Source organism: Pseudophryne corroboree, chromosome 4 (assembly GCF_028390025.1).
Source record: "Pseudophryne corroboree isolate aPseCor3 chromosome 4, aPseCor3.hap2, whole genome shotgun sequence".
In the NCBI taxonomy this organism is placed as follows: Eukaryota; Metazoa; Chordata; class Amphibia; order Anura; family Myobatrachidae; genus Pseudophryne; species Pseudophryne corroboree.
The window spans coordinates 904,207,273-904,279,361 of NC_086447.1; the positions used below are offsets into that span (position 1 = coordinate 904,207,273).

A 72,089-nucleotide genomic window follows, 5' to 3' on the forward strand; every position below is an offset into this window, starting at 1 on the left:
GTGTGCACCCTCCCTGTACTGTGCTGTATGTAGTGTATGCTCCCTCCCTGTACTGTGCTGTATGTAGTGTGTGCTACCTCCCTGTACTGTGATGTATGTAGTGTGTGCTCCCTCCCTGTACTGTACTGTATGCAGTGTGTGCTCCCCCTCTCTGTACTGTGTTGTATGTAGAGTGTGCTCCCTCCCTGTACTGTGCTGTACGTAGTGTGTGCACCCTCCCTGTACTGTGCTGTATGTAGTGTATGCTCCCTCCCTGTACTGTGCTGTATGTAGTGTGTGCTCCCTCCGTGTACTGTGCTGTATGTCATACCTGCCTACTCTCCCGGAATGGCCGGGAGGCTCCCGAAAATCGGGTGACCCTCCCGTCCCCCCGGAAGAGCAGGCAAGTCTCCCGGAATCAGGGGTCCCCCTGCCCATCCGCCCACTTAGTGTGTAAAGTGGGCGGTCCGGGCAGTTGATGACGCGATTCTTGCTGAATAGCGTCATCATAGCCACGCCCCCTGCAGTGTAATGCCGGGGATCGCGACATTACAGAGCGGGGGCGTGGCTTAAAGGATGTGGTACGGTAACTCAGCCCCGTCCCACCCCTGCTCCACCCCCGTCCCGCCTCCGGTCCACCTCCTCTCCCCGTCACAGCCCTCCCCTGCCCCCCTGCTGAGCCGACCTGGCTGCTCTCTCCCGCAGAGAGCAGCCAGAATGTCGGCATGCATGCTGTATGTAGTGTGTGCTCCCTCCCTGTACTGTGCTGTATGTAGTGTGTGCTCCCTCCCTGTACTGTGCTGTATGTAGTGTGTGCTCCCTCCCTGCACTGTGCTGTATGTAGTGTAGAATGGGCATGCTGAATCGTATTACAGATCCAGCGTGCAATAGTCTGCTTAGAAGCAGGAGCCCCAACCTTGTTGGAAGCATACAGGACAAACAGCGCCTCTGTTTTCCTAATACGAGCCGCTCTGGCTACATAAATTTTCAAAGCTCTGACCACATCGAGCAACTTAGAATCAGCCAAGGCTTCAGTAGCCACAGGTACCACAATAGGTTGGTTCATGTGAAACGAAGAAACCACCTTTGGGAGAAATTGTTGATGAGTCCTCAATTCCGCTCTATCAACATGGAAAACCAAGTAGGGGCTTTTGTGAGACAAAGCCGCCAACTCTGACACCCGCCTTGCGGACGCCAAGGCCAATAGCATGACCACTTTCCAAGTGAGAAATTTCAACTCAACCTTTTGTAAAGGTTCAAACCAATGTGACGTCAGGAACTGTAACACCATGTTACGGTCCCATGGAGCCACCGGGGGCACAAATGGAGGTTGGATGTGCAGTACCCCTTTCACGAAAGTCTCTACTTCTGGAAGCGAGGCCAATTCCTTTTGAAAGAAAATAGATAAGGCCGAAATCTGCACTTTAATGGAGCATAACTTTAGGCCCGCATCCACACCTGCTTGCAAAAAATGGAGAAAACGACCCAGCTGAAATTCTTCCGTAGGCGCCTTCTTGGATTCGCACCAAGACACATATTTTCTCCAAATACAGTGGTAATGCTTCGCCGTTACCTCCTTCCTAGCTTACAGTAGAATCGGGATGACCTGTCCGGGAATACACTTTCGAGCTAGGATTTGGCGTTCAACCACCATGCCATCAAATGCAACCGCGGTAAGTCTTGGAACACGCACGGCCCTTGCTGTAATAGATCCTCTCTCAGAGGAAGATGCCAGGGATCTCCTATGAGTAATTCCTGAAGATCCGGATACCAGGCCCTCCGTGGCCAATCTGGAACAACGAGTATCGCCTGAACCCTTGTTCTTCTTATGATCCTTAACACCTTTGGGATGAGTGGAAGTGGAGGGAACACATAGACCGACTGAAACACCCACGGTGTCACCAGTGCATCCACTGCTATTGCTTGAGGGTCCCTCGACCTGGAACAATATGTCTGAAGCTTCTTGTTGAGGCGAGACGCCATCATGTCTATTTGAGGCAGTCCCCAACGACTTGTCACTTCTGCAAAGACCTCTTGATGAAGACCCCACTCTCCTGGATGGAGATCGTGTCTGCTGAGGAAGTCTGCTTCCCAGTTGTCCACGTCTGGAATGAAGACCGCTGACAGAGCGCTTGCATGTTTTTCCGCCCAGCGAAGAATCCTTGTGGCCTCCGCCATCGCTGCTCTGCTCCTTGTTCCGCCCTGGCGGTTTATGTGCGACACCGCTGTTATGTTGTCCGACTGAATCAGGACGGGTAGGCCGCGAAGGAGATGTTCTGCTTGTAGGAGGCCGTTGTAAATGGCCCTTAATCCCAGAATGTTTATGTGCAGACAAGCTTCTTGGCTTGACCATTTTCCCTGGAAATTTTCCCCCTGTGTGACTGCTCCCCAACCTCGGAGACTCGCATCCGTGGTTACCAGAACCCAATCCTGGATCCCGAACCTGCGACCCTCTAGAAGGTGAGAACTTTGGAGCCACCACAGGAGAGAAATCCTGGCCCTGGGGGACAGACTTATCCTCCGGTGCATGTGTAGATGGGACCCGGACCACTTGTCCAACAGGTCCCACTGAAAAGTTCTGGCATGAAACCTGCCGAACGGAATGGCCTCGTAGGCAGCCACCATTTTCCCCAGCACTCGAGTGCATTGATGAATCGACACTCTTGCTGGTTTCAGAAGTTCCTTGACCATGTTCTGGATTTCCAGAGCTTTTTCCAACGGGAGAAAAACTCTCTGTAGATCCGTGTCCAGAATCATGCCCAAGAACGACAGCCGTGTTGTCGGAATCAAATGTGACTTTGGCAAATTTAGGAGCCAGCCATGTTGCTGCAGAAACGTCAGGGAGAGCGCAACGTTTTTTCTTAGCTGCTCCTGTGATCTCGCCTTTATTAGGAGATCGTCCAAGTACGGGATAATTGTGACCCCTTGCTTGCGCAGGAGCACCATCATTTCCGCCATTACCTTGGTGAAAATCCTCGGGGCCGTGGAAAGACCAAACGGGAACGTCTGAAATTGGTAGTGACAATCCTGAACAGCGAACCTCAGGTACGCCTGATGAGGAGGATAAATGGGGACATGTAGGTAAGCATCCTTTATGTCGACTGACACCATAAAATCCCCCCCCCTCCAGACTGGAGATCACTGCTCGGAGAGATTCCATCTTGAATTTGAAACTTTTCAAATACAGATTAAGGGATTTTAAGTTCAGAATCGGTCTGACCGAGCCATCCGGCTTCGGGACCACAAACAGGCTTGAATAAAACCCTTCTCCCCGTTGTGAGGGGGTACCTCGACAATGACTCGCTGCTGACAAGGCTTTTGTATTGCCGCACACACTACCTCTCTTTCCGGAAGAGAAGCTGGCAAGGCCGATTTGAAAAATCAGTGAGGAGGCACGTCTTGAAACTCCTGTTTGTATCCTTGGGTCACAATTTCCAGCACCCAAGGATTCAGGCCCGAGAGAACCCAGACCTGACTGAAGAGCTGAAGACGCGCCCCCACCGGTGCGGACTCCCGCAGGGGAGCCCCAGTGTCATGCGGTGGACTTGGCAGAAGCCGGGGAGGACTTCTGCTCCTGGGAGCCTGCCACAGCCGGCGATCTTTTTCCTTTTCCCTTACCTCTTGCCGCAAGGAAGGATGACCCACGTCCTTTCCGGAATTTCTGCGACCTAAAGGAGTGCATCTGGTATTGAGGCTTTTTCTTTTGCTGTGGAGGAACAAAAGACAGAAAAGAGGACTTACCCGCGGTAGCTGTAGACACCAGGCCTGCAAGGCCTTCACCAAACAAAACTCCACCCTTATAGGGCAGAGCCTCCATAGCCTTCTTAGAATCAGCATCACCATTCCATTGATGAGTCCACAACGCCCTCCTAGCCGAGATTGCCATGGCATTGGCCCTTGATCCCAAGAGGCCAATATCTCTCGCAGTCTCCTTTAGATAGACTGCAGCGTCCCTGATATGACCTAGTGTCAAAAGCACGCTATCCCTATCCAGGGTGTCTATTTCAGATGACAAGGTATCTGCCCACTTTTCAATCGCGTTACTCACCCAAGCCGATGCCACGGCCGGCCTGAGCAGCGTCCCCGTCGTGACATAAATAGATTTCAAGGTAGCTTCCTGCCTACGATCAGGAGGATCCTTAAGGGCCGCCATTTCATGGGACGGTAGCGCCACCTTCTTGGACAATCGCGCTAGAGCTTTGTCTACCGTGGGTGTTGACTCCCACCTAACCCTATCCTGAGAAGGAAACGGATATGCCATAGCAATTCTCCTGGGAATATGCCACCTTTTGTCTGGAGTTTCCCAGGCCCTTTCAAAAAGAGCGTTCAGTTCATGAGAGGGAGGAAATGTTACCTCCGGTTTCTTCCCCTTAAACATACAGACCCTTGTCTCAGGGACAGCGGGGTCTTCCGTGATATGTAACACGTCTTTTATCGCCACAATCATGTATTGAATACTCTTAGCCACCTTAGGATGCAACTTTGCATCATTATAGTCGACACTGGAGTCGGAATCCGTTTCGGTATCAGTGTCTGCTATCTGGGTAAATTAACGTTTTTGGGACCCCGAGGGGGTCTGAGTGTGTGGCACCACCTCTCCCATGGATTGTCTCCATGCTTGGTTCTGAGACTCCGATTTGTCCAACCTCTTATGCAACAATGCCACACTTTTATTTAAAACACTCCACATCTCAACCTAATCAGCAGCCGGCGGTGCCGATGGAGTCACTCCCTCATTCTGTTCAGCCCCCACGCGAGCCTCCTCCTGGGAAGAGCATTCAGCTTCTGACATGCCGACACACGCGTACCGATACCCCCAAACACACTGGGTTAAAGGGGACAGACCCACAGTAAGGCCTTTCAGAGAGACAGAGAGGGAGTTTGCCAGCTCACACCCAGCGCCTCACCGGTCTGAAGAATTAAACAATGCAATGCCCAAAACCTATAAGCGCTGTTTTATAATAATAATAATAATAATAATAATAATAACCAACACCAAATTTTCGTGCCCACCCCTTGTTTTTAACACCCTGTTACTTGTGACAGCAGTGAAGGGCCAGGAGCAGCGTCTCTGCAGCAAGCTGTGGAGAGAAAATGGCGCTGGTCAGAGCCGGAGGATGAAGCCCCGCCCCCTACATGGCGCGCTTATGTCCCGCATTTTTTTGTACTGGCGGGGGTCTCCTAACAGTGCCTCCGCACTGTATATACATGCCAGTCCTTATTTTTGAGGTTTTTATTGCTGCCCAGGGCGCCCCCCCCTGCGCCCTGCACCCATGTAGTGCTTGTGTGTGCGGGAGCAATGGCGCGCAGCGCGACCGCTGTGCGGTACCTCAGGAAGACTGAAGTCTTCTGCCGCCTTCACTGAAGTCTTCTTTGCTTCAGTTACTCACCTGTCTTCTTTCTTCAGGCTCTGTGAGGGGGACAGCGGCGCAGCTCCGGGAACGAGCAGCTAGGTGACCCAAGTGATCAGACCCTCTGGAGCTAATGGTGTCCAGTAGCCTAAGAAGCAGAGCCTTTTAACTCACAGAAGTAGGTCTGCTTCTCTCCCCTCAATCCCACGATGCAGGGAGCCTGTTGCCAGCAGCGCTCCCTGAAAATAAAAAACCTAACAAAGTCTTTTTAGAGAAACTCAGTAGAGCTCCCCTAGTGTGTGACTAGTCTCCTCTGGGCACAGAATCTAACTGAGGTCTGGAGGAGGGTATAGAGGGAGGAGCCAGTTCACGCCCATTTAAAGTCTTAAAGTGCCCATGTCTCCTGCGGATCCCGTCTATACCCCATGGTCCTTTTGGAGTCCCCAGCATCCTCTAGGACGAAGGAGAAAAGGGGTTTGTAGAATGAAAAATCAATAAAATCAGAAGTAAAGGCATGACAGCAGTGTCAGTAGACAGTGAAAGTGGGCATATCAGTACTTGTATATTCAGACGTGCAGAAGTACATCAGTGAAGGGCATTGTAGCAGCATATGCATAAAGTCGCAGGTAAACATTAGCATAACGTAAAGCAAAGGAGGCCCCAACTGTGTCTATCTCAGAATCAGGACCTCTGAGGAGTGACCCCGCCCTCTTGGCAGACCCCTCCCCCTCAACAGACTCCACCCCCATTAGGGCTGCTTCCATAAATTTCCCAATCCGCCACTGTATATGGGTATATAGATAAACTCTGTGCACAGCTATATTGTTTGACCTAAACGCACCTAGCCCAGGGTACAGAATATAGTGACAGTAATATCTGTGAAACACTGAAAGTGAAACCACACAACAGACACAGGCACACAGTCACATGCAATGCAGAAATTCTATCACAATAATGCTGCACTGGACTTATATATATATATATATATATATATCATGCAATGTGACCCGGCACTCCATGCGCTCCCCAGCGTTGAGAAAACCTTGCCCCCGTGCCTTCACCTCCTGGAAGAATCCCTTCTATATCAATAGCAATGAGAGCGGCACTGGGAGTCGTAATGAACGAAGTGAAAAATCAAGTGCTTTTATTGGATCTACGTTTCGGGGACGCAGCCCCTTCGTCAGGATATATTAAATAGCAATGTACAGTGTTTAAATACATGTGCAAACAGAGGTTACTCACCGCCTCCAGCCGTCACGCCGCCCAGGTGCCGGATCTGACATCACTCCCCTCACAGGAAGTGACGCGTCACCGGTCCGTCTAGCCGGCGTTCTCGGGCTGTGGGATACAAGTAACCATGACAACGTAAACATCTAGCGTGATAACTCAAAAAAACTCGGAAATAAAGTGCAAATTATTCAAACCACATTGTCATTGTTACATGAGTGCAATCGATTTATGTCAAAACCATAATAATGGTGCTCATTGATGTAACAGTCCCTTACTCTATTAAGACCATGGTGAACTGCTGTATACTATATACATTAATAAGATGAACATCATCTAAATAAAACAAAATATAAGTGACATCTAACAAAACATACAAAGGCTAAGGGACAACTCCTAATCTCCTTTTACCTATACACAAGATCTCAGGTGACTATTAGCACCTGCTTTTCCTTTTAACAAAGATACTAATACTTATATTCATATCCTTATGTGACCTGTATAAATTTGACCATATACATCCACACGGGTCTATACGTGCAGAGATAGGGAAAAAGTTGACTCTAGATCTGCTTACAAAAAACATTTCAGACTCAGCATCTCGTTTAAACCCTTAGGGTGTACTGTATTGAGAGTGGAAATCCACTTTGCCTCAATCTGTAGCAGTTTTTTAGATCGATCCCCACCCCGTAGCGACGGTGGGACCTGATCAATGATCTTGTAACGCAGGGTGGCCATGCCATGTTTGGCTGCCACAAAGTGGCGAGCCACTGGTTGGTCACTGGTCCCCGCCTTATAGGCCTCCCGAATGGCATAACGATGTTGCGCCATTCTTGTTTTAAATGTACAATCGGTTTTACCGATATATGTTAACCCACAAGGGCATGTCAACATATAAACTACAAATTTTGAGTCACATGATAGTGGATGTTTAATGCTATACCTCTTCCCTGTATGGGGATGCAGGAAAAAATCGCCGATAGTGGCGACAGATAAGGAGCTGGGAGAAGTATATCATTCTAGACTCCTTAATAGTTACTCTAAAGGAAGGAGCATCAGGGATTATGTGGTGAAAACGGACTTATCTAAGTTTGGTAAAGAACTACCTGATAAAAACTTCCTGAAACGTAAAAATGGCTGCTTTAAGTGCAGTGGATGTACCACGTGCAGTTATTTGTCTCCAGGAGATTTTTTCCTGCATCCCCATACAGGGAAGAGGTATAGCATTAAACATCCACTATCATGTGACTCAAAATTTGTAGTTTATATGTTGACATGCCCTTGTGGGTTAACATATATCGGTAAAACCGATTGTGCATTTAAAACAAGAATGGCGCAACATCGTTATGCCATTCGGGAGGCCTATAAGGCGGGGACCAGTGACCAACCAGTGGCTCGCCACTTTGTGGCAGCCAAACATGGCATGGCCACCCTGCGTTACAAGATCATTGATCAGGTCCCACCGTCGCTACGGGGTGGGGATCGATCTAAAAAACTGCTACAGATTGAGGCAAAGTGGATTTCCACTCTCAATACCAGAGCCGGCCTTAGGCATAGGCAAACTAGGCAAATGCCGAGGGCATTTGGTATGCTTAGGGGCACCAGCAGCTTCTGCTGATTAAAATGATATGCAGCATGCCTATATTCTGTGTGTGACTGCGGCTGTATCTGCATACGAAATGCTACATTGCAGTGTATTCCTGGAAATCACTGTAATGTAGCATTTCGTATGCAGATACAGCCGCAGTCGCACACAGAATATAGGCATGCTGCATATCATTTTAATCAGCAGAAGCTGCTTGTGCATCCTAGCCACATAGCACTGCAAATAATGTGATGCATTTTCATAAACAAAAGGCACCTGACGTTAGCAGAGCTGCCAGCTGACTCATGCCAGGCATCTCCTGCAGAACTAGCGGCGGTGCTAGGGGGCACCAGCCAAAATCTTGCCTAGGGCATCATATTGGTTAGGGCCGGCTCTGCTCAATAGAGTACACCCTAAGGGTTTAAACGAGATGCTGAGTCTGAAATGTTTTTTGTAAGCAGATCTAGAGTCAACTTTTTCCCTATCTCTGCACGTATAGACCCGTGTGGATGTATATGGTCAAATTTATACAGGTCACATAAGGATATGAATATAAGTATTAGTATCTTTGTTAAAAGGAAAAGCAGGTGCTAATAGTCACCTGAGATCTTGTGTATAGGTAAAAGGAGATTAGGAGTTGTCCCTTAGCCTTTGTATGTTTTGTTAGATGTCACTTATATTTTGTTTTATTTAGATGATGTTCATCTTATTAATGTATATAGTATACAGCAGTTCACCATGGTCTTAATAGAGTAAGGGACTGTTACATCAATGAGCACCATTATTATGGTTTTGACATAAATCGATTGCACTCATGTAACAATGACAATGTGGTTTGAATAATTTGCACTTTATTTCCGAGTTTTTTTGAGTTATCACGCTAGATGTTTACGTTGTCATGGTTACTTGTATCCCACAGCCCGAGAACGCCGGCTAGACGGACCGGTGACGCGTCACTTCCTGTGAGGGGAGTGACGTCAGATCCGGCACCTGGGCGGCGTGACGGCTGGAGGCGGTGAGTAACCTCTGTTTGCACATGTATTTAAACACTGTACATTGCTATTTAATATATCCTGACGAAGGGGCTGCGTCCCCGAAACGTAGATCCAATAAAAGCACTTGATTTTTCACTTCGTTCATTACGACTCCCAGTGCCGCTCTCATTGCTATTGATATATATATATATCACAGTGCGGTCTCAGACTGGAGGATTTAGCAGAATACTCGTACAATGGGGGTCATTCTGACCCGTTCGCTCGCTGCTTTTTATCGCAGCCGAGCGAACGGGTCCCCACTGCGCCAGCGCCGTAGTGCGCCGGTGCATGCCAGACAGCCAAAAGGCCGTAGCAGGGCTGCGAACGCCTCTGCCTGATTGACAGGCAGAGGCGGTCGCTGGGCGGGAGGGGGCGAAAACGCTGCCATTTCGTGGGCGCGGTCCAGCCAACGCAGGCGTGGTCGGACCGTGCAGGGGGTGGGCCGCAGCGGCTGCGTGACGTCACACGCAGCCGCTGCAGGCCGGGGAGCGATATGAGTAGCAAAGGCATCGCCACTGTGCGATACCTTTGCACTTCTGCAGGGGGGGGGGAGGGGCGGCACTGACATGCGGTATGGGATAGCCCTGTGCTGGGCGTCCCCCCGCATGTCAGTGTGAATGATCGTAGCTGTGCTAAATTTATCACAGCTACGATCAACTCGGAATGACCCCCCAATATACTCTGCAATGTACACCTTTTCTCAGCTAACGCTGTCTCTAAGACATGTAGGATACTCTAGTGAATGTTTAGTGTAATATGAATATTATGCTGTAAATATAAGAAATGTATATATCTGATGTGTGTATATATATGTATATATATATATATATTCATTTATGCGTGTGTAAATGTGTATATAGATGAACTTTTACAAAAAAAAGAAGAAGAAGGTTGAATATTTGTGATATATATATATATTTATTTAAATTATATAGTGTATGAGTTTAACATTATAGCCTGTCATATAATGATACTTGACCTAGTAGTTACTGTGTGTTTTGTGGGATAGTGAGGGACATTGTGGGCCAGCAATAGCCTGCAGGGCAGCAAAGAGTGGCAGATGGAGTCCTTATATGGTCCGCGCGCTGCGGGAGTAATACCCTGCAGGGCGGGAAAAGCAGGCCCACGAGCGGGGATACAAGGTGGATCGCGAGCTGGGGGAGAAATAGATATTGATTGGCGGCGGCTAGGGGACAGCGCGCGGCTCCGGCGGGAAGGAGGCCGCACGAGCCAGAGGTCTGGGGGGAATAAATAGAGCTCCCCGCCGGCGGTGAGGCAGACTGCGGTTCCCCTTGCGAGAGTACACACCTGGATCTCCTGTGCAGGCTGACAGAGCTGTAGATTGTCACAGCTGCCAGCGGAGTCCAGGTGATGTGACCGGAGCAGGGCAGATGGAGAGGCGCTGATGGGCGGCAGCGTGAGTGCTATCTAAAAGTACTCACTGTATTGCCGGAGTTGCTGAGGACGCCGGCGGGTTTCCGTGTGCTGTGAGGCCGGGGCTGACTAGCGGAGAGGGTCGGGCGCTGGTGCCAGCGGAGGAGTGCGGAGAATCGCTGCAGCGACGCCGGTGGGACCCGGGAGGCGGCAAGTGTATCAGTGTCCCTGCGGCTGATGAAGGAAGAGGAGGGCTGGCACTGACGGACATGACGGCTCATAGCAACCAGTGAAGCTACTCTGGTTGCTGGGGAGTGAGCAGCGTCAGTGTCTGTGTAATGAATAGAGTGAGCTCCGCCCACCGTATGCTGTTCCATTGAAAAGGAGGAGGAGTCGGGGGAGCGCTCAGCACGGCCAAAGCACAACTGAAGCGTGAGTGACCCACAAATCCTTTTGCACCTACTTTACACTTAAGCCAAAGCATATCCTTCACAGTTAAACTTAGCACAGGAATGCCAGCCATAGACAGTCTTAGCACCACCTTAAGCGGATAAAATTTATATGCATAATGTGCCTGGAATGAACTATATTTTGCATTACTAACAGTGAGAGACATTTTATTACTAAAGGTGTGGAAAGAAATTAAGTAACCTCCTGCAGTTGTTAATATTACCTCAAAGGGCAGAGAGGTCAGCATGACCCAAAGAAATAACATCATATACTATAGCTTGACAACATCAAGTGTATAACCGACACTTTTCCTAGCATATTGTTTGGGACCAAGCATTAACTTATAGCATTCTAATCTAATGGTGCCCTATATATATATATATTATACTCTATATATATATATTCTGGAAGAAATCTGAAAGAACTGTCAGCTAATAAGGGGAGGAGAGAAGGTGATTTGTTACTGCAACAGCATGAAGCAAAAGTGTAGGTGCATTTAACCGACTGTTTACAACATATACTAACAGCAATATAAATTTAGTTATCACTATAGAGGAATCAACTAAATAAGCCTGCACTAAGGACTATGGCATTTCCAGATATCAACAATAAGGCTATACAGAATGTAGTGTATTAAAGGAACACAACATCTAAGTAAAAGACATTCCAATACTTTTATTGTGCAAAGAAAGGAAAAGCTGATGTAAGTTACATCTGAGGAAAGGATACTTTTCACCTAAATGATAAAAGAGAAACATAAGTGGCAATATATTACAACTTATTGGACAGCAAGTGTTACAGTAGCCTTCTGTATAGATACATACCTTTTCTCCCACAGACTGAAAAATAACAGAAAGGAAAGAGGAATATTATTACTAAAGTGTGATGTTAAGTATTTAGAATCATTTATTGTTTCTTCTATGAGTTTTATCGGGTTGATAGTGCACTATCTTATAACGAGTACCCGGGTCACTCAAACACCTAACGGTGTTGTTTAACAAAGGAGATTTTTTGTATTGCATGCAAATAACCTGTATAGGTTAAAGAAAAGGGAGGGTATTAGTGAGACAGGATTGGAAAAGTGATGTATTTACTATGTTGGTGAAATGTGTTTTGTTTTTTAAATTTCTTCTAAACCTTTATGAGAAAGAATAAATACTTTTACTTATACTTACCATATGTAATGTACTTGAAATTTCCATCCGGAGATCCTGGAAAACAAACAGAAGAACAGGCATAATACTGTATAGAATGTGCACGCATATACATTTATAGACATATTGATTTGCAAATTCATTACTAAAAGCGGAAAGGGCTTACCCGGGCAAGCCTAAAATAATTAGCTTGGGTGGAGGCACTGATATTAGGTAACCATCCCTTAATAGAATACATAGACAGCTCTAGTTCAGGGTATTGAGGGTAGGGTTACATTTGGAGGCACTGCTGAGATATGAGTTCAGTAAGAATGGAGAATTTAACAGAAGAGGATATATACACTTGGTGTATGCAAAAAGAGAAAAATCCTAAAAAATGTATAGCAATAGGAGGAAATTTCTCTGAATTTTCAGATGAAGAAGTCATTAGAACAATTATAGACAAATTATATGGGGTTAAGAGACCTAAGATTGTGGATAAATGGAGAGAAGAAATAGCTATATTAATAGAAGCTGAAAAGGAGTTAGATCCATGTATGATCCCAATGATGATAATGGCAAATGAGGAAGTTGGGAGGCGGTGGTATATTATCTGGCCTAAGAGAAAAGATGAGGAAGCCAGTAATGCACACATATCCACTTCTGTGGACACCCCTGAAAGGGAAAATGCAAATAGTAATACACAAGGGAATGGTGCAAATGTAGATGGGTCACAGTTTGAGACAATGGTAGATAGAGTGGTTACCCAGTTAGAACGCTGGCACTATGAAGGGAGCTATAGAAGATTACGAATATTTTCGGGGATAGTACCTGTACCACTAGGTGAAGAAATGTACGAGTCCTGGAAAGAAGCTGCTGTTCAGCAAGCTGAGGAATGGCAATGCCCTGATCAAATAAAAAGGCAAAGAGTGGTTGAAAGCTTAAGGGGGCCTGCCATGGGAATAATACAGGCAGCTAGACGAAGTAATCCGCAAGCTACTCTTGAGACATATTTTGAGGCGTTAGATTATGCCTATGGTACCTTAGAAGATGTAGGGGATTTAACATCTAGGTTGCATCATACGTTCCAGGAACCTGGAGAAAAGTTAAGTGCTTACTTAATAAGATTGGACAAACTTTTATACAAGATAGTAGAAAAGGGTGGAATTACCCGGGATGAAGTAGATAGAAGTAGAATGAAGCAGTTATTGAGGGGAGCAATGACCACTGATTCTGTGGCCCAGAAAATTAGATGTTCGGGAACAAGGGAACCTACTCCTACTTTTAACGAATTGTTAAAAGAAGTAAAGCAGGAAGAAGTATTAATCGAAATGAGAGAAAAAACAATAAAAAAGGTTAAGGTCGTTCAACCCTCTATAGAAGTAAATCCTTTTGAAGATAAGGTAGTTAAAATGATAGAAGAGCAAAATAAGAAAATAGAGCAATTTATAGCCTCTCAAAGTAGCAGAAACTCAGGAAACTCTTCTCAGAAGAGTAATAACAATTCATCTGATCGAGGCATGGGAAGAGGAAACTCTTACAATAATAGAGGAAGAGGATGTTTTAGATGTGGTAGAATGGGACACAGAGCGTTTGAATGTAATGCAAATAATGATGGATCATCTTCAAGAACTTCGGTAACAAATTATAACGCACATAGAGGAAATTCTACGGGGCAGGGAAACGAACAGGGGAGGGCTGTGAACCCCTCACAGTCCCCCTAGAAGTCAGCAACTGTGCAATGGGGAATTCATGGTGGAACGGGACGGTGCCAGAGGGTCTATTGGGGCCTGCCCCCATAGTTTCTGCATCTATTAATGGAGTTAACTGTAAAGTACTTTTAGACAGTGGGTCCCAAGTATCTATAATTTTTGAAACATGGTATAATGATCATATATCAAATGTACCCATACAACCACTTAGTGGGCTAGTCATCTGGGGATTAAGTGTTGAAAAGTACCCCTATTTGGGTTATGTACAAGTAACCCTTGAATTTGATGGGAAAACACCTGAAGAGCCTTTAGAAGTACCCTTTATTGCTCTCATATGTCCTAAAATTCAGGGAGAAAGAAATGGGCCCCCTGTGATTGTGGGGACTAACACTCAGTTATACCATGTACTATCAAATTGGTGCCGGGATGAAGATAGACGAGTTATGGGTGTAGGACATACCTTGCTGGTACAACCAGGAACCAATCTCAGTGAAAGTGGGAATGAATTTGATGTTTGTTTTCAGGAAAGTGACATGGTAAAAGAAGACAAGGTTTCTCTAATTAAGGAATTAGAATATAGAAAACAAGCGTTCTCAACAGGAGAATGGGACTTAGGAGAAGCAAAAGGAGTAGAGCATGGCATAAAGTTAAATGATATAAGTCCTTTTAGAGAACGTTCTCGTAGGATAGCACCTGCGGATTTTGAGGACGTTCGGTTACACCTGAAGGGATTACTGGAGAACCAAATCATTATTGAGTCCCGCAGCCCATATGCCTCTCCAATTGTGATAGCAAAAAAAAAAATGGAAAAATCCGTATGTGTGTAGATTATAGGACACTAAATTCTCGAACTGTACCAGACCAGTACACAGTTCCTAAGATTGACGAGGCATTAGATTGTTTACAAGGGAGCAGGTGGTTTTCAGTACTTGATCTAAGAAATGGGTTTTATCAGATTCCTATGTGCCCAGAAGACAGAGAAAAAACAGCCTTTATCTGCCCATTGGGATTCTTCGAATTCTTAAAAATGCCGCAAGGTATAAAGGGAGCTCCTGCTACTTTTCAAAGGACTATGGAGAAAGTTATAGGGGACATGAATTACAGAGAAGTTATTGTCTATCTAGATGATATTATTGTTTTCGGAAATTCCCTAGCCGAACATAACTCCCGTCTATTAAAAGTGTTGGATAGATTAATAGAGGGAGGATTGAAGCTATCCATCGATAAATGCCAGCTATGTAGGTCCTCTGTGAAATATTTGGGACACATTGTAAGTAGGGAAGGAGTGTCAACTGACCCTGCCAAAGTTGATACAGTGAGGAATTGGCCCCGTCCGACTAAATTGAAAGAACTTAGATCTTTTTTAGGGTTCTGTGGTTATTACCGCCGTTTTGTCCCGAACTATTCTAAAATTTCAAAGCCTCTTACTGATTTGACTAAAGGGTATCCCCCAAATAATAAAAAGAAAACTACTAAAACAATATCCAACCAATGGTTCAAACCAAGTGAACCATTTGGAAACAGATGGGATCCTAAATGTGAAATGGCTTTTCAAGCTCTAAAAGAAAAACTGACGGGTGCTCCAGTCCTGGCATATGCTGATCCAACCCTTCCATATGTTCTCCACACAGATGCTTCACTAGAAGGAATAGGAGGGGTATTATATCAGAAGCACCAGGGTGAACTGAAACCTGTGTCTTTTACTAGCCGGGGCTTATCCATTAGTGAAAAGAACTATCCTACCCATAAGTTGGAATTTTTGGCTTTAAAGTGGTGTGTGGTAGAAAAAATAAGAATTTACTTACCGATAATTCTATTTCTCGGAGTCCGTAGTGGATGCTGGGGTTCCTGAAAGGACCATGGGGAATAGCGGCTCCGCAGGAGACAGGGCACAAAAGTAAAGCTTTTACAGGTCAGGTGGTGTGTACTGGCTCCTCCCCCCATGACCCTCCTCCAGACTCCAGTTAGGTACTGTGCCCGGACGAGCGTACACAATAAGGGAGGATTTTGAATCCCGGGTAAGACTCATACCAGCCACACCAATCACACCGTACAACTTGTGATCTAAACCCAGTTAACAGTATGATAACAGAGGAGCCTCTGAAAGATGGCTTCCTAAACAATAACCCGAATTAGTTAACAATAACTATGTACAAGTATTGCAGATAATCCGCACTTGGGATGGGCGCCCAGCATCCACTACGGACTCCGAGAAATAGAATTATCGGTAAGTAAATTCTTATTTTCTCTATCGTCCTAAGTGGATGCTGGGGTTCCTGAAAGGACCATGGGGATTATACCAAAGCTCCCAAACGGGCGGGAGAGTGCGGATGACTCTGCAGCACCGAATGAGAGAACTCCAGGTCCTCCTTTGCCAGGGTATCAAATTTGTAAAAATTTACAAACGTGTTCTCCCCTGACCACGTAGCTGCTCGGCAGAGTTGTAATGCCGAGACCCCTCGGGCAGCCGCCCAAGATGAGCCCACCTTCCTTGCGGAATGGGCCTTTACAGATTTAGGCTGTGGCAGGCCTGCCACAGAATGTACAAGTTGAATTTTGTTACAAATCCAACGAGCAATCGACTGCTTAGAAGCAGGTGCACCCAACTTGTTGGGTGCATACAGTATAAACAGCGAGTCAGATTTTCTGACTCCAGCCGTCCTTTAAATGTATATTTTTAAGGCTCTGACAACGTCCAACAACTTGGAGTCCTTCAAGTCGTCTGTAGCCGCAGGCACTACAATAGGCTGGTTCAGGTGAAACGCTGATACCACCTTAGGGAGAAAATGCGGACGCGTCCGCAGCTCTGCCCTATGTCGAATGGAAAATTAAATAAGGGCTTTTATAAGACAAAGCCGCCAGTTCAGATACTCTCCCGGCCAAAAGCCAGGGCCAGTAACATAGTCACTTTCCATGTGAGATATTTCAAATCCACATTCTTTAGTGGTTCAAACCAATTGGATTTGAGGAAATCTAAAACTACATTTAGATCCCACGGTGCCACCTTAGGCACCACAGGAGGCTGTATATGCAGTACTCCTTTGATAAAAATCTGGACCTCAGGGACTGAGGCCAATTCTTTTTGGAAGAATATTGATAGGGCCGAAATTTGAACCTTAATAGATCCCAATTTGAGACCCATAGACAATCCTGATTGCAGGAAATGTAGGAAAACGACCCAGTTGAAATTCCTCCATCGGAGCACTCCGCTGCTCGCACCACGCAACATATTTTCGCCAAATACGGCGATAATGCTTCGCGGTGACTTCCTTCCTTGCCTTTATCAAGGTAGGAATGACTTCTTCTGGAATGCCTTTTCCTTTTAGGATCTGGCATTCAAACGCCATGCCGTCAAACGCAGCCGCGGTAAGTCTTGAAAAAGACAAGGACCCTGCTGAAGCAGGTCCCTTCTCAGAAGTAGAGGCCACGGATCGTCCGTGACCATCTCTTGAAGTTCCGGGTACCAAGTCCTTCTTGGCCAATCCGGAGCCACTAGTCTTACTCCTCTTTGCCGTATAATCCTCAATACCTTTGGTATGAGAGGCAGAGGAGGAAACACATATACCGACTGGTACACCCAAGGTGTTACCAGCGCGTCCACAGCTATTGCCTGCGGATCTCTTGACCTGGCGCAATACCTGTCCAGTGTTTTGTTGAGGCGAGACGCCATCATGTCCACCATTGGTTTTACCCAACGGTTTAATAGCATGTGGAAAACTTCTGGATGAAGTCCCCACTCTCCCGGGTGAAGGTCGTGTCTGCTGAGGAAGTCTGCTTCCCAGTTGTCCACGCCCGGGATGAATACTGCTGACAGTGCTATCACGTGATTCTCCGCCCAGCGAAGGATCCTGGCAGCTTCTGCCATTGCCCTCCTGCTTCTTGTGCCGCCCTGTCTGTTTACATGGGCGACTGCCGTGATGTTGTCCGACTGGATCAACACCGGTCTTCCTTGAAGCAGAGGTTCCGCCTGGCTTAGAGCATTGTAGATTGCTCTTAGTTCCAGAATGCTTATGTGAAGAGACTTTTTCAGGCTCGACCACACTCCCTGGAAATTTCTTCCCTGTGTGACTGCTCCCCAGCCTCTCAGGCTGGCATCCGTGGTCACCAGGATCCAATCCTGCATGCCGAATCTGCGGCCCTCCAATAGATGAGCCTCCGGCAACCACCACAGAAGGGATACCCTTGTCCTTGGCGACAGGGTTATCCGCAGGTGCATCTGAAGATGCGACCCTGACCATTTGTCCAACAGATCCCTTTGCATGGAATCTGCCGAAAGGGATTGCTTCGTAAGAAGCTACCATTTTTTCCCAGGACTCTTGTGCATTGATGTACAGACACCTTTCCTGGTTTTAGGAGGTTCCTGACCAGGTCAGATAACTCCTTGGCTTTTTCTTCGGGAAGAAAAAACCTTTTTCTGAACTGTGTCCAGAATCATCCCCAGGAACAGCAGACGAGTTGTCGGCATTAATTGGGATTTTGGAATATTCAGAATCCATCCGTGCTGCTTTAGCACCTCTTGAGATAGTGCTAAACCCATCTCTAGCTGTTCTCTGGACCTTGCCCTTATTAGGAGATCGTCCAAGTATGGGATAATTAATACGCCTTTTCTTCGAAGAAGAAATATTATCTCGGCCATTACCTTTGTAAAGACCCGAGGTGCCGTGGACAAACCAAACGGCAGCGTCTGAAACTGATAGTGACAGTTTTGTACAACGAACCTGAGGTACCCCTGGTGTGAGGGGTAATTGGAACGTGGAGATACGCATCCTTGATGTCCAAGGATACCATAAAGTCCCCTTCTTCCAGGTTCGCTATCACTGCTCTGAGTGACTCCATCTTGAACTTGAACTTCTTTATGTACAGGTTCAAGGACTTCAGATTTAGAATAGGCCTTACCGAGCCATCCGGCTTCGGTACCACAAAAAGAGTGGAATAATACCCCTTCCCTTGTTGTAGAAGAGGTACCTTGACTATCACCTGCTGAGAATACAGCTTGTGAATGGCTTCCAAAACCGTCTCCCTTTCTGAGGGGGACGTTGGTAAAGCAGACTTCAGGAAACGGCGAGGTGGCTCTGTCTCTAATTTCAACCTGTACCCCTGAGATATTATCTGCAGGATCCAGGGATTTACCTGCGAGTGAGCCCACTGCGCGCTGTAATTCTTGAGACGACCGCCTACCGCCCCCGAGTCCGCTTGCGAAGCCCCAGCGTCATGCTGAGGCTTTTGTAGAAGCCGGGGAGGGCTTCTGTTCCTGGGAAGGAGCTGCCTGTTGCTGTCTCTTCCCTCGTCCTCTGCCTCGTGGCAGATATGAATAGCCCTTTGCTCTCTTATTTTTAAAGGAACGAAAGGGCTGCGGTTGAAAGGTCGGTGCCTTTTTCTGTTGGGGAGTGACTTGAGGTAGAAAGGTGGATTTCCCGGCCGTAGCCGTGGCCACCAAATCCGATAGACCGACCCCAAATAACTCCTCTACGCATCGCCTGTCCACTGTCGTGTCCATAAAGCTCTTCTGGCCGAAATGGACATAGCACTTACCCGTGATGCCAGTGTGCAGATATCTCTCTGTGCATCACGCATATAAAGAAATGCATCCTTTATTTGTTCTAACGACAGTAAAATATTGTCCCTGTCCAGGGTATCAATATTTTCGATCAGGGACTCTGACCAAACTACCCCAGCACTGCACATCCAGGCAGTCGCAATAGCTGGTCGTAGTATAACACCTGCATGTGTGTATATACCTTTTTGGATATTTTCCATCCTCCTATCTGATGGATCTTTAAGTGCGGCCGTCTCAGGAGAGGGTAACGCCACTTGTTTTGATAAGCGTGTTAGCGCTTTGTCCACCCTAGGAGGTGTTTCCCAGCGCTCCCTAACCTCTGGCGGGAAAGGGTATAAAGCCAATAACTTCTTTGAAATTAGCAGTTTTTTATCGGGGCACCCCACGCTTCATCACACACGTCATTTAATTCTTCTGATTCGGTAAAAACTACTGGTAGTTTTTTCACACCCCACATAATACCCTGTTTAGTGGTACCTGTAGTATCAGCTAAATGTAACATCTCCTTTATTGCCAAAATCATATAACGTGTGGCCCTACTGGAAAATACGGTTGATTCGTCACCTTCACCACCGGAATCAGTGCCTGTGTCTGGGTCTGTGTCGACCGACTGAGGCAAGGGGCGTTTTACAGCCCCTGACGGTGTTTGAGGCGCCTGGACAGGCACTAATTGAGTGTCCGGCCGCCTCATGTCGGCAAACGACTGCTTAAGCGAGTTGACGCTATCCCGTAATTCCACAAAAAAAGGCATCCATTCTGGTGTCGACCCCCTAGGAGGTGACATCCTCATATTTGGCAATTGCTCCGCCTCCACACCAATAACGTCCTCATACATGTCGACACACACGTACCGACACACAGCAGACACACAGGGAATGCTCTATACGAAGACAGGAACTAGCCCTTTGGGGAGACAGAGGGAGAGTCTGCCAGCACACACCAAAAAGCGCTATATATGACAGGGATAGCCTTATGATTAAGTGCTCCCTTATAGCTGCTTTTATATTAATATATTGCCATTTATTTTGCCCCCCCTCTCTGTTATACCCTGTTTCTGTAGTGCAGTGCAGGGGAGAGACCTGGGAGCCTTCCTGACCAGCGGAGCTGTGACAGAAAATGGCGCCGTGTGCTGAGGAGATAGGCCCCGCCCCTTTTTCGGCGGGCTCGTCTCCCGCTATTTAGTACATTTAGGCAGGGGTAAATATCTCCATATAGCCTCTGGGGCTATATGTGAGGTATTTTTAGCCTTTTTAAAGGTTTTCATTTGCCTCCCAGGGCGCCCCCCCCCAGCGCCCTGCACCCTCAGTGACTGCCGTGTGAAGTGTGCTGAGAGGAAAATGGCGCACAGCTGCAGTGCTGTGCGCTACCTTAAGAAGACTGTAGGAGTCTTCAGCCGCCGATTCTGGACCTCTTCTTGCTTCAGCATCTGTGAGGGGGCCGGCGGCGTGGCTCCGGTGACCATCCAGGCTGTACCTGTGATCGTCCCTCTGGAGCTTCATGTCCAGTAGCCAAGAAGCCAATCCATCCTGCACGCAGGTGAGTTCACTTCTTCTCCCCTCTGTCCCTCGTTGCAGTGATCCTGTTGCCAGCAGGAATCACTGTAAAATAAAAAACCTAAGCTAAACTCTCTAAGCAGCTCTTTATGAGAGCCACCTAGAATTGCACCCTTCTCGGCCGGGCACAAAAATCTAACTGGAGTCTGGAGGAGGGTCATGGGGGGAGGAGCCAGTACACACCACCTGACCTGTAAAAGCTTTACTTTTGTGCCCTGTCTCCTGCGGAGCCGCTATTCCCCATGGTCCTTTCAGGAACCCCAGCATCCACTTAGGACGATAGAGAAATTCCATGACTATTTGTATGGTGTACCTTTTGAGGTACACACCGACAATAACCCCTTAACTTATATACAAACAACAGCAAAACTCGATGCTACTGGACACAGGTGGCTTGCAGCATTGGCCTTGTATAACTTCTCTCTAAAATATAGACCTGGAATAAATAATATTGATGCTGACTCGTTGTCTAGGATCCCCAACCAGGGTAGTAGTGACGTTGAAGAAGAATGGATTGAAGTGCCTATGGGAGATGTAAAAGGGATATGTCATCAAATACAAATTGGGGAAATGATGCCAGGAGAAATGTTGAGTCCTCTAGGAGCCACTTCTGAAGCTATCCCATTATCATATTGTTGGCTGAGTAATTTAGAGTTAGAAGGGTTGCCTAGACTCCGGAGAGGCCAGATACAGGATGATCAAAATCAAGATCCAGACATAAGAGATGTAATAAACAAAATGAAACAGAGTTGGAGTTCTAGGCCCCCACTAGTTACCAAAGAAGCTAAGTTATTGGAGCGACAGAGGAACAAGTTATTCCTAACAGATGGGTTATTATATCGTGTAACTATGAAATCTGAAGGAGGTGAAAGGAAACAGTTAGTACTGCCTAAAAAGCATAGAGGTACAGTAATGAAAGCTTTGCACAATGACCATGGCCATTTAGGGTATGACAAAACCTTTAAGCTAATATCAGATAGGTTTTATTGGCCTGGAATGAGGGAAGAAGTAGAGGCCTATTGTAGGAACTGTGGAAATTGTATAGTTCGGAAAACTGTAATTAAACAAATTGCCCCTTTGGTAAATTTTAAAAGTAGTGGGCCTATGGATTTGATATGCATGGATTTTTTGACACTAGAAGTAGAACCAGGAAAGAAATGTCACATATTGGTGATAACTGATCATTTCACCAGATACGCCCAGGCGTATGTTACACCAAATCAAAAGGCATCAACAGTGGCAAACACATTATGGACCAAATTTTTTATCCACTATGGTTTTCCAAACAGACTTCACTCTGACCAAGGCAGAGAATTTGAAAGTAAACTAATAAAGGAGCTTTGTGTAACCTGTGGAATAACTAAATCTAGGACAACTCCCTATCATCCTCAAGGTGACCCTCAACCTGAGAGGTTCAACAGAACCTTATTGGATATGTTGGGAACATTAAATCCCCTTGATAAAAGGTACTGGAAAAGACATACTGACCGTTTAGTACATGCATATAATTGTACGCAGAATGAAGCCACAGGGTATTCCCCCTACTGTTTAATGTTTGGTCGTGAAGCCAGGCTTCCCATAGATGTATGTATGGGGATATCCACTAGTGACAAACCTGCTATCTCCCACTTAAAATACATAAAGAAATTGCGGGAGGAATTACAGGAGGCTTATGATATTGCTGAATGTGCAGCAAGGAAATTGGGATTAAAAAATAAGACCAGATATGACAGGAGAATACGTGACCATGAGTTAGTTCCAGGGGATCGAGTTTTACTGAGATACCTAGGGACACCTAGAAAGTTTAAAATTTCAAATAGGTGGAGGGAAGATCCTTTTGTGATAGTTGAGAAATTTTCAAACTTACCTGTATATAAGATCAAGCCTGAGTCAGGAGAAAACAGGATACTGACATATCATAGGCAACATCTATTACCTATAGGGAAAGAAGTTCGGTTAGAAGGGCTTGAAGTAAACGATACTACCAGCACAACTACTGAAAGAACAAAAAGTAGAGATGCAAAACATAATGAATTGAGTATGATAAATGACCTAGATGATGAAACAGAGATACAAGGGTATTATTATAAGGATGAATGTTTGGGTGTTGGCAAATTTACTGATGACCATGTTACTGAGGGTCCCCTAGAACATGTGGAAGGTAATATCCAAAAGTCTAATGATAACTATCCCTGGGAAGGAAATCTGGACTATTGTAATATTGAAAGTCCAAGGGTATCAGATGACTCTGATAGGTTTTCATATCCTTATAGTGAAATAGAGGAGGAGCAGGTATGGGATAGATCAAGAAGGGTATGCCGGCCCCCATCCATGCTTACCTATGATGAATTAGGAAAACCTAGCATTATACCCAGAATAATACATCCCAATATGGTAGATGTGTGGCCTTACTATGGGTACTTACCCATACAAACCTGGAGTTAGTCAAATTAGAAATGGTGATCCAATTGCTTTAAATGATTTAAAATGGATCACCAGGGGGAGAGTGTAATATGAATATTATGCTGTAAATATAAGAAATGTATATATCTGATGTGTGTATATATATGTATATATATATATATATATATATATATTCATTTATGCGTGTGTAAATGTGTATATAGATGAACTTTTACAAAAAAAAAGAAGAAGGAGGTTGAATATTTGTGATATATATATATATTTATTTAAATTATATAGTGTATGAGTTTAACATTATAGCCTGTCATATAATGATACTTGACCTAGTAGTTACTGTGTGTTTTGTGGGATAGTGAGGGACATTGTGGGCCAGCAATAGCCTGCAGGGCAGCAAAGAGTGGCAGATGGAGTCCTTATATGGTCCGCGCGCTGCGGGAGTAATACCCTGCAGGGCGGGAAAAGCAGGCCCACGAGCGGGGATACAAGGTGGATCGCGAGCTGGGGGAGAAATAGATATTGATTGGCGGCGGCTAGGGGACAGCGCGCGGCTCCGGCGGGAAGGAGGCCGCACGAGCCAGAGGTCTGGGGGGAATAAATAGAGCTCCCCGCCGGCGGTGAGGCAGACTGCGGTTCCCCTTGCGAGAGTACACACCTGGATCTCCTGTGCAGGCTGACAGAGCTGTAGATTGTCACAGCTGCCAGCGGAGTCCAGGTGATGTGACCGGAGCAGGGCAGATGGAGAGGCGCTGATGGGCGGCAGCGTGAGTGCTATCTAAAAGTACTCACTGTATTGCCGGAGTTGCTGAGGACGCCGGCGGGTTTCCGTGTGCTGTGAGGCCGGGGCTGACTAGCGGAGAGGGTCGGGCGCTGGTGCCAGCGGAGGAGTGCGGAGAATCGCTGCAGCGACGCCGGTGGGACCCGGGAGGCGGCAAGTGTATCAGTGTCCCTGCGGCTGATGAAGGAAGAGGAGGGCTGGCACTGACGGACATGACGGCTCATAGCAACCAGTGAAGCTACTCTGGTTGCTGGGGAGTGAGCAGCGTCAGTGTCTGTGTAATGAATAGAGTGAGCTCCGCCCACCGTATGCTGTTCCATTGAAAAGGAGGAGGAGTCGGGGGAGCGCTCAGCACGGCCAAAGCACAACTGAAGCGTGAGTGACCCACAAATCCTTTTGCACCTACTTTACACTTAAGCCAAAGCATATCCTTCACAGTTAAACTTAGCACAGGAATGCCAGCCATAGACAGTCTTAGCACCACCTTAAGCGGATAAAATTTATATGCATAATGTGCCTGGAATGAACTATATTTTGCATTACTAACAGTGAGAGACATTTTATTACTAAAGGTGTGGAAAGAAATTAAGTAACCTCCTGCAGTTGTTAATATTACCTCAAAGGGCAGAGAGGTCAGCATGACCCAAAGAAATAACATCATATACTATAGCTTGACAACATCAAGTGTATAACCGACACTTTTCCTAGCATATTGTTTGGGACCAAGCATTAACTTATAGCATTCTAATCTAATGGTGCCCTATATATATATATATATTATACTCTATATATATATATTCTGGAAGAAATCTGAAAGAACTGTCAGCTAATAAGGGGAGGAGAGAAGGTGATTTGTTACTGCAACAGCATGAAGCAAAAGTGTAGGTGCATTTAACCGACTGTTTACAACATATACTAACAGCAATATAAATTTAGTTATCACTATAGAGGAATCAACTAAATAAGCCTGCACTAAGGACTATGGCATTTCCAGATATCAACAATAAGGCTATACAGAATGTAGTGTATTAAAGGAACACAACATCTAAGTAAAAGACATTCCAATACTTTTATTGTGCAAAGAAAGGAAAAGCTGATGTAAGTTACATCTGAGGAAAGGATACTTTTCACCTAAATGATAAAAGAGAAACATAAGTGGCAATATATTACAACTTATTGGACAGCAAGTGTTACAGTAGCCTTCTGTATAGATACATACCTTTTCTCCCACAGACTGAAAAATAACAGAAAGGAAAGAGGAATATTATTACTAAAGTGTGATGTTAAGTATTTAGAATCATTTATTGTTTCTTCTATGAGTTTTATCGGGTTGATAGTGCACTATCTTATAACGAGTACCCGGGTCACTCAAACACCTAACGGTGTTGTTTAACAAAGGAGATTTTTTGTATTGCATGCAAATAACCTGTATAGGTTAAAGAAAAGGGAGGGTATTAGTGAGACAGGATTGGAAAAGTGATGTATTTACTATGTTGGTGAAATGTGTTTTGTTTTTTAAATTTCTTCTAAACCTTTATGAGAAAGAATAAATACTTTTACTTATACTTACCATATGTAATGTACTTGAAATTTCCATCCGGAGATCCTGGAAAACAAACAGAAGAACAGGTATAATACTGTATAGAATGTGCACGCATATACATTTATAGACATATTGATTTGCAAATTCATTACTAAAAGCGGAAAGGGCTTACCCGGGCAAGCCTAAAATAATTAGCTTGGGTGGAGGCACTGATATTAGGTAACCATCCCTTAATAGAATACATAGACAGCTCTAGTTCAGGGTATTGAGGGTAGGGTTACATAAAGACACAGTGCTGCACCCAGGCGGCTTTATATGGGAGACCTTGCCCAGCAATCCCGGAGACCTCCTGCTGCTATGCTGTTAAGATGGCACCCAGAGTCTCTGTGAGGGAGTGAGGGAGAGTGAGGCAGCTCCAGGGCAGGAAATCTGCAGGAGATGGTGCCCTGGGCCGGGGGAGGGGCTACAGGTCAAGCACCGCCTCCTCTATGCTGGTCTTCCACCCCAGGTACTATGGAGCCCCATTAAACTGGTGTTAATACACCTGACCTGTGCTCCAATGCCCTGGTGGTCTAGTGGGGTCCCTGCCCAGTGACAGTGTCCACGCCAGCGCCGCGGTCCGTCTCCCCAGACCGTGGACGGATCGCAGTTTAATGGCGGGTCCCGCCTAGGAGACCCTCTTACCTCCTCCCCGTAGCAGCCACGCGATCCAGGAGAGCAGTCTGCGACCATACCTAAGTCAGAATGCCTCCGCCGCAGGGACCCGGGAACCAGGCCAACGGGAGTGTGCGGCGCCGCTTAGGAGGTGATGGAGCTGCTGCACTGAATGTCACAATGACATACAGTGCTGCCAGCTCAAATAGCAAAGACAATTTCTGTCAGATGAAAAGCTATCAGGGCTGCACAGTGCAGCCCCCCTGTTCAGTGGCCTGCTGCTGCAGACACCAACTCAAAGCTGAGCTCTCAGTGCCAGGAGGCAGGATTATAGAGGAGGCCCCTATGCATCCTGGGACAGCTAAAGTTTTGCCTGTTGGTGCTTCTGGATCCAGGTCCACTCTACACCCTGATGTTTCCCTGTGGAAAATAATGTAACCTGCTGCAGAAATTGATCTTTAGTAAATGAAACTTTATAGAGTCATTCTTATCCCAAACAAAAAGCATGGTGTGGCGTTTAAATGGCATTGGATATGTGAGATCGGCGGTCACAATACCGACAGTGGGATCACGGCAGTCGGACACCATTCAGCGTCGGTATTGTGACCGGCGGTCTTCTGAATGTTCTCCCTATATGTGCGTGGGATTCCTCCAGCATTCTTACACGCCAAAAACATACTGGTAGGGTAAGTGGCTACTGACAGAAAAGTAACCCTAGTGTGAATATATTAGAGGGAATATAGATTGTACAGTATATAGATTGTAATCTTAACTGGGACAGGGACCAATGAGAACGACAAATAGTCTATGTAAAACTCTGTGGAGTATGTCTTCGTGATATAAATAACTTTTAAGAAATAATATGAAGGCCGATATAACATATCTCCCAATTGTCCAGATTTTAGCCGGACAATCCCGTTTTTTTCTGGGACTGGCTGCTGTTCCCCCTGCGGGTCGTAGTGTCCCGTGGTGGGGGGGGGGGGGGGGGGGGGGGCAGTTGGGAGACCCTCTCACCCGCGTATGAGCACAGCGTCTATTCCACTAGAGAGAGGGACAGGGGGCATGCCAGCACGTCACAGAGCGCTCGGCATGCCCCCCCCCCCCCCCCACAGCGGTGAAAATGGGGGCGTGGGCTGCGATTGCGGCACTTCCTGCTAAGCCATGCCCCCTACCAGCGAAGCCACTCCTCCTAATTTCAGGGGCGCATCTAGAGAGGAGGAGGCCGTATGCAGGCTCGGTCAGTGCCCCCTCCTCTCTAGCCGGCGGCAGCGTTATGACTCTGGGCACTAGGGTCTCTAGGGGACCCTAGCGCTGTCCCAGAGTCTAGAGCGCATGCACAGATCTGGAAAATGGCGCTGCGGACATTTTCCCAGTGATTTGTTTACTGCACATCAGCGAAAAACCATGAAAATGGCACCGTGCCATTTCCCCAGTGATTTCTGCAGCGCTGCTGCTTCACCGCGGGACTCCGGAGGGAAGGTATTATGAATAATGGGTGTAGTGTATGCGGTGTGGGCCCCCTGGACCTCGGGGGCCCGTGTGTACTGCACACACTGCACCCATTATAGGGGGTCATTCCAACCCGACCGCTCGCTGCAGTTGTTCGCAGCGCAGTGATCGGGTCGGAACTGCGCATGCGCCGGCAGAGGCGGTCGATGGGCGGCACTGCAGTGTTTGCCCACCATTTTGGGGGCGCAGTCCAGCCAATGCAGGCGTGGCCGGACCGTGCGGGGGGTGGGCCGCAGCGGCTGCGTGACGTCACACGCAGCCGCTGCGACCAGGGGCAGCGACGAGCAACTCCCGGTCAGCCGCAGGAGTTGCGCTGGCCGGGAGTTACTCAACAAGTACAAAAGCATCGCCGCTGTGCGATGCTTTTGTACTTCTGCGGGGAAGGGGGAGGGCCAGACAGACATGCGGGGCGGACTAGCTATGGGCTGGGCGTCCCCCCGCATGTCTGGGAACATGATCGTAGCTGTGCTAAATTTAGCACAGCTATGATCAACTCGGAATGACCCCCATAAATACGTCAGTGCTCGTGTCCCTCCTCACAGCTTCTATAAGTTGGGAGGTATGTATAATATTAATAATATTGCAAAACACTAAGATAAGTGCATGTAATTATAGGCTGTATATAAGACACTCAGTTACATGTATTTATAGGCAGTGTATGAGACACTGAGGTAAGTACATGTATTTCTAGGCCGTATAGGAGACACTGAGGTAAGTACATGTATTTATAGGCCGTGTATGAGACACTGAGGTAAGTACATGTATTTATAGGCCGTGTATGAGACACTGAGGTAAGTACATGTATTTATAGGCCGTGTATGAGACACTGAGCTAAGTACATAAATAGACTGCATCTGAGACACTGAGTTAAGTGCATGTATATAGGCTGTAGTATGTGAGACACTGAGGTAAGTACACGTATGTACAGGCTGCAGTATGTGAGACACTGTGGAAAGTACATGTATGTATAGACTGCTGTATGCGAGACACTGAGGTAAGTACATGTATAGGCTGCAGTATGCGAGACACTGAGGTAAGTACATACATGTATAGGCTGCAGCATGTGAGACACTGAGGTAAGTAAGTACATGCATGTATAGGCTGCAGCATGTGAGACACTGAGGTAAGTACATGCATGTATAGGCTGCAGTATGTGAGACACTGCAGTAAGTACATGCATGTATAGGCTGTATGTGAGACACTGAGGTAAGTACATGCTTGTATAGGCTGCAGTATGTGAGACACTGAGGTAAGTACATGTATGTATAGGCTGCAGTATGTGAGACATTGCGGTAAGTACATGTATGTATAGGCTGTAGTATGTGAGACACTGAGGTAAGTACATGCTTGTATAGGCTGCAGTATGTGAGACACTGCGGTAAGTACATGCTTGTATAGGCTGCAGTATGTGAGACACTGCGGTAAGTACATGTATGTATAGGCTGCAGTATGTGAGACACTGAGGTAAGTACATACATGTATAGGCTGCAGTATGTGAGACACTGCGGTAAGTACATGTATGTATAGGCTGCAGTATGTGAGACACTGAGGTAAGTACATGCTTGTATAGGCTTCAGTATGTGAGACACTGCGGTAAGTACATGCTTGTATAGGCTGCAGTATGTGAGACACTGAGGTAAGTACATGCTTGTATAGGCTGCAGTATGTGAGACACTGAGGTAAGTACATGCTTGTATAGGCTGCAGTATGTGAGACACTGCGGTAAGTACATGCTTGTATAGGCTGCAGTATGTGAGACACTGCGGTAAGTACATGTATGTATAGGCTGCAGTATGTGAGACATTGCGGTAAGTACATGTATGTATAGGCTGCAGTATGTGAGACACTGAGGTAAGTACATGCTTGTATAGGCTGCAGTATGTAAGACACTGCGGTAAGTACATGCTTGTATAGGCTGCAGTATGTGAGACACTGCGGTAAGTACATGTATGTATAGGCTGCAGTATGTGAGACACTGCGGTAAGTACATGCTTGTATAGGCTGCAGTATGTGAGACACTGCGGTAAGTACATGTATGTATAGGCTGCAGTATGTGAGACATTGCGGTAAGTACATGTATGTATAGGCTGCAGTATGTGAGACACTGAGGTAAGTACATACATGTATAGGCTGCAGTATGTGAGACACTGCGGTAAGTACATGTATGTATAGGCTGCAGTATGTGAGACACTGCGGTAAGTACATGCTTGTATAGGCTGCAGTATGTGAGACACTGCGGTAAGTACATGTATGTATAGGCTGCAGTATGTGAGACATTGCGGTAAGTACATGTATGTATAGGCTGCAGTATGTGAGACACTGAGGTAAGTACATACATGTATAGGCTGCAGTATGTGAGACACTGCGGTAAGTACATGTATGTATAGGCTGCAGTATGTGAGACACTGAGGTAAGTACATGCTTGTATAGGCTGCAGTATGTGAGACACTGAGGTAAGTACATGCTTGTATAGGCTGCAGTATGTGAGACACTGAGGTAAGTACATACATGTATAGGCTGCAGTATGTGAGACACTGCGGTAAGTACATGTATGTATAGTCTGCAGTATGTGAGACACTGAGGTAAGTACATGCTTGTATAGGCTGCAGTATGTGAGACACTGAGGTAAGTACATGTATGTATAGGCTGCAGTATGTGAGACACTGAGGTAAGTACATGCTTGTATAGGCTGCAGTATGTGAGACACTGAGGTAAGTACATGCTTGTATAGGCTGCAGTATGTGAGACACTGAGGTAAGTACATACATGTATAGGCTGCAGTATGTGAGACACTGAGGTAAGTACATGCATGTATAGGCTGTAGTATGTGAGACACTGAGGTAAGTACATGCTTGTATAGGCTGCAGTATGTGAGACACTGAGGTAAGTACATACATGTATAGGCTGCAGTATGTGAGACACTGAGGTAAGTACGTGCATGTATAGGCTGTAGTATGTGAGACACTGAGGTAAGTACGTGCATGTATAGGCTGTAGTATGTGAGACACTGAGGTAAGTACATGTATGTATAGGCTGCAGTATGTGAGACTGAGGTAAGTACATGCTTGTATAGGCTGCAGTATGTGAGACACTGAGGTAAGTGCGTGCATGTATAGGCTGTAGTATGTGAGACACTGAGGTAAGTACATGTATGTATAGGCTGTAGTATGTGAGACACTGAGGTAAGTACATGTATGTATAGGCTGCAGTATGTGAGACACTGAGGTAAGTACATGTATGTATAGGCTGCAGTATGTGAGACACAATATAATTTCCGCCCTCTGTCTGTCTGCTCTGTGTCACTGAGCAATTATAGGGGGAGGGAAGGGGCGGGGCTCGCTTTGAGCTTGATGTGCGGTGTAGGGCGGGGCGTTCCGTGTGATTGATGGTTAGGAGTAGTGGGCGGGTCGTATTTAGTGATGAAGGGGCGGGGCGTGCCGTGTGCTGGATAATCAGTAAGGGGGTAGGCCGGACTTGCCCTGTGAGTGACGTGTCAGGCAGAGAGGTGGGCGGAGTCAGGCCGCATACCCAGACACAGAGGACTTGGAGACGGAGCGGCCGGTGGCGGACCCCGGGAGCTGAGCTTAGGGCACCAGGTAACCGGCCGGGGGGAGGCCGCACCAACATCTCACCTCATCTGCTGTGGTGACACCGTCACTCCAGGCACAGCACGACGTCACTGACACGTCACCAGCGGCTGTGTTGTGGGTCAAACGGGGGCACTAGTACCTCCAGTACCCCCTTCCCCGGTGCGTTACCCCGGGGGTCAGCCTGGGGTCCCTGACTATACACACCCCGGACTGTGGCGTCTCCTGACCCCCCTCCCCCTCTTCCCTTTCTCCCAGACTGCCTGGGTATCAGCTAGGGGCTGGCTAGTTTCCGTGTTTACTGGTGGTGAGTGTGTTAACTGGTGGTGGGGGGCAGGGGGTGGTGAGGGTGTTACTGGTGGGGGGGCAGGGGGTGGTGAGTGTGTTACTGGTGGGGGGGCAGGGGGTGGTGAGTGTGTTGCTGGTGGGGGCGGTGAGAGTGTGTTGCTGGTGGGAGCGGGCAGGGGGCGGTGAGTGTGTTACTGTGGGGCAGGGGGCGGTGAGAGTGTGTTGGGGGTGGGTAGGGGGCGGTGAGTGTGTTACTGGTGGGGGGCAGGTAAAGGTTGGGGGTAAAGCGGTGTGCACTGGGTGTAGGGATTGGGGGTAAAGTGTCGTGTGTAGGTGTTGGAGGTAAAGCGGTGTGCACTGGGTGTAGGGGTTGGGGGGGTTAAATTGTTGTGCGCTGGGTGTAGGGGTTGGGGGGGGGTAAAGCGTTGGGTGTAGGGGTTGGGGATAAAGTGTTGTGCGCTGAGTGTAGGGATTGGGGGTAAAGTGTTGTGCGCTGGGTGCAGGGATTGGGGGTAAAGTGTTGTGCGCTGGGTGTAGGGATTGGGGGTAAAACGGTGTGCGCTGGGTGTAGGGATTGGGGGTAAAGCGGTGTGCGCTGGGTGTAGGGATTGGGGGTAAAGCGGTGTGCGCTGGGTGTAGGGATTGGGGGTAAAACGGTGTGCGCTGGGTGTAGGGATTGGGGGTAAAACGGTGTGCGCTGGGTGTAGGGATTGGGGGTAAAACGGTGTGCGCTGGGTGTAGGGATTGGGGGTAAAACGGTGTGCGCTGGGTGTAGGGATTGGGGGTAAAGCGGTGTGCGCTGGGTGTAGGGATTGGGGGTAAAACGGTGTGCGCTGGGTGTAGGGATTGGGGGTAAAGCGGTGTGCGCTGGGTGTAGGGATTGGGGGTAAAACGGTGTGCGCTGGGTGTAGGGATTGGGGGTAAAACGGTGTGCGCTGGGTGTAGGGATTGGGGGTAAAACTTTACGATCCACGTGGACTGAATAGGAACGATAATATGTTCCGAGCGCACCGGTAGCGGAACGAGGCACCTTGCCCGAAGCATGGCGAGCAAAGCGGTGCACTAATTGGGGTTCCCAGTCACTTTACGTAGAAAACGACACAAAAAAAAAGTTAAACCAATGTCGACCTTTCACGTGTTGACCATTTTCATGTGTCGACCATTTGCCAATGTCGACCATGCCAGTGTCGACCAATAGTGGTCGACCTAATGACTGTTGACTATAACATGGTCGACCATTAATTCCGGAACCACTCTTTCTATAAGTGGTGGAGCAGGGCAGGATAATGTACAGGCAGGCAGCCCTCAGGGTGGGTGGCACCTGGCAGGGGGGGGGGGGGGTTCTGGCAGTGGAGTCCTGGGCTGCAGATTATGGAGTATGCACTATGCAGGCAGCTGCTGCTGGAGGTTTCTTCCTACAGTATCTCATTGTGTCTCCTGTGATGGGAGGAGTTTCCTTTCTGTCTCTTTGTGCACAGTTGATTGGCTGCCAGTGAGGTCACATGGGGAGGCAGCAGCGATCAGCTGTAGTGAGTACAGAGGGAGGAGGAAGGCACAGGTCTGTTTATGTTGTGATGTCAGACGCAGCGTCCTACACGGCTGCAGCATTTCCATCAGATGCTCAGCAGCTGCTATTGTCTTGTACTGGATGGGAGAATTAGCATACCTGGGAAGACCTGAACTTGCATATATTGGTTACATTCTAAAGGTTAGTACTCAGTAATACAATAGAGCTTGTCAGGCAGCCCAGACTACTGGTTTTTACACTACAGTGGTTGATTGTATCAATCTGGAATTGTAGGTTTTGTATTATTTCAGTGTTGGGGGACGTGCAGAACAAGAAGTTATATACTGTATGTATTGTAAAGCCCTTCCTGTGCCATAGGAAACAGCTATTTGTGTCCCAGAGTCCTCTCCGATGCCGCTGTCTGTGTGATCACATAATCGGCTGTGTTGGTGTGACACATACCCCGTTCTATGAGCAGCCTAACTGCTGTCCCTTAGTATTCAATCAGCCGCTCAGGAGCTGTATAGGGGGAGCAGGACTAAACAGGGAGCGCCCAGTCGCCCTTATCTGCTGTTCACACATTAATCACGTTTAGCGGAGAATGTCTCCCAGCCTGTAAAGGTGCTATTACATTCCAGCCTCCCACCCCTCCTCCCAGCTCTGCCCCTGTCCTCTTCTCCCTAGTGTGTCGCACTTGCGTGTGGGTCGTTTTGCTGGTCTTTCCCCCCTCCCCTTCCTTCACACAGAGCAGCAAATTACCGGGTCAAGAATTTCTACCCGGCAATTTGCGGATCAACCCGGGTATTTCGTCTGTGTGAAAGGGTCAACCCAGGTAGAAATTCCCGGGTCTCCGACCCTGGTAAATTCCTTGGTCGAAGTCCCGGGAATTTGAAACGGGATGACCCTTTCACACACAGATAAAGGATCCGTGTTTATCAGCAAATTACCTGGTAGAACTTCTTCACCCGGTAATTTCACTCTCTGTATGAAAGGAGTATTAGATTGCAAGCTATTGGAATCAGGGCCCTCTCCCCTTTGTCTAGCCTACACAATGATGCTAATTACACCTATAACCTTGTTTGTATCAGTCTGTACCCGGTGGAGCTTACAGTCTATAATCCCTAACACATGTACACACACTACGGTACGTTTTTTGTCAACAGCCAATTAAGATATCATTATGTGTTTGGTGTGGAAAACATACAGACTCCACACAGATAGGAGCCTTGGACCAGATTTAGAGATGGACACTAAACACACAGCAGCTGTTATTCTGAATGCTGCTGCGGTGTGTCTGTAGTAGAAAGACACCTACTGTATGCTTTTGTGATACGCAGCCTCTGATCATCTGTGTGCACATCGGTCATCTGACCTTGGATTGCGCAGGATTGCCGTGTTATTCACGATTCTGGGGTCAATGAAGCTGCATCCAAGGATGCCGCCATTAGCCTCCGCATGCCCAGAAAATGAGGACCACATGCCGCCAATTTCTGTAACGCTGGCCGTCACCGGCTCTTCCCCTCCCCCAAATGGCCGCAGCATATCGATCATTCTGCGGCTTATGGGGCACTGCGACCGCCACTGCAGACACCAATCTCCACATCGGAGGTGTATGTAGCCCATCGAGTTTACGTCCATCTCTGTATCATGCCCCTTGTTGGGATGGAACTCATGAACTCAGTGCTGTGATCCAGCAATGCTAATCATTGTGCCACCGTGCTGCCCAGTGAACTAAAGAGCGCAATAATAACTTGTTAGCGGTTCTATTCCTTGTATACAGCATTACAGAATCCTTGTAGCGCCGTATAAGGATAAGACAGCAGATGTTATTCTCACCATTAAATGGTTAATTTTAGAACATAGCCCACATTATTAACAGTCACTGACTATGGATTATACCGGCAAAAGTCAGGGAAACAGATAACTGGGCCACATCTAAAATTCATCCATTGTAACCCCTGTTCCCGTACATGTGTGAATGAGCCCCAAGAGCCGAGAAAAGATACTTACCTAACCTGTAAGAAGTTATTCCATTTGAATTATTAAAGTTTAGGAAAACTTTGTTGATCCATTTAAACATGTCACACCAGGAGAAAATAACACATGGCACATGATTCGGTCATAATCATTATTTTAATTAAACGTTCACTTCCGTCCCAGCAACTGATAAATTGACAGAATTTGCAAAACTTGTTCGTTTTATAATCCTCAATAACTGGAAAAAAAACACCGTTTGTTTCCTCGGTGGTCATTCCATAATGCTGATTTTTGCTTTCCGCTTACAGACAGTTACTTATTTGGGGTACCTACGTTTGGATCACGGAACAATGGGCAGAATCTTCCTGGATCACATTGGTGGAACCCGTCTGTTCTCCTGCGCAAACTGTGACACCATTCTAACCAATCGCTCCGAGCTGATCTCCACCAGATTCACTGGAGCTACGGGCCGGGCGTTCCTGTTTAACAAGGTATGCCACCCACAGAGCAGGTTTGAGTAGTATCAGGAAGAGCACGGTGTGTGTATGACTCAGGTACCGTCATTGGCGCAGACACTCTTGCAGGATGTGGCTCTCATTCGCTGCGATGAGTTGGAGCAGATACTTTGTACTGTAAAGCATAATTTTACTCCAAGAACAAATCTTCTGAAAAATACTCCCTTGACACTTTTGCTCCCACTTACTGAAATTATTTATGGGTCCCCTCCTTTGCTGAAATTGGGCTGTATAATGCAGTGTTTGCCTTCAGAAATTGCCCAATTGTGCAAATATGTAAAAAATAGTTCCACATTTGACAAAGTTAGCCGCATCCCTTTAGCACGTTGTGCCAGCGTAATCGTACGACACTTGAGCATAGCGATGGTAAAGTTCACCCTGCATGTGGCATTTATTTCCATTCGTTACCTGCTCTTTTTAACAGCGACTTTAAAAATGCCTCAGTAATGTTTTATATTTGATGTTTGTGTATATTGGGGGTCATTCCGAGTTGTTCGCTCGCAAGCTGCTTTTAGCAGCTTTGCACACGCTAAGCCGCCGCCTACTGGGAGTGAATCTTAGCATATTAAAATTGCGAACGAAAGATTAGCAGAATTGCGAATAGACACTTCTTAGCAGTTTCTGAGTAGCTCCAAACTTACTCGGCATCTGCGATCAGTTCAGTCAGTTTCGTTCCTGGTTTGACGTCACAAACACACCCAGCGTTCCCCAGACACTCCTCCGTTTCTCCAGACACTCCCGCGTTTTTCCCAGAAACGGTAGCTTTTTTTCACACACTCCCATAAAACGGCCAGTTTCCGCCCAGAAACACCCACTTCCTGTCAATCACATTACGATCACCAGAACGAAGAAAAAACTTCGTAATGCCGTGAGTAAAATACCTAACTGCATAGCAAATTTACTTGGCGCAGTCGCACTGCCGACATTGCGCATGCGCATTAGCGATTATTCGCTCCGTTGCGACAAAAAAATAACGTGCGAACAACTTGGAATGACCCCCATTGTGCTGTGCTTAACACTCCTGTATATTGATGTTACAGCCAAATGAGGTGCAATGAAGGTGCCACACTGTTTTTATCCCTCCTCCTGCCCAGCCGGGCGCAGTAGGAGAGGTTACCATAGTGCCCTCTAATTAATGGAAATTCATTTTCTTTTATATTTTGTTATCCACTCTTGGCTTCTAGTGCTGTATAATAATCTGGTCCCACTAAGCGCGGTAAACCAATAATGTCAGCCTTTGGCACACTTGTTTTATTAGAGCTCAGAGAGGAATATATGAGGTGTAGGACGTAGAACCTGTCACGGAAATCCAGAACAATTGGGAATCTTGGCGTAACCCTACTTTAACGTTTAGCAATCCTAGCACCTGGCTGTACACACTTCTATGTACAAAGCTTGCAGAGTTTAACATTATTATCCTTTATATGGCGCCACAAGGGTTCTGCAGCGCCTAACAAAGTACATAAACAAATGAGCAAAACAAGAAACCAGTGACTTACAGTACAAGACAATGTAGGACAAGTACATGGTATATACACATAGTGCATCAGCAGACATGACACTGAAATAAGCATCAGGGAGGCAGAAACTGCGGGTTAGGTGCCTTTGTAGGGAGTAGAAGATAGTCTTTAGTAAGAGAAGGAAAAGCACATGAGTGGAGACGGTCCTGCTCGTGAGAGCTTACATTCTAAAGGGGAGGGGCAGACAGACAAGGGTAACACAGATGGGGTAGACAGTGAGCGTGGAACAGAGGCTTAGGATGAGAGAGGGCTGGGTTTGGTGAAGAAGTGGGTCTTGAGAGCCCAGTTGAAGTTTTGTAGAGAGGGAGAGACAGATGGGGAAAAGTAGAGAATTCCAGAGTGTGAGGAAGTAATCAGTAGGCAGGAGAGTTTGCATGCATTTGTGGAGCGAAGAGGATGGGCAGGAGTGTACAATGCCAACGCCGGGCTCCCAACCAATCAAAATGCCGAACCACAGGCACTATTCCCACTCTTGCCTGTCCACGACATACCATAGAGTGGCAATAGAACCTGTGTTGAGCATAGCGAGCCAATGCAGCAAGCCTACAAGGGTCTTTGTTGCGCCTTGGACCTTCGAGTAACCGATTTACAATCATGGTGAAATCCACTGTGTCAGTCAGCGTACGTTGTCGCTCCTCTCTGTTCTGTTGTCAGCAAAGCTTTGCTTTTTCCGTGACAGGTGGTCAACCTACAGTACAGCGAAGTCCAAGACCGCGTCATGCTCACCGGTCGCCACATGGTGCGAGACGTCAGTTGCAAGAACTGCAACAGCAAACTGGGTTGGATCTACGAGTTCGCCACGGAGGACAGCCAGCGCTACAAGGAAGGGCGCGTCATTCTGGAGCGAGCTCTGGTGCGGGAGAGCGAGGGCTTTGAGGAGCACGTTCCGTCAGAAAACTCCTGAGATGCACTTTTCTAGTAACTTTCAAGTTAAAGCCTGGGGAAATAAAAAAAAGTCTCTCAAAATGTAATTGCATACACTGTCACCTTTTAGCCGCTGAGTCGCGTACTGTGATGAGATAGAGGAACGATGAAAGGCCTAAAAGTGATCATTTATTTAGGGTTCGGGTAGTTTGCCACCTTGAGCGCACATTCTGTCGATGCTGTCTTAAATATCATCTCGCATGAGGCCACGGTGGTCCTAAGCCTCCCCCACCCCCTTCGTCCAGTGCTACATATTTGGAAAAGCCTTCATTGAGCATAATATGTTTGCTCTAAGCTACTCATTTAATTTCAGACTACGTCTGTGTTGCGTTTAAAATCCCCCCCCCCATTTTTTATTTAAATTCCTTATACCACCAGCCTCTGCTGTACAGAACAGCTTGTGTACAGATACTACAGGTCAAGTGTTGCTGTCGCTTGTGCTGGTCCGCGCAACAATAAGCAGCTGGGATCATTGGGCGAGCCGGTTTCTGTTTTACATTTCCATCTCTCCAGCTCGGAAGTCTAACACGCCTAGTTATTGTCATTACTCTGTTGTGATGCAGTTGGTGTAGAATAAATAATAAAAAGAACAAAAAAATAATCTATATTTTGAAGTGTATAAAGAGAATTGTTTTAAGTGATGTAGAACATAGTGTAATAAAAGTCACTTGTGTCTAATTTATGTTGTACAATAGTTGTCGTTTTTACTGATGCCGCGAGATTTGCACAAGAATTGGCTTTGGGTGGAGGGAATACACAACACTGGGTGAGATAAGAGCAAGGTGTCTAGTTAAAATTAAGTTTACAACAGGTCCAGGTTAAAGGTGGGGCACCCCGCCTCTATGAATCTTTTTATGTGACCCTCTGTTCTGGAATCATATGACTCATTCTCTCAGACAGGAATTTATTTATACAGGGCCTAATTCAGATGTGATTGGCCGCTGCAGTTCTTTCCAAGACGCCTGGAAGACTGAGACCTTCCATAAATACCCTGTGGCCGGAGAGACTAACCAGCCACACGTGTAATGGCGGCCGCAGCACTGAAGGGGTTAACCCCTAGTGCCCGGCGCCATTAGGGGGACAATGGGCGCTTGGCGACACTTTTAAACTGTGCACTGGTGCTAGGCGCCATCTTTAAATGTATTGTGGGTGCTAGGCACCGGGTATTTAAAAATATGTTTAATACTGTGTTTTCACCATGTTATATTTAATGCTCTAGGCACAGTTGTAGGATTGCACATTTACATTGCATGCAAATGCCAGCACTTAGAAGGAATCTGTAAGCTGTGTTGGTTTTGAAATGCATTTACATTTGAGGACAAATGGCCTTGGAAACTTCTCACCTAGGAATTGAGATGCTGATGACCCTGGCACCTGGAAAGGGGTCTATGGACAAGCCATTTCTTTGAGATTGAGATGTGTCTCTGTAACTTTATAGACACATGCAGGTGAAAGGATTTGTTGCTGTCTTCTCTGAATATTGTGTGAACTGGTTTTGCATGGAGATGTTAGAGAAGACAGGAACATGTTAATCAGATTGTTTTACAAATGCAAACTAGTGGGTTTCATTCAACAACAGTTTGATGTAACATTTCTTAGGCTGCATTAGGTGTGATGCAGATTATGTTTAATTTACAGTATAAGAACGTTGTCTATGTGTGAGAGGGTGAATGCAATTGAAATGCAAGTTACATTTACATGTGTGAAAGAGACAGGAACATGGTAATCAGATTGTGTTTGGGAAAGCACACTGGTTTGGTTATATATGAAGAGGAGCAGGAATGTGCTTTATCTAATTCTTAACTTTTGAAATGTAACTTGTATTTCTTTATATTTTCTGCAATAACCTGATTGGTTGGAGAAGACAGGGAGGACTTACCCCCCTGTGGTACTGTGTGTAGAACTGAGATAAAAAGAGGATGCCTGTGAGCCTCCAAGTGTATTATACCAACTACTTTCTGCTGTAAACATCTCGCTGTATGCTGTTTCCCCTAGCAATAGGGAAGAGTTCTCTTTAGAACTATTTGTTGGCATTAAAACATCATCTGCCTCAAGAAGATTGCGTCATCTTGTGACCTACAGAGCTATGCGAAACATAGCCCCGTTCACCGGCTGTCTAGGGTGAATCAGCGTCTCCAAGTTCCGCCTTCCGCCAGCTACCTGGAGAGGACTAGTGAAGATTCGTCAACACCACACAGGTGTGGTAAGGCAGTGTGTCGGCACATACAAAGCAGAACCGTGGTTCCAAACGCCACGGCAGGTTAGGAGTTTGGTGGTGGCAGCATAAACCCGCCCACAGCGCAGTGGGTGGAGTCAGTAACTGACGGTAAGCGGGAATCCCCTATGTGGTCAGGTCCCGTGTGACCTAAACATCCAATCTGTGTACTGGGGACGAGACCGTCCGGTCACAAAAATTGGTGGCACAGTAGTGGGATAATCCCAGGCGGCTTTTCGGTCACCCGATTGGAGAAGCCGAGTTACTCAGGAGAGGAGTAACTGCAGCGCAGGAGAACGCACAAGATGGCGGACTTCAGTGGAATGTCCAAGGATGATCTGGAGATTTATGTGTCGGCAGAAGGGTGTGCAGATCCCTTCCAATGCGTCCAAGAGCGTCATGAGGGCGGTGCTCATAAGCTTGGAGGAGTCAAGTCGGAAGGAGGTGGAAAGCACTGACGGCGTCAGCATCGCAAAGGACGGCCCAACAGTGGACCTTTGTAAGGAACCGGTGAGACCCACAAGCCCCGCCCCCTCTCACAGCAGCAATGTTTCCCAGCAATCCCTAGCAGGGCCAGGATCCCAACGTCCCAGGGGGGGGGGGCACAGATAGCCTAGCAGATCGGCTAGCGGAATTGGGGGAAAGGGCAACAGAGCAAGAGCGCTTGATCATCATCCAGATGTGGCGTGATGAGCGGGCACCACAGGCCGTGGTAGCCCGGGAGCCGTTGTCAGCTGTTGTACACAGATCAGGACGCATTCAGTTTGCCAAGTTTGCAGACCGTGATGGGGACATTGATGGACATTTTACAAGTTTTTGAAAGGACTTGTAAACTACACGATTTACCCAAGTCGGAGTGGGTGAGACACCTTGTGCCCACTCTGCATGGAGAGGCCTTGGAGGCCTATCGAGGAGTGGCCACGGAGGACTGTGGGGATTACGACGAAGTCGCGAAGGCCCTGCTCCAGCGATTCTTCATCACTCCAGAGTCTTACAGGAAGAAGTTCAGAGACTTGCCCTAGAATCCTAGCAGCACCCATGAGCAGTTCGCCACCCAGCTGCGGCAGTACGTGGTGAAGTGGGTGAAGGATTCTGAAGCCACTACATGGGACACACTGATCGACCTGATCTGCAGGGAGCAGTTCTATCGTAGGTGCCCCCCAGAAGTGAAGGAGTGGGTGCTAGACCGGGAGCCACCCAGCTTAAAGATGGCTGTCCAATTAGCGGACAAATATGTGGCAATTCGGCCACAGGAGCAGAAGCACGCAGCCAGCTCCAAAAGACTGTACCACCAGGTGGACACCCCTCTTCAGCTCATCAACCCCCAAAGCAAGCATCTTCCAACCCGGGTGCTCTTGGCCAGCAACCGCACCGCAGTGTCCCTGCAAGTGATCAGAGATCATCGGTGTCATGACTGGAGAAGAAGTGCTACGGCTGTGGGAAAATCGGACATCTGAGAATGAACTGTCCTGCATCCCAAGCACCCCAGACTCGTGCCCCAAATCTGAGTGCTGGAGCCCAGCTCGCTTGTTTGACGAGTGGAGATGAGCCTACAGAGACTGTTCCCCCTCCAGTCAGTCCGATGGAGTGTGGTGAGAGACAGGTGCACTCTGCGGAGAGAGTCACCTGCATGGCCAAACAGCCCCTACACAACATGTGGAGGCACCTGCAGCCGGTCCACGTGGGACCTCTGCAGGGGGAAGGCCTAAGAGACTCTGGGGCCTCAATCACTGTGGTGAGCACCCACCTTATAGATCCTGCTGCAGTATTGCAGGGTTGCACTGCCAAATTCACCCTGGCAGATGGAACGGAGAAAGAGGTTCCCATGGCAAGAGTCTACCTGGACTGGGGAGCTGGACCAGAGTTGCGAGAAGTTGCCATCATGGATGGTCTCCCAACTGATGTAGTCCTAGGAAATGATCTGGGTGGTGGGATCGTCACCACGTTTGCTGGCGCCATTTCCCGGAGTCAAGTTCCACAACCACCGTTGACATCAGCTACTCCAGCACAGCCCAGCCCAGAGGAAAAGACTACAGCTGCTAGACAACTGCCAGCACAGCCAACCACAGCATCAACCAGCCCAGAGGAAAAGACTACAGCTGCTAGATCGGCACATCGACCCCGCATGCCTTTTGCCTCTGGTATGCCTACGTCCCCTAGCAACGCAGAGGATGTTTGATCCAGCTCGTTTGATCCTGTGGGGGTGCCCAATGATGCTCCTGACCCAAGTGGTTTGCCAACTCCGGCGGTGAGTATGAGAAACCACACTGACCTTTCCGTGATTGACCCTAGTAGTCCCCACTTAGATCCCCCTGTAGAGTGTCCCAATTTAGGAGAGATTGAGGGCCACAGGCAGGAGTTTAGGGAGGCTCAACTCTCTGACCCATCCCTGAAAAGCATGAGGCGCCACTCTGGCAGCGGCCTTGACAGGGTTGGGGCAGGAAGTTTGACCTGGCGGGAAGGGTTAAGGTACAGGGTAGCCAGGAAAGTGGGAGGGGATAGACCAGATAGGGAATGTGTCCAACTGGTCCCCCCAGGGAACTTTCCTGCGCAACCGGTGTCGGTTGCCAGCGAAACCCCTTTGGACAGCCACTCAGAGATAGACCGTATCCTGAAGTGCCTGACACAGAGCTTACCCTGGTCTGGAATGTCGGATGACGCCCAGACCAACTGTAAGGCTGGTGCCAAGCGTTGGCAGCTGGGGTACTCCAGCGGTTGTGTTGTCTCTGGGCCTCTGGCCATAGGAGAATCTTTACAGCAAGTTGCTGTGGACATAGCAGGTCCCCTGCCTGTGCACAGTAGATCGGGGAAGACACGCAGCCTCCCTGTAGTGGATGCCACACAGGATCCAGAGGCTGGTGGTATGGCCGCCATCACTGTGGTACAGGTAGTGGATGAGGAGGAAAGAGTAGACCTAGGTGACAGGGTAGGTTTCCCGAGTCATAGGTCGACAGAGGAAGATTGGAGGGCAGGTCTGACAGTTAGGGCAGACAGTTGCCAGATAGGAATGACGGAGGTGCAGTGCCTGGGGCACCATGAGGGAGGAGACAGGGGTAGGCCCAAACCAGAAGAAGTGGAGGCAACCAGAGGCTGTCCCCGGCCCACATCACCCAGACTGGTACTGACCTTAGAACCTGTAAGGCCCTATGGACACGTCACTGACTTCCGTCCTGTAGTGAACCCCCTTACAGAGATGACTAGGAAGGGCATTCCCAAGTCAGTGGACTTTGCACCCGCTTGCGAGTTGGCATTCCAGTCATTGAAGGAGGCTCTGGTACCCACTCCAGTGCTGATGGCACACATTCTTGACCAGGACTGTGTTTTACGAAGTACTGCGCCACTGCACGGACTGGGAGCAGTACTGAGCCAGGAGGAGCCATATGGGCAGGAGCACCCTGTGGCCTGTTTGAGCAGAATATTGCTATGGTGGGAGGTGGGGTATGCCATAATTGGGACACCTTGGGTGGCACTTGTGTGTAACTGGCCCCCCACCGTGGTGACTTACCACCCACCTGTTGGGTGGCTGCAACCTACCTTGGGGAAATTGGACAGACTTTTGTGGTGGAGCCTTGAACTTGGACTTCAGGTGGACTATTTTGAACATTGTGCACCCACGAAGAGGGGCCCACTGCACTATGGATGAACTGTCTAGGCCGGAGCCTACGCCCCCCAGGTAGTGTCACCTTCAACCCAACAGACTGCGGGACCAGGAGTCAAATCGTTGGGACATGGCTCCCTGGTTTTCCCACATGAATTGGGGGGGAGTGGGGCCGGAGAGACTAACCAGCCACACGTGTAATGGCGGCCGCAGCACTGAAGGGGTTAACCCCTAGTGCCCGGCGCCATTAAGAGGACAATGGGCGCTTGGCGACACTTTTAAACTGTGCACTGGTGCTAGGCACAATCTTTAAATGTATTGTGGGTGCTAGGCACCGGGTATTTCAAAATATGTTTAATACTGTGTTTTCACCAATGTTATATTTAATGCTCTAGGCACAGTTGTAGGATTGCACATTTACAATGCATACAAATGCCAGCACTTAGAAGGAATGTGTAAGCTGTGTTGGTTTTAAAATGCATTTACATTTGAGGACAAATGGCCTTGGAAGCTTCTCACCTAGGAATTGAGATGCTAATGACCCTGGCACCTGGAAAGGGGTCTATGGACAAGCCATTTCTTTGAGATTGAGATGTGTCTCTGTGTAACTTTATAGACACATGAAGGTGAAAGGATTTGTTTGCTGTCTTCTCTGAATATGGGCCCTCATTCCGAGTTGTTCGCTCGGTAAAAATTTTCGCATCGCAGCGAATTTACGCTTAATGCGCATGCGCAATGTTCGCACTGCGACTGCGCCAAGTAAATTTGCTATGCAGTTAGGAATTTTACTCACGGCTTGTTCATCGTTCTGGCGATCGTAATGTGATTGACAGGAAATGGGTGTTACTGGGCGGAAACAGGCCGTTTTATGGGCGTGTGGGAAAAAACGCTACCGTTTCCGGAAAAAACGCAGGAGTGGCCGGAGAAACGGAGGAGTGTCTGGGCGAACGCTGGGTGTGTTTGTGACGTCAAACCAGGAACGACAAGCACTGAACTGATCGCAGATGCCGAGTAAGTCTGAAGCTACTCAGAAACTGCTACGAGGTGTGTAATCGCAATATTGCGAATACATCGTTCGCAATTTTAAGATGCTAAGATTCACTCCCAGTAGGCGGCGGCTTAGCATGAGCAAATCTGCTAAAATCCGCTTGTAAGCGAACAACTCGGAATGACCCCCATTGTGTGAACTGGTTTTGCATGGAGACACAAGTTGCTGCTAAATCAGATTGTGTTTTATGAATGCAAACTAGTGGGTTTCGTTTACCAACAGTTTGATGTAAGATTTCTTAGGCTGCATTATGTGTGATGCAGATTATGTTTAATTTACAGTATAAGAACGTTGTCTATGTGTGAGAGGGTGAATGCAATTGAAATGCAAGTTACATTTACATTTGTGAAAGAGACAGGAACATGGTAATCAGATTGTGTTGGGGAAAGCACACTGGTTTGGTTATATATGAAGAGGAGCAGGAATGTGCTTTATCTAATTCTTAACTTTTGAAATGTAACTTGTATTTATTTATTTATATTTTCTACGATAACCTGATTGATTGGAGAAGACAGGGAGGACTTACCCCCCTGTGGTACTGTGTGTAGAACTGAGATAAAAAGAGGATGCCTGTGAGCCTCCAAGTGTATTATACCAACTACTTTCTGCTGTAAACATCTCGCTGTATGCGGTTTCCCCTAGCAATAGGGAAGAGTTCTCTTTAGAACTATTTGTTGGCATTAAAACATCATCTGCCTCAAGAAGATTGCATCATCTTGTGACCTACAGGGCTATGCGAAACATAGTCCCGTTCACCGGCTGTCTAGGGTGAATCAGCGTCTCCAAGTTCCGCCTTCCGCCAGCTACCGGTAGAGGACTAGTGGGGATTCGTCAACACCACACAGGTGTGGTAAGGCAGCGTGTCGGCACATACAGAGCAGAACCGTGGTTCCAAACGCCACGGCAGGTTAGGAGTTTGGTGGTGGCAGCATAAACCCGCCCACAGCGCAGTGGGTGGAGTCAGTAACAGGCGGTTACTGACGGTAAGCGGGAATCCCCTATGTGGTCAGGTCCCCCCGTGTGACCTAAACATCCAATCTGTGTACTGTGGACGAGACCGTCCGGTCACATACCCGTTACGGGTCCAGCGCATGTGCAAAGTACTGGCTATCGGTACTGTGCAACATTGCCCTTACTCTGCCGGGACCTGAATCAGAACAACGGTGCAAGCATATCCCATTGCGCTATAGACACTGGTATTGTCCCAATCCTCCCTTTTGTCTGAAATCCCTGGTCCTACTTGAGAAGCACATGTAATAGCGCCAGCAAATTCTGTTGTGCGTCACAATTGGTAACTAAACGGTAATAAATCAAGACTGGGTATAACGGAGAGGTAGGAGGGCCCTGCTTGCAAGCTATAGAATTGCAGACACCACTACATTCATTTGAGTTAGTGCAGATTCCAGGTTGCTCTGCGTATATACGGGACATGGGTGGTGGTCTGGGGGCACTATACGAAGGTGGAGATGAATGGAATGGACAAAGTCACGTGAGGGATATTGGAAATAATTTAACAGATACATAGAATTTGATGGCAGTTAAGAACCATGTGTCCCTTTAGTGTATTAGGGGTTACGGAATTAGGGTTAGTTTAGGGTATTTGGGATGGGGCATTGGGTTAGGGTATTAGGTGGAGGGGTTAGGGATAGAGGATTAGGATTAATGCTTAGGATAGGCTACTAGGGTTAGGTTTGGGATGCACTACAGCCTGGATTCGAGGTGTGGGCCCCAACTCCCGGGATTAGTGGTGCAGAGAGGGTGGTTTAGTCATCCGGTAGTCGGTAGTGTGCAAGGAGAACTGCCCCGGCCTACAGCAGTGTCAGGCAGAAACTCACGTCCAGGTTAGCGAGGTCCAGCTGGGAAGAGTGCCCGGGATAGAGTACAGGAGTTGTAGGGGATAAACTAAAAACAATCAGAAGTTTATCAATCAGGTGTCCTCTCCTTGCCATGTCCAAGCAGGGTACCCAGCAAATACTGTGCAGGTGTTTGAATTAGAGGGAGGCCAAATACCATTTACCTCAAAGTAGTTTTACAGTGCTTTAAATGTAATAACACTTAGTAGATAAAAAAATACTTTAAAAAAAGAAAAAACAGCAGCTTGTACCGGCTGCAGCCAATACGCTAATCCGTATATAGTGGTACAGACATGTGCTGAATGATTGAACCCCACCCCCAATACCTCTTCCCACTACAAGACTAGCAATACATTCCACAGCCAACAGAGCCTGGGTAGCGTCACATTTACCTAGGCATTGTTAGGGTCTCCTGCCCTGTGCTGCCACGTCGTCATGGCAACCGGGAGACAAGTGCTAGTGGAGTAACCTGAGCGCAGCTGATACTCCGGTTCGGGTCTTTTGCTGTGCAGTGGTTATAGGCTCTGTGCACGGCAGGGGATCCGGTGCTGGTTTTTGTGCTCACAGTCTGTGAGGTCTGAGTGGGGCGTGGACAGCACCTGCTTTATAAGGCCTCTTTTCAGAGTAAGCAGATGCTGCTGAATCTTTGTTGGTTAGTCAGTTCATGAAAGTTAGCCAGTACTGTGTAGCTTTGTATTTGTTTGTCGCTTACTGCAAATAGGCCTGGGGATTTGGTATTACACTCTGCCAATCCAGACCTAGCAGTAAGACTGGAGTCAGTCGTTTAGCTTGCTGGGGTTCTGTTACTACTCTGTGAACTTAGCAAGTTTGCGGCTGTATTCTAAGACTTGCCTGTCTAATCCTGTCTCACTGTGCTAGGTGTCAGGGGTCAGTTTAGTGGCAGTAAGCTAAAACCTGTGCACTGCAAGTGAGAAATAGGATTGTGGAGACTCTCCTTGTGTCTACCATTCCATCTCTGACCAAGGAGTTTACTGCCACACCCGTTGGTAACCCTTTAGGGTTTTGCTGTTGCCCTTAGCAACAGCATTTCGGGTTCTCTACGTATTAAAACACAACATCTTGCTTTTTCTATCTGAGCAGTTCTAATACAAGGGAGATACCCAGTTCCTTAGCCTCTGGGCTTCTCTGTTCACTTTGTGTGTATTTTGTTACCCTATCACCTTCTGTGTACGTTATGTCATATTCCCCAGTTTGTCTGTGAGTCCATTTGTTTTGCATAACAGTTCAAACACCAGTACATTCCTGCAGACACTGGAGTGCATAACAGTTCTGACACCAGTACTTTCCTGCAGGCACTGGTGTGCATAACATATTCAGCAGCCCAATACTCCTGTTGAAATTTTGTGGGAATATGGAGCATACCCCTCAAAATACGTTGCAACAGGTGGTCGATCAGGTGCAGGTCCTGACTCGACAATTTAATGATTTGTCCATTAAAATGCACACCTCCCAGGCTGCTGGCGGAGCTCCCGCAGCAGCAGCACCTGCAGGGGTTAAGGAGCCGAAAGTAAATCTCCCGGATCGTTTTTCTGGAGATCGCTCGCAGTTCTTTTGTTTCAAGGAGAGCTGCAAGCTATACTTCCGGCTTAGGCCTCAGTCTTCTGGGTCGGAGATTCAGCGGGTGGGCATAGTGATTTCCTTGCTACAAGGAGACCCACAGGTCTGGGCATATGGGTTGCAGCCTGACTGTCCGTCGCTTAAAAGTGTTGATGTTTTTTTTACGGCACTGGGCATGTTGTATGATGACCCTGACAAGACGGCCTCAGCCGAGGCTCAGATTTCGATCCTTAAGCAAGGGCGAAGGCCAGTTGAGGTTTACTGTACGGAGTTTCGGAGGTTGGCCCATGATACCCAGTGGAATGACCCAGCCCTGAGACACCAGTACCGAAGAGGTCTTTCTAACCAGATAAAGGACCAACTGGTACAATATCCCTTGCCTGATAGCTTGGATCAGCTCATGCAGTTATCCATCTGGGTGGATAGACGGCTGAGAGAGCGTAGGCTTGAAAGGGAGACTGAGATTTCCTTCCTTCCCAAGGGAACCTCAGACTCTGAGGAATTTTCTGAGGAGCCTATGCAGATTGGGGCTACCCGCCTCTCCTCGCGTGAGAAGACGCGGAGGAGACAGCAGGGGTTGTGTTTGTACTGTGGGAATAAAGGTCATGTGGTAGTATCATGCCCAGAAAAGCCGGAAAACTTCAGGGCCTGAGGGTGATGGGAAATATCCTGTCAGGCCAGAAGTCAGAATTTCCCAAGAAGACTTTTTTATCATTCCGGTGACCTTGAAGATCCTCGGTCAAACTGTCAGGACTGAGGCCTTTGTGGACAGTGGGGCCGACGGGGTTTTTATGGACTGCCAATTCGCCCTGAAACACTCTGTTCCCTTGGTACCCTTGGCATCGGAAATTGAGATTTGTGGGTTAAACGGGGAACCATTATCCCAAGGTAAAATTACCTCTTGCACTAGCCAGATTTCTTTGTTTATTGGAGCCACACACTCTGAAAAATTGTCCTTTTATGTGACTGTCTGTACTTTTGCCCCATTGGTGTTGGGGTTACCCTGGTTAAGGGCCCACAGTCCTCAATTTGACTGGGTCTCTGGGGAGATTCTTAGTTGGGGTACTGATTGTTTCAGGAGTTGCTTGAGCCTTCCAGTCAGGCTCTCGCAGCTAAATTTGCCAGGATTGCCAGGGTGTTATGCAGATTTTGCGGACGTGTTCTCCAAAAAAGTTGCAGAGGTACTACCTCCCCATCGCCCCTATGACTGTGCCATTGATTTGTTGCCAAATGCTAAGCTTCCCAAGAGCAGGTTGTACTCCCTGTCACGTCCTGAGACTCAGGCTATGGCGGAGTACATTCAGGAGAACTTGGCTAAGGGATTTATCAGACCTTCACAGTCTCCAGTTGGGTCGGGGTTCTTCTTCGTGGGTAAAAAGGACGGTTCGTTGCGACCCTGCATCGACTTCAGGGAATTGAACCGTATCACGATTAAAAACTCATACCCACTGCCTCTCATTTCGGTCTTGTTTGACCAGCTTCGTACTGCCACCATTTTTTCTAAGATTGACCTACGCGGTGCGTACAATCTAATCCGAATAAGAGAGGGGGATGAATGGAAGACTGCCTTTAATACCCACTCAGGGCATTATGAATATTTGGTGATGCCTTTTGGGCTCTGTAATGCCCCGGCAGTCTTCCAGGATTTCATGAATGATGTGCTCAGGGAATATTTGGATAGATTCTTAGTTGTATACTTAGATGACATCCTAATCTTCTCCCATTCCCTGGAGGAACATCGGAAGCATGTACGCTTAGTCCTCCAGAAACTCAGAGACCACCGGCTTGGGGCGAAGCTGGAGAAGTGCGAATTTGAAGTTCAGCAAATCGCATTTCTAGGATATATTATCTCCCCAGAAGGTTTCCAAATGGAGGGTTCCAAGGTACAGGCAGTCCTGGATTGGGTGCAGCCCACTAGTTTGAAGGCGCTTCAGCGTTTCCTGGGCTTTGCGAATTTTTATAGACGATTTATCGCTGGATTTTCGTCTATAGTGGCGCCCTTGGTGGCACTCACTAAGAAAGGGGCGGATGTTGCTCACTGGTCTTGTGAGGCTAAAGCGGCTTTTGCCCGTCTCAAAAGGGCATTTGTTTCGGCCAAGGTGTTGCGACACCCAGATCCAGAGCGTCCTTTTGTGGTGGAGGTGGATGCCTCTGAGATGGGTATTGGGGCAGTGCTTTCTCAGATGGGAGTGTCTGATAATCGCCTTCATCCCTGTGCTTACTTTTCCCGTAAATTTTCGCCTGCCGAGATGAATTATGACGTGGGTAACCGGGAATTGTTGGCTATTAAGGATGCACTCGAGGAGTGGAGCCACTGGCTTGAGGGGGCTAAGTTTGTGGTCTCAATTCTCACTGACCATAAGAATCTGGCATATTTAGAGTCAGCGAAGCGTCTCAATGCCAGGCAGGCACGATGGGCTTTGTTTTTTGCTCGCTTTAATTTTTTGATAACATATCGCCCTGGGTCAAAAAACATCAAGGCTGATGCGCTCTCGCGGAGTTTTGCTCCAATCCAGGAGACCACCGAGGAGCCGTTGCCCATTGTTTCCCCATCATGTATTAAAGTGGGCATTACCCAGGACCTCTTATCATTAGTCCTTAGAGCACAGGAGCAGGCTCCTCCAGACCTTCCGGTAGGTCTTTTGTTTGTGCCTCCTAGGTTAAGACAGCGAGTGTTCCTGGAATTCCATGCCAAGAAGTCGGCAGGTCACCCGGGTATTGCCAGAACTCGGGAGTTGCTATCTAGGGCGGTGTGGTGGCCCTCGGTGGCTAAGGATGTGGATCAGTGGGTTCGGGCATGTGACATCTGTGCCCGAAATAAGACTCCTAGAGGGGTTCCTGTTGGCCCATTACATCCACTCTCTATTCCATCTAAGCCATGGACCCACATTTCAATGGATTTTGTGGTGGACTTGCCCAAATCCTCGGGGATGACAGCCATCTGGGTTGTCGTTGACAGGTTTTCGAAGATGGCGCACTTCGTTCCACTGGTTGGGCTGCCATCAGCCAGACGCCTGTCTGAATTATTTATGCTGCATGTTGTGCGTCTCCACGGGTTGCCACTTGATGTGGTCTCTGACCGCGGATCCCAGTTTGTGGCCAAATTCTGGAGGGCATTTTGTTCCGATCTCCAGATTTCTGTCAGCTTGTCATCAGGCTACCATCCGCAGTCTAATGGGCAGACTGAAAGGGTGAACCAGTCCTTGGAGCAGTTCCTCAGGTGTTATGTCTCCAAGTGTCAGACTGACTGGGTTGCTCATCTGTCCATGGCGGAGTTTGCCTATAACAACGCGGCTCACTCTGCTACAGGGATCTCTCCCTTCCTTTGTGTGTATGGGCATCATCCTAAGGCCAATTCTTTTGACCCCCTGGACTCCACGCCTGGTGGTTCCTCTGTGGTTTCGGTCCTTAGAGGTATTTGGCGGAAAGTGAAGAAAGCCCTTGTGTCTGTGTCATTAGTGACCAAAAGGGTTTTTGATAAGCGGAAAAGACCCTGCAGCTTCAAATTAGGAGACTTCGTCTGGTTGTCTACCAAGAATTTGAAGTTGAGACAGCCATCTCATAAGTTAGGCCCTCGGTTCATCGGCCCTTATAAGATCACCAGGGTTATCAATCCGGTGGCATTTCAGTTAGATCTGCCCCGTTCTTTGGGTATCAATAAAACATTTCATTGTTCCCTTTTAAAACGGGCGATTAGTAATCCTTCTTCCAGTGGAAGACCTTCCCCTCTTCTGATACGTGGCCAGAGGGAGTTTGTTGTTGAAAGGATTCTTGACTCCAAGGTGGTTCGGGGTCGGCTGTCATTTTTGGTGCACTGGAAGGGGTATGGCCCGGAGGAGCGGTCGTGGGTGCGCAGTTGTGATCTTCATGCCCCCAGACTGATACGCTCTTTCTTCTCGCAGTTCCCCGATAAACCCGGTGGTAGGGGTTCTTTGACCCCTCGTCAGAGGGGGGGTACTGTTAGGGTCTCCTGCCCTGTGCTGCCACGTCGTCATGGCAACCGGGAGACAAGTGCTAGTGGAGTAACCTGAGCGCAGCTGATACTCCGGTTCGGGTCTTTTGCTGTGCAGTGGTTATAGGCTCTGTGCACGGCAGGGGATCCGGTGCTGGTTTTTGTGCTCACAGTCTGTGAGGTCTGAGTGGGGCGTGGACAGCACCTGCTTTATAAGGCCTCTTTTCAGAGTAAGCAGATGCTGCTGAATCTTTGTTGGTTAGTCAGTTCATGAAAGTTAGCCAGTACTGTGTAGCTTTGTATTTGTTTGTTGCTTACTGCAAATAGGCCTGGGGATTTGGTATTACACTCTGCCAATCCAGACCTAGCAGTAAGACTGGAGTCAGTCGTTTAGCTTGCTGGGGTTCTGTTACTACTCTGTGAACTTAGCAAGTTTGCGGCTGTATTCTAAGACTTGCCTGTCTAATCCTGTCTCACTGTGCTAGGTGTCAGGGGTCAGTTTAGTGGCAGTAAGCTAAAACCTGTGCACTGCAAGTGAGAAATAGGATTGTGGAGACTCTCCTTGTGTCTATCATTCCATCTCTGACCAAGGAGTTTACTGCCACACCCGTTGGTAACCCTTTAGGGTTTTGCTGTTGCCCTTAGCAACAGCATTTCGGGTTCTCTATGTATTAAAACACAACATCTTGCTTTTTCTATCTGAGCAGTTCTAATACAAGGGAGATACCCAGTTCCTTAGCCTCTGGGCTTCTCTGTTCACTTTGTGTGTATTTTGTTACCCTATCACCTTCTGTGTACTTTATGTCATATTCCCCAGTTTGTCTGTGAGTCCATTTGTTTTGCATAACAGTTCAAACACCAGTACATTCCTGCAGACACTGGAGTGCATAACAGTTCTGACACCAGTACTTTCCTGCAGGCACTGGTGTGCATAACAGGCATTTACCAAAAGCCCTGGCTTGAATGTAGTGTGTTAGGATTCGGAGTATTAGAGCCTATGCTCAGACAATATACCCTGCTATATAGGTCCGCTCAGTGGCGTGCGGTGAGGTCAGAGGCTGGTGAGGCACTACAGCCATAATGTCCTCCGAATCCTGCCGATGACCCCTACCGCCGCAGAGCCAATGCCCACTACTGCCCCTGTGCCGATGCCTGCTGCCACCGCCAATGACTTACAAACTCGCCCACCATCAACTGACCCAGCCCTCCGTCACTAATTTGCATTTCAGTCCGATGCCACCAATGCCCGGTACCTGCCTGCTCATCATACTTGTGATATATTGTACATTTTTATAGAAAATAAATAAATAAATTAGTGTTTTGGACTGGGAGGAGGACATGAATGCAATTTTGTTGTCCAGGGCTTCCATTAGTCAAATTACGTCGCATAGTAGCGCCACTTACACAAATTACGCCAGGCAGAGCTCCCTTTTACACATTACAGCAGGTAGAGCCCGTGGCGGAACTAGCGAGCAGTGGGCCCATGTGCGACAAAATGCTTTGGACCCCCTTCCCCATTCCATCCAAGTTTATGTAAAACAGGAGCAGTGCGCGCTGCAGGCATGCGCAAAATATATAGGGGAGTGGCTTCGTGGGGAAGGGGTGTGGCCACAAAATTATACCAATTCATATAACGGTGCATAGTAGTCTCTATTATTCAAATTACGCCGCACAGTAGCACCACTACACCAGGTAGAGCCCCTTTTACACATTACGGCAGACAACGTCCACCTTTTTACACATTACGGCAGACAGCGTCCCCTTTTTACACATTACGGCAGACAGTCCCCCTTTTTACACATTACGGCAGACAACGTCCACCTTTTTACACATTACGGCAGACAACGTCCCCTTATTACACATTACAGCAGACAGTGTCCCCTTTTTACACATTACAGCAGACAGCATCCCCTTTTTACACATTACAGCAGACAACGTCCCCCTTGTTACACATAACGGCAGACAGCGTGCCTTTTTACACATTACGGCAGACAGCGTCTGCCTTTTTAGACATTACGGCAGACAGCGTCCCCTTTTTAGACATTACGGCAGACTGCGTCCCCTTTTTTGACATTACGACAGACTGCGTCCCCTTTTTTGACATTACGACAGACTGCGTCCCCTTTTTAGACATTACGGCAGACTGCGTCCCCTTTGTACACATTACGACAGACAGTGTCCCCTTTTTTACACATTACAGCACACAGCCCCCCTTTTTTGTACACATTACGACAGGTAGAGCACTTTACACACACCCCTCCCCCCACTCTACCCTTAAGCTGTGGTGTAGTGTAGGTGCAGTGCAGTGTAGTGCAGTGCAGTACAGTGTAGTGTACTGCAGTGTAGGTGTAGTGCAGTGCAGTACAGTGTAGTGCAGTGTAGTACAGTACAGTGTAGTGTAGTGTAGGTGCAGTACAGTGTGGTGTAGTGTAGGTGCAGTGTAGTGTAGGTGCAGTGTAGGTGTAGTGTAGGTGTAGTGTAGTACAGTGTAGTGTAGTGTAGTGTAGTGCAGTGTAGGTGTAGTGTAGGTGCAGTGTAGTACAGTGTAGTGTAGTACAGTGTAGTGTAGGTGTAGTGTAGTACAGTGTAGTGTAGTGCAGTGTAGGTGTAGTGTAGTGTCAGCCACTTACATGATTTCTTCTTCTGGCTGCAGGCTCCTGACGCGGGGAGGGGAGGGGGGGGATGATAAGCAGCACCAGGTGAGAGGGGGGTAGATTAGAGGCACCAGCGGTGGTTGGGGGGAGAGATGAGCGGCAGCTGCACTGATGGTGAGTGGGTGGGGGGGGGAAGATGAGCAGCACCAACGGGGAGGGAGGGGGGAGAGGTGATCAGCACTGGCGGGGGGGCGGTAGATGACAGGCACCAGCGTTGGTTGGGGGACCTGGGGGAGAGATGAGCGGCAGCTGCACTGATGGTGTGTGGGGGGGGGGGGGAGATGAGCAGCACCAGCGGGGAGGGAGGAGAGATGATCAGCACTGGCGCGGGGGGGGGGGGGGGGGGGGCGGTAGATGACAGGCACCAGCGTTGGTTGGGGGACCTGGGGGAGAGATGAGCGGCAGCTGCACTGATGGTGTGTGTGTGGGGGGGGGAGATGAGCAGCACCAGCGGGGAGGGAGGGAGGAGAGATGATCAGCACTGGCGGGGGGGGGGCGGTAGATGACAGGCTCCAGCGTTGGTTGGGGGACCTGGGGGAGAGATGAGCGGCAGCTGCACTGATGGTGTGGTGGGGGGGGGGAGATGAGCAGCACCAGCGGGGAGGGAGGGAGGAGAGATGATCAGCACTGGCGGGGGGGGGGGGGCGGTAGATGACAGGCACCAGCGTTGGTTGGGGGACCCGGGGGAGAGATGAGCGGCAGCTGCTCTGATGGTGAGTGGGGGGGGGGGGGGGAGATGAGCAGCACTGGCGCGGGGGGGGAGGGAGGGGGGGTAGATGAGAAGCACCAGCGGGGAGGGAGGGGGAGAGATGATCAGCACTGGCGCGGGGGGGAGGGGGGTAGATGAGAAGCACCAGCGGGGAGGGGGGGGAGAGATGATCAGCACTGGTGCGGGGGGGGGGGGAGAGGGGGGTAGATGAGAAGCACCAGCGGGGAGGGAGGGAGGAGAGATGATCAGCACTGGCGGGCGGAGGGGGGGCGGTAGATGACAGGCACCAGCGTTGGTTGGGGGACCCGGGGGAGAGATGAGCGGCAGCTGCTGCACTGATGGTGAGTGGGGGAGGAGGGGGGGGAAGATGAGCAGCACTAGCGGGGAGGGAGGGGGGAGAGATGATCAGCACTGGCGCGGGGGGGGGGAGGGGGGTAGATGAGAAGCACCAGCGATGGTTGGGGGGGCAGCACTGACGGTGAGCGGCCCGGGGGAGATGATCAGCACCAGGGGTAGGGGCGGTGTTGAGCGGCGCCGGCGGTGTGTGGGGGATTAGCGGCGCAGAGCTCTAAGCCGCCTAGTCAAGAGGAGAGGTCGTCAGCACCAGGTGACGGGGGTCGGGGGTGATGAGCGGCGGCGGCGGCGGTGTGCGGGTGATGCGGGTCTGGCCAGACGAATGGAAGCTGCAGGGACTCAGGTCAGGAGTAGCCCTGCCCATGATCTCATAGTGCCCAATCATATCTGCAGCAGTGACAGGGGCGTGCTTTCATATGGGCAGAAAGCACGCCCCTGTCACTGAGGCACTCACACTGGTGCCGCTTATCCTGGTTTTTGTAATGGGCTTTTACAGCCCTGTCCTTGGCCCCGCCCCCTGCCCGCCCCCCGCGTCCGACCCTTTACCATTATACACAGGAGGCACCGCTCTCGGTGCCTCTAAAAAAAATGTAACCAGTTTTAAAGTGTAGAAATGATTAAAATAATATAAAGCATATTCTTTATATTATTGTAATCATTAATGATAGGGAGAATGACAGGGGAGGCACTGCCTCCCCTGCCTCCCCTGACTGCACGTCCCTGGGTCCGCTGTACACAGGTAAGTATTGTAGAAGAGATACAATATATTTATTATACAGCAGATATTACAGTGAACTCGGTAACGTAACTATAAAGTCATGTTACTAAAGAATAATTACCAGGTACATCAGAAGTCTCCCACATAGAACCTCCCCGACAGTCCGTGTCATCAGAAGTCAATGCAAGTCCGTCACCGTGGCCTTAGTTGGATCGCTTCATGATGTAGTTGTGGAAGCTCCACAGATAAATTGATGAGTGTGCGGGTACTTGCCAATCATGGGCGATACAACAGCGTGGTAGCGAACGGACGTCAGTTACCCTACTGCCCTAGGTACACTGATGGAGCTATTCATGCAGATCTTCTAGGGATAAGTTGTCCTACCAAAACATGGTAGAAGCTTAGACTTCCAACACCAGTGTTATGCTCATTTATAACTCCAAAAATCCCCTTCTAATTGTCACTATCCCATGATGATAGTGCCACCCAGTGGGTGAATTTAATAATTACAAGTGATACCATCAGGTTGATAGGCTTTAGTTTGTGACATTACACATACCTTCCAACGTGATAAATTCCACCAGATACAAAATTCTTTGCTCCTGGACTTCCCACTTCATTTATGATTGCAGTCAGCTGGTTAGGATTAATTGAAGAGAAGCGTGTTTACTGCAATCATAAATAAAATGGGATGTCTGGGAGCAGAACATTTTGTATCTGGTGGAATGGGGCAATGTAACTGTGTAACCACTCCCACACTACTCATAAACTTCATAGTTTCCACAATATACTTCTCTGATACAGTATATACACCTAAATACATACATAGGTTTATTTATGCTCTCATCCTACAGTGCTGCCTTCCCCTCCCTGAGCAGTCATATTTCAAGAACCTCATCTCCTCCCAGTCCTCTGGCCACCACCTCTTTGCCTCCCCTCTTAACTCTCTGCCTTTGATTTTGCCACCTTCTTCACACCTAAAATGTAATCCATATGTCAGGACATTACATCCCAGAAGACCCACAGCACTCCACCTCCTACTTTCCAAGCTTACCCCTCCCCATCCACCTTACCAACTCTGACTTATTTTTCCCTTGTATCTGGAGATGAAGTCTTGGCCATCATCCGGTCCTCCCCTTCCCTTCCTTGACCCTATCTCCTCCCATCTCCTTCGCTACTTCTCTCCTGCCCATTCCCATCTTGTCCACTTCCTCGATCTCTACTTCTCATCAGGCATTTTTCCCTCTACATTCAAGCATGCATGAGTTTACCTCATTCTTAAAAAAAAAAAAAAAAACCTATCCTTGATCCTAACACTCCCCAACTACTGACCCAATTCTCTCCTCTATTTTGCCTTCAAACTCCTTGAGCGTATAGTTTACAACTGCCTTTCTTTCCTCCCACTCCGAACCTGACCCATTTCAGTCTGGCTTCCATCCTCTCCAATGAAACTGCCCTCATGAAAGTCAGCAATGACCTCCTCGTCGCCATATCCAAGGACCACTACTCTCTGCTCATTCTCCTTGACCTCTCTGCTGCTTTTGACACTGTGGACTTCCCTCTCCTCCTGGAAAATCCTTCAATTCCTTGCTCTACTTGGTACTGTCCTCTCCTGACTGTCCTCCTACCTCTCTGAACATTCCTACTCTCTCTTCTCTCATGAGCCCCCACATCTTTGATCCATCCATGGACGGACTGGGGACGTTTTTCAGCCCTGGCATCTGTGTGCATGCGCATGAAAGGGGGTGCGCCTTGAGTCAGGGGTGTGTGGACTTGCGGCACACTCCCATATTCCTTTACAACGGGCACTTCAGGCGATGCGGGGGGTGTTAAACCGGAGAGCCGGAAGCTGCACTGCGCAGAGCCTTCCTGGCTCTCAGTGTGGCCGGATTAGCCCACCAGACCTTCAGCCCTTCAGCCAAATGGGCAGTCTGACCCTGGATCCATTCCAGCAACACAAAAACTAGACTGTAACCTCTCTCCCTATACTTTGTTTTCTTATCTGCATGTATGTATGACTATCTTGTCCCTGTGTTATGTCTGATCTATTTGGCCACATCTCCAGCGCTGGTTAGCAGTGTGGGCTCCTTAGGTGGCCCATACATCAGCAAAAATAAAGATTCACAGATTCTGTTATTCCCCCCCCCCCCAATCCGCCAATCTGCACTCATACACACACAATATTTTACAGTGATTCGCAAATCATTTTCCTCCAAAGACCTGATCTGCAAATCATGATGAATGTTTCCATTGCAATACTAAAATATGGCCTGCAAATCGGCTGATCGTTACCATCTAGCATTCTACAGCCCCGTTGCTTGGTGAAGTCCAACATGTTGTACAACCTGATTTACCAATTCTGGTAATTTTTTGGTCAGAATTGGCGTTTGGTGAACCTCATACGTTATCTGCAGATCTCAGAATTGCCCCAATTTATTGCTGATGTCTGGGCCCCATATCAACACCGACTGTAATATTGGGCAGGCCCCAGTATCTCATGGCACAGTGCAGCATGCGCACTCCATCCAATGCAGAGCAGTGGTGACAAAGTGCTCCCCTTCCCAACCTCCACCTACCTTCAGAACACTCGGACAGTGCCCAAAAAGCAGGACTGTTCCGCTGAAATCGGTACAGTTAGATGGTATGAAAATCTGCATATACACTGCGCAGTTAGTTGTGTGCAAGTACGTCTATTTAGCCATCTCACACATACATAGTGGCATGCCCTTTATTTTTTGTTCGAGAACAGTCACTATGCAAATGCATCATAATTACAGTTTGTAATGCTTTTACTACTATGGTAGAAGAGTGTAGTATGGTATGCCGGCGGTCGGGCTCCTGGCGACCAGCATGCCGGGAGCCCGACCGCCGGCATACCGACAGTGTGGCGAGCGCAAATGAGCCCCTTGCGGGCTCGCGCGCCACGCTATTTTATTCTCCCTCCAGGGGAATCGTGGACCCCCACGAGGGAGAATAAGTATCGGTATGCCGGCTGTCGGGATTCCGGCGCCGGTATACTGTGCGCCGGGATCCCGACAGCCGGCATACTGAAGACCACCCATGGTAGAATTGCACCTTTATATTCTGCTTTCCATGTATCTTGTGCAGAGTTGGTGTCAAGTTCAAGAATTTATTGCAAATATTACTTTGCTTCTCCGTTTGCTGAAACACTCCTGGTTACACCAATATTCGCCACTGGGTGGCAGTAAATATATATATGTTTTTGTTTTGTTTTAGTTTAACTATAAGAGACCTGGACAGTTTGTGCTGGAATGAACCAGATTGCAATAAACTCTGTGTAGTCACATAAAAATTCAGTGTCCAATAAAATGTAAAATATGCAACATCGCTTTACACAGCAACACACATTTTAAAATAGCGGCCAATTAGCAATGTGCACCTCCTCTTGCGCACCCCTGCGATGATTTTTCTCTGCATCACTGTAAAATATGCATCCTTCGACATAGAACGTGCATGCCCATAATACTGTGAAGGGGGCGGGGGTGAAGCGTTTCCAGGATTCTCGTGTCCTCCTTTGCCAAAGAACTAAAGATGGGGAGGAAGCTGTGATAAACCCTTTCGGAAGCAGGTTATCTCTGCTTCATAAATAAACCCCACAATCCAGGTTCTTCTTTCATTCATTTATGTCATCAAGACTTTAACGCAGATTTATGTCAGTAGAGTCCAGATTTTAAGGCTATCCATGCTTGAGTCTTAAATTTACTGAGGTACTAATTAGGTCACCTGTGCTGAAGCATGATATCCTTAAAACCTGTACTGTATAGGCGGAGTTTGGGAAACTCTGCTGTAAACTTTTTGGTCCTAGATATTTATTTAAAGCTGCAGAACCATCCAGGAAAATATTTTTACTAATTTGCCCCTTCCCATAACCAGATCCATACTGTGCAATTGAGACTTGTGATTGGTCCTACCCCTCACCCCCCGACCCCTCTGCCTGTAAACCCACTTCTGCAGAACAGTGGGGGAAAAAAGATTTGATTGAAACAAGATAAAATGGATGGAGTCGAATTTTGGGTACATTCCTCACTGTGCGGCGGGGTGTATGGCCTTTATCATTATCCATGCTTCAACTTGTAGTTCCTCAACAGCTGGGGGAGACACTGGCTGCCTGAGAACTCTTTTCCACTGCAGCAATAACCTGGGTTATTGTCGGGTCTACCCAGGTCACGGCTTGGTGTGAAAGGGTCGTTGAAAAATAACCCAGGTTGAGTCACCTAGGAATCCGACCCTGGTAGCTACCAGGGTTGAACCCACGTAACGGTGCAATGTAATAATCCGGACTCGGGTTAGCCGATCCACGTTATGCTTAAAAGCTGCTGATTGGCTGTGTATGGAGAGCGCCGCCTCAAGGGAGTGTCTGTGAGTGACATGCAGTTCAGACTCGGGTTCAGTGTAATACCCCTTTCAGACCACATAGCCAGGTCGCACCAGGGACTTGTACACGGGTCCTTCCCGAGTGTGACCCGGCATAGACCCCTTTAACCACTTAACTGATGATTTCCCCCCCCACCCCCCTAAAAAAAAACGTTCAGAAATTGTCTTTTTTTTTTTTTTTTAATGAGCGAATTAGGTGAAGAACATGAACATTTCTTCCAAACATTGGAACATCGGTCAGGAACATTGGAAACATTGCGACTACCGTGACTTTCCTCAAAACAGCGGGGGCAGCCACCTGGAACACAGGGGGGGTCTTGGAGGGATTGATTTACACTTCCCCAGGGGTTGCTATTGTCTGCAGCAGCTGGGTTGGGGCAGAGGAGTCACTTACCTCCTGGACAACCGGTGCAGCGCCGGGAAAAAAGGTGCAGGGCTTCACGCCCCGACACCCGTTTTTCTCACTTGGGGCCCGAAGAGTGGCGGGGCTTCAATTGAGGAGTGGGGCATCATGTCCCAACACCCATTTTTAGTCACTTGGGGGGTTTGGGAGTTGCAGGCTGCCTTCCAGGGAGTGCTGTGCTTGCAGTTCCGGCTCCTACACAGTGACACGAGACGAGTGCTGCACATAATGTAACCGTGCAGCACTCGGCTCCTATCACTGAGCAGGAGCCGGCATTTTGGTGTCGCCACTGGGTAGGGGGGTCCTGGCGTGCTGACCGATCAGCAACATGGCAAACACTGGGGGGAGGGTGCGGGAAGGCAGGGTTGCTGCGCGTTCACGTTAAATAATCCGAGTTATTGCTGGCAGTCTGAAAGGGGTATAAATTGGGCAGTGTAAACAAAGTCTGACCCGAGTTGGAGCCGTGTCCAGAAACCTGGGTCAGGCCTGGTATTTGGTGGAAAAGTGGTATAAGTCAGTGTTTCTCAAACTCATGGAACCCTAACCGTGCCTGTATTTAACTTATTCTCAGGAATATTAGTACAACTTGTGGTGGAGGTCTATTGTCTTCATCAATTAACACACCTGTGCTCCAGCTAGATGATCTGGAAAACATGCACTGTTAGCGTTCCATGACGGTCAGGTTTGAGAAAGACGGCTCTAAGCCATGACTGAGATAATTGCCTTTGATCTAATCAGCGATATGTCATCAGCGTTGTGTATCCCGTTATTCCTAGTAAAGAGTGGAAACTTTCTTATCACTGAACTGTCTCACGCACCTGGAATTTCAGACACTCAGTCATTTGTTCCTCTGGGAGAAATCCATGTGACACCGGGGACTCAGAGCCTGTGTTTAGACTAAATTTAGGGAAGGATTATAGTTATATGCGTTTCATAGTTTACACAAGTGTCACTTCTAACAATGATCCAGCCTTTAGGAATGAGGGTGGTTCGGCCGTATGACCTGATCTCCCGGGCAGCCGTGCGCTGTCACTTTTATTTTTAACTACTTCTGACACTAAAAAAATAAAGTTTCCAGGGATTACATAGGGAACAGTCAATCCGGAAGATTAAACGTCTTGCTAGAGGCTGGAACGTGTTCTCAAATCTATACCGCACATAGGGGGTGATTCCGAGTTGTTCGCTCGCTAGCTGCTTTTAGCAGCATTGCACACGCTGAGCCGCCGCCCTCTGGGAGTGTATCTTCGCTTAGCAGAATTGAGAACGAAAGATTAGCAGAATTGCGAATAGAAATTTCTTCGCAGTTTCTGAGTAGCTCCAGACCTACTCACAAATAGCGATCAGTTCAGTCAGTTTCGTTCCTGGTTTGACGTCACACACACGCCCAGCGTTCGCCCAGCTACTCCCCCGTTTCTCCAGACACTCCCGCGTTTTTCCCTGAAACGCCTGCATTTTTCCGCACACTCCCAGAAAACGGCCAGTTTCCGCCCAGAAACACCCACTTCCTGTCAATCACACTCCGATCAGCAGAACGATGAAAAACCTTTGTTAGGCCGTGAGTAAAATACCAAACTTTTGTGCTAATTTACTTGGCGCAGGCGCACTGTGTACATTACGCATGCGCAGTTTGCGACTAATCGCTCCGTAGTGAAAAAAAATAATGAGCTAACAACTCGGAATGACCCCCATGATCATTTCATTTCTCTGACGTCCTAGTGGATGCTGGGGACTCCGTCAGGACCATGGGGATTAGCGGCTCCGCAGGAGACAGGGCACAAAAATAAAGCTTTAGGATCAGGTGGTGTGCACTGGCTCCTCCCCCTATGACCCTCCTCCAAGCCTCAGTTAGGTTTTTGTGCCCGTCCGAGCAGGGTGCAATCTAGGTGGCTCTCCTAAAGAGCTGCTTAGAAAAAGTTTTTAGGTTTTTTATTTTACAGTGAGTCCTGCTGGCAACAGGCTCACTGCAACGAGGGACTTAGGGGAGAAGAAGTGAACTCACCTGCGTGCAGGATGGATTGGCTTCTTAGGCTACTGGACACCATTAGCTCCAGAGGGATCGAACACAGGCCCAGCCATGGAGTCCGGTCCCGGAGCCGCGCCGCCGACCCCCTTGCAGATGCCGAAAAGTGAAGAGGTCCAGAAACCGGCGGCAGAAGACTTTTCAGTCTTCATGAGGTAGCGCACAGCACTGCAGCTGTGCGCCATTGTTGTCACACACTTCACACCAGCGGTCACTGAGGGTGCAGGGCGCTGTGGGGGGCGCCCTGGGCAGCAATGAAATACCTATACTGGCTAAAAGATACATCACATATAGCCCCTGGGGCTATATGGATGTATTTAACCCCTGCCAGGTCTCAGAAAAACGGGAGAAGAAGCCCGCCGAAAAGGGGGCGGGGCCTATTCTCCTCAGCACACAGCGCCATTTTCCCTCACAGAAATGCTGGTGGGAAGGCTCCCAGGCTCTCCCCTGCACTGCACTACAGAAACAGGGTTAAAACAGAGAGGGGGGGCACTTATTTGGCGATATGATTATATATATTAAGATGCTATAAGGGAAAAACACTTATATAAAGGTTGTCCCTGTATAATTATAGCGTTTTGGTGTGTGCTGGCAAACTCTCCCTCTGTCTCTCCAAAGGGCTAGTGGGGTCCTGTCCTCTATCAGAGCATTCCCTGTGTGTGTGCTGTGTGTCGGTACGTGTGTGTCGACATGTATGAGGACGATGTTGGTGAGGAGACGGAGCAATTGCCTGTAATGGTGATGTCACTCTCTAGGGAGTCGACACCGGAATGGATGGCTTATTTAAGGAATTACGTGATAATGTCAACACGCTGCAAGGTCGGTTGACGACATGAGACGGCCGGCAAACCAATTAGTACCTGTCCAGGCGTCTCAAACACCGTCAGGGGCGTTAAAACGTCTTTTTACCTCAGTCGGTCGACACGGACACTGACTCCAGTGTCGACGGTGAAGAAACAAACGTATTTTTCTTTTAGGGCCACACGTTACTTGTTAAGGGCAATGAAGGAGGTGTTAGATATTTCTGATACTACAAGTACCACAAAAAAGGGTATTTTGTGGAGTGTGAAAAAACTACCTGTAGTTTTTCCTGAATCAGATAAATTAAATGAAGTGTGTGATGATGCGTGGGTTTCCCCTGATAGAAAATTATTGGCGGTATACCCTTTCCCGCCAGAAGTTAGGGCGCGTTGGGAAACACCCCTTAGGGTGGATAAGGCGCTCACACGCTTATCAAAACAAGTGGCGGTACCGTCTCCAGATAGGGCCGCCCTCAAGGAGCCAGCTGATAGGAGGCTGGAAAATATCCTAAAAAGTATATACACACATACTGGTGTTATACTGCGACCAGCGATCGCCTCAGCCTGGATGTGCAGCGCTGGGGTGGCTTGGTCGGATTCCCTGACTGAAAATATTGATACCCTTGACAGGGACAGTATTTTACTGACTATAGAGCATTTAAAGGATGCATTTCTATATATGCGAGATGCACAGGGGGATATTTGCACTCTGGCATCAAGAGTAAGTGCGATGTCCATATCTGCCAGAAGTTGTTTATGGACACGACAGTGGTCAGGTGATGCAGATTCCAAACGGCACATGGAAGTATTGCCGTATAAAGGAGAAAAAGACAACGTCTTTTCAGCCTCAGTCCTTTCGTCCCCATAAGGGCAAGCGGTCAAAAGGCCAGTCATATCTTCCATGGGATAGAGGAAAGGGAAGAAGACTGCAGCAGGCAGCCCATTCCCAGGAACAGAAGCCCTCCATCGCTTCTGCCAAGTCCTCAGCATGACGCTGGGGCCGTACAAGCGGACTCAGGTGCGGTGGGGGGTCGTCTCAAGAGTTTCAGCACGCAGTGGGCTCACTCGCAAGTGGACCCCTGGATCCTACAAGTAGTATCCCAGGGGTACAGATTGGAAGTTCGAGACGTCTCCCCATCGCAGGTTCCTGAAGTCTGCTTTACCAACGTCTCCCTCCGACAGGGAGGCAGTAGTGGAAACAATTCACAAGCTGTATTCCCAGCAGGTGATAATCAAAGTACCCCTCCTACAACAAGGAAAGGGGTATTATTCCACACTATATTGTGGTACTGAAGCCAGACGGCTCGGTGAGACCTATTCTAAATCTGAAATATTTGAACACTTACATAAAAAGGTTCAAATCAAGATGGAGTCACTCAGAGCAGTGATAGCGAACCAGGAAAAAGGGGACTATATGGTGTCCCGGGACAGATGCTTACCTCCATGTCCCAATTTGCCCTTCTCACCAAGGGTACCTCAGGTTCGTGGTACAGAACTGTCACTATCAGTTTCAGACGCTGCCGGTTGGATTGTCCACGGCACCCCGGGTCCTTACCAAGGTAATGGCCGAAATGATGATTCTTCTTCAAAGAAAATGGACGATCTCCTGATAAGGGCAAGGTCCAGAGAACAGTTGGAGGTCGGAGTAGCACTATCTCAAGTAGTTCTACGACAGCACGGGTGGATTCTAAATATTCCAAAACCGCAGCTGTTTCCGACGACACGTCTGCTGTTCCTAGGGATGATTCTGGACACAGTCCAGAAAAAGGTGTTTCTCCCGGAGAAGAAAGCCAGGGAGTTATCCGAGCTAGTCAGGAACCTCCTAAAACCAGGAAAAGTGTCAGTGCATCATTGCACAAGGGTCCTGGGAAAAATGGTGGCTTCTTACGAAGCGATTCCATTCGGCAGATTTCACGCAAGAACTTTTCAGTGGGATCTGCTGGACAAATGGTCCGGATCGCATCTGCAGATGCATCAGCGGATAACCTTATCGCCACGGACAAGGGTGTCTCTTCTGTGGTGGTTGCAGAGTGCTCATCTGTTAGAGGGCCGCAGATTCGGCATACAGGACTGGGTCCTGGTGACCACGGATGCCAGTCTGAGAGGCTGGGGAGCAGTCACACAGGGAAGAAACTTCCAGGGAGTATGGTCAAGCCTGGAGATGTCTCTTCACATAAATATACTGGAGCTAAGAGCGATTTACAATGCTCTAAGCCTGGCAAAACCCCTGCTTCAGGGTCAGCCGGTGTTGATCCAGTCGGACAACATCACGGCAGTCGCCCACGTAAACAGACAGGGCGGCACAAGAAGCAGGAGAGCAATGGCAGAAGCTGCAAGGATTCTTCGCTGGGCGGAAGATCATGTGATAGCACTGTCAGCAGTGTTCATTCCGGGAGTGGACAACTGGGAAGCAGACTTCCTCAGCAGACACGATCTACACCCGGGAGAGTGGGGACTTCATCCAGAAGTCTTCCACATGATTGTGAACCGTTGGGAAAAACCAAAGGTGGATATGATGGCGTCTCGCCTCAACAAAAAACTGGACAGGTATTGCGCCAGGTCAAGAGACCCTCAGGCAATAGCTGTGGACGCTCTGGTAACACCGTGGGTGTTCCAGTCAGTGTATGTGTTTCCTCCTCTGCCTCTCATACCAAAAGTACTGAGAATTATACGGCAAAGGGGAGTAAGAACGATACTCGTGGCTCCGGATTGGCCAAGAAGAACTTGGTACCCGGAACTTCAGGAGATGCTCACGGAAGATCCGTGGCCTCTACCTCTAAGACGGGACCTGCTTCAGCAGGGACCGTGTCTATTCCAAGACTTACCGCGGCTGCGTTTGACGGCATGGCGGTTGAACGCCGAATTCTAAGAGAAAAAGGCATTCCGGAAGAGGTCATTCCTACACTGGTAAAAGCCAGGAAGGAGGCGACTGCACAACATTATCACCGCATTTGGAGAAAATATGTTGCGTGGTGTGAGGCCAGGAAGGCCCCCACGGAGGAATTTCAATTGGGTCGATTCCTACATTTCCTGCAAACAGGATTGTCTATGGGCATCAAATTGGGGTCCATTAAGGTTCAAATTTCGGCCCTGTCGATTTTCTTCCAGAAAGAATTGGCTTCAGTTCCTGAAGTCCAGACTTTTGTAAAAGGAGTACTACATATACAGCCCCGGTTGTGCCCCCAGTGGCTCCGTGGGACCTTAATGTAGTTTTGGATTTTCTCAAATCCCATTGGTTTGAGCCACTCAAATCGGTGGATTTGAAATATCTTACATGGAAAGTAACCATGCTACTGGCCCTGGCTTCAGCCAGGAGAGTGTCAGAATTGGCGGCTTTATCGTATAAAAGCCCATATCTGATTTTCCATTCGGACAGGGCAGAACTGCGGAAGCGTCCTCAGTTTCTGCCTAAGGTGGTGTCAGCGTTTCACCTGAACCAGCCTATTGTGGTGCCTGCGGCTACTAGCGATTTGGAGGATTCCAAGTTGCTGGACGTTGTCAGGGCATTGAAAATATATATTTCAAGGACGGCTGGAATCAGAAAATCTGACTCGCTGTTTATACTGTATGCACCCAACAAGCTGGGTGCTCCTGCTTCTAAGCAGACGATTGCTCGTTGGATTTGTAGCACAATTCAACTTGCACATTCTGTGGCAGGCCTGCCACAGCCTAAATCTGTCAAGGCCCATTCCACAAGGAAGGTGGGCTCATCCTGGGCGGCTGCCCGAGGGGTCTCGGCATTACAACTCTGCCGAGCAGCTACGTGGTCGGGGGAGAACACGTTTGTAAAATTCTACAAATTTGATACCCTGGCTAAAGAGGACCTGGAGTTCTCTCATTCGGTGCTGCAGAGTCATCCGCACTCTCCCGCCCGTTTGGGAGCTTTGGTATAATCCCCATGGTCCTGACGGAGTCCCCAGCATCCACTAGGACGTCAGAGAAAATAAGATTTTACTTACCGATAAATCTATTTCTCGTAGTCCGTAGTGGATGCTGGGCGCCCATCCCAAGTGCGGATTGTCTGCAATACTTGTACATAGTTATTGTTACAAAAAAATCGGGTTGTTATTGTTGTGAGCCGTCTGTTCAGAGGCTCCTACGTTTGTCATACTGTTAACTGGGTTCAGATCACAAGTTGTACGGTGTGATTGGTGTGGCTGGTATGAGTCTTACCCGGGATTCAAAATCCTTCCTTATTGTGTACGCTCGTCCGGGCACAGTATCCTAACTGAGGCTTGGAGGAGGGTCATAGGGGGAGGAGCCAGTGCACACCACCTGATCCTAAAGCTTTATTTTTGTGCCCTGTCTCCTGCGGAGCCGCTAATCCCCATGGTCCTGACGGAGTCCCCAGCATCCACTACGGACTACGAGAAATAGATTTATCGGTAAGTAAAATCTTATTATCTCAATAGATGACAGCTCTAAGGTACCAGAGCAGACACAACAAAATTCTCCCACACGGGGCATTTAAATAACATCAAGGAAGCAAAGTCTGCTCAGTATCTACAGATCTGTAAAACTGCTACAATGTAACAAAACAAAAACCTATTGGGATATATAAACTTGTTTCATCTAGAATAGCACGTAACACCCCTATTCTCTTCCAGTGGCCTCAAGTGGTTAGCAGAGACCGATAAAATGCAGACATTAGAATGTTGACAGAATGTCCCCGATGATCTATTGACTTACCCAGTACTGCGGTGTCTTCCGGGGCTGGTGGTGATATCATGATGACTTAGTCTAACCCTAAACCTCCCCTGCGGCAGCCTAACCTTATCTCTCTGGTTAGGACATTCTGCAGATGCCGACGTGTTCAATTGGTACCGACCTTAAGGGTGTCAGTATTTTAAATGTTGGCATTATAAACTGCATCTCCTTAAAATCTATTCTTGGGCAATAAGGACAGTTACTGGCACGTAGGAAACATTTATTGGCACAGGAGGGGCATTACTGGGCACAAAAGAGGCGGAAATTAGGACATAGACGCAGCCTGAATTGCAAAGTTGAAATCCCTGCAATGTCCCAATACTAATTTCTCCTGTTTGTACCAATAATATGTTATTAGATGTCAGCACGATACATAAATCTCAATGTCTCATCCATGTTCCTATTTACCAAGTACTCCCTACTGTATGTCACTCCTGCTTAATTACTGTCACCTCTGACGTCTCTCCGCCGCTACTATCCTCACTCCTGGCACTAGTAATTCCCAGTCTATTGATCCACCATTGTATTTCTGTGTCCATATTGATTACATTGTTACTGTCATACCTCAATGTGTTTTACTTACTGCTGCCTGTATCACTATTGTCTTACCTCCTTTCCAGTGATCCCATTACCCCCGTACCACTTCTCTCCCTTATCCCTTCCCCTCTATCTCCCTTCTCTGGCTAGCTTTTTTATTTCTGACATTTCACCTCACATCTACCCTCTTCTTCTAGCCCTCGGGTCCTACCTGCCCAGTCCTGCTTCTCCCAATCTCCACTCCGCACTCCTTCCTTTCCAGGTCCCTGATGACCTCATCCCCTTTATGTTTCTCAGCCCACCTCCCTCTCTCTCTCTTTCTCTCTCTCTCTCTCTCTCCGTCATACCCTTCTATTTATGTCATCCATCTCCAAAGCATCCAGACAGGGCCATCTTATCATATGGGCACACTAGGCAGCTGCCCAAGGCCCCACAATTCTAGGGCCTCCGAGCAGAGTCGGGTGGTGGCCACACAATCAGAGCAGCCAGGCAGCGTTCTCTACCCGCCTCCCAGCCTGCAGCAAGACAGTGAATATCTGTCAGCATGATGGCTGGAGCTATCAACCAATCAGAGTGCTGACAGCCATTCACTCTAAGGAAGCATATGGTGATATGGCGCAGGAAAGCAACAAGGGCATGTTATGATTTTCATAATTGTTTCCCATTAATGAGTGTGTAGGGGACCCTTTATACTGCCTACTTACAACCCTTCTGACACTGCTGCCTTCAAGTTGTGCTTTCCTTCCTCTCTCTTCATTCTCTTTTAATGGACCTCCTCTCCCACTCAAGGTGGTGACCATTCCCTTGATCTGACCTTTTCTCATCTCTGTACAGTCTCTCTCGCTGTATGACCACTCCTTTCCTTTACCATCTCTGCTCCTGACACCTCCCCTACAGTTACTCTCACTAGATGTAACCTTGACACCACTGATGCTACCCTATTCTCCTCTTCTCCACACTCTCTTCTTTTATTCATCACCATTTGTTGTACCAAAGAGACTATATTTCTTTAATTGCACACTTTCCTCCACTCTCGGTAAAAATGTTGTCATGCTGCTGAGTGCTTCTAGAGATAATCGGGCTCTCACACTTATTTCTTTCACTTCAGATCCGTGCTCTCCTCTTACAGTTCTGCCCCACTACTCACTGAACAGGCTCTCAGTTGATCCCATTGCTCCAACCCCGTTTCCTTTAAATACCTCCTGTCTCCCATTTACCTTCTCCTACCTACTCTATGACATTTCCACTCACTTCATCTCCAAAATCAAGTCCAAACATCACAATACCTCACATAAGTCCCCTCTCACCTCAGCCATTCCCTCCTGTCTACCCCTTACATACACCCTCCCACCTTCCTCTTAGATGGTGGTTTCACCCTTCTCTTCCCTCTCCCACCTTCCTCCTCAGTGTGCTCTCCAGAAATGACCCAAAGCTGGGCAGCGCCATGGGGCAGATGAGGGAGGGACAGCGCAGACTGGGGCGGAAAGCAGACCAAATCCCATCAAGGAGGCAAGCAGCACCCCCCCCCCCCCCCCACACACACACACACACACACCCTCCCCCCAACCAGCATTCCACCCACAGCCTAGTGGGCTCTGGCCAGGACTGGAGCGGCTTTAAGTCTGCAATGCCTGGAGTGGATCAGGGCTGATGTGGAGGGGCCAGCCAGGATATTACCCCAGTAGGGGTGGCCCCACTCAGTGAGCACCTCTGCTGCCCACATGCCACCTCCCCCCTACCCCACTGTTTTTGCGCCGGGTGGTATAGTAAAAATGCCATGCAGAGTGCCCATCAGAAAGGCCCTAGGAAGTCCCTCTCTTCCTTCCACAGGGTTTCTGTAGATGAAGTCTGTGAGCCAATGCCCTCTCACCTCCGACCTTACCCACCTTCTCAACCTATTCCTTTCCTTTGGGACTTTCCACTCCTCCTGGAAACATCCTCTTGTCTACCCATCTCTTTGCTTTCAAGCATTTGGAGCAAGTTGTGTAAACCATCTTATCTCTCTTCCTCTCCCCCCACTGTAAACATCCCTCATCAAAGTCACCAATGATCTTTTTATTTCTACGTTTTGGGGTCACTTTTCCTTTCTTACTCCTTTTGATCTCCCTTTTGTCTTTGATACTGTCTCTTGCAAACCGTCCATCAGCCTCTATGACACAGCCTTGTCCTGAATTACCTCCTACCTCACCAACCGTTCCTTTTCTGTATCTACTGCTGACTGGAGTCATCTGTGCTTCCTTCCTCTCCTTTACTCCTGATATGAACGAATACGAATTTAATGTCATCAACAAAAACGAATTTGAGATAAAATGACATTGGGGGTAATTCAGACCTGATCGCAGCAGCAAATTTGTTAGCTAATGGGCAAAA

The 72,089-nt window shown here is 48.2% G+C and overlaps 1 protein-coding gene and 1 long non-coding RNA gene across 3 annotated transcripts; one reads left to right on the top strand and one right to left on the bottom strand.

The window, feature by feature from the left end:
• Positions 1-11,787: 11,787 nt before the first annotated feature.
• LOC134911879 (uncharacterized) lies at positions 11,788-57,242 on the bottom strand. The gene is made up of 6 exons (XR_010176928.1): positions 56,979-57,242; positions 25,725-25,760; positions 25,374-25,388; positions 22,823-22,891; positions 12,176-12,211; positions 11,788-11,839 (listed from the first exon to the last, which is right to left on the bottom strand). It is a non-coding gene; the product is annotated as an uncharacterized LOC134911879 (long non-coding RNA).
• On the top strand, positions 31,325-38,856 carry YPEL5 (yippee like 5). 2 transcript variants are annotated; one of them, XM_063918933.1, is made up of 3 exons: positions 31,325-31,456; positions 35,528-35,710; positions 37,934-38,856. In XM_063918933.1, exons 2-3 carry the CDS (start codon positions 35,570-35,572, stop codon positions 38,156-38,158), a joined length of 366 nt encoding a protein of 121 aa, XP_063775003.1. In that variant the 5' UTR covers positions 31,325-31,456; positions 35,528-35,569; the 3' UTR covers positions 38,159-38,856. The 2 variants fall into 2 exon arrangements, with proteins under 2 accessions (XP_063775003.1, XP_063775002.1); XM_063918932.1 differs by lacking the exon at positions 31,325-31,456 and adding an exon at positions 33,273-33,443.
• Positions 57,243-72,089: the final 14,847 nt, after the last annotated feature.

Bases quoted from the DNA above. Each gene is read 5' to 3' on its own strand.
- YPEL5 (XM_063918932.1), top strand. From the start codon at position 33,384: ATGGGAGAATTAGCATACCTGGGAAGACCTGAACTTGCATATATTGGT. The intron at 33,444-35,527 runs GTTAGTACTCAG...TTCCGCTTACAG, and splicing joins ATATTGGTTACATTCTAAAG to ACAGTTACTTATTTGGGGTA. The intron at 35,711-37,933 runs GTATGCCACCCA...TTTCCGTGACAG, and splicing joins GGGCGTTCCTGTTTAACAAG to GTGGTCAACCTACAGTACAG.